General features: G+C 53.3%; 9 protein-coding genes across 9 annotated transcripts; 7 read left to right on the forward strand and 2 right to left on the reverse strand.

Annotated features, from left to right (window-relative positions):
• Positions 1 to 932: 932 nt before the first annotated feature.
• Positions 933 to 1,491, forward strand: CGGC5_v017339 (uncharacterized protein; the record flags this gene model as incomplete). The annotated part of the gene is made up of 2 exons (XM_032026792.1): positions 933 to 1,073; positions 1,126 to 1,491. 2 exons carry the CDS (start codon positions 933 to 935, stop codon positions 1,489 to 1,491), a joined length of 507 nt encoding a protein of 168 aa, XP_031876746.1.
• Positions 1,492 to 14,423: 12,932 nt separating this feature from the next.
• Positions 14,424 to 15,719, reverse strand: CGGC5_v017340 (WSC domain-containing protein; the record flags this gene model as incomplete). Its single annotated transcript, XM_032026796.1, has 1 exon — positions 14,424 to 15,719. One exon carries the CDS (start codon positions 15,717 to 15,719, stop codon positions 14,424 to 14,426), a length of 1,296 nt encoding a protein of 431 aa, XP_031876761.1.
• Positions 15,720 to 16,587: 868 nt separating this feature from the next.
• CGGC5_v017341 (uncharacterized protein) lies at positions 16,588 to 17,070 on the forward strand (the record flags this gene model as incomplete). The annotated part of the gene is made up of 1 exon (XM_032026797.1): positions 16,588 to 17,070. The coding sequence occupies one exon, from the start codon at positions 16,588 to 16,590 to the stop codon at positions 17,068 to 17,070; it is 483 nt and encodes a 160-aa protein (XP_031876760.1).
• Positions 17,071 to 17,452: 382 nt separating this feature from the next.
• Positions 17,453 to 18,427, forward strand: CGGC5_v017342 (uncharacterized protein; the record flags this gene model as incomplete). The annotated part of the gene is made up of 1 exon (XM_032026798.1): positions 17,453 to 18,427. The coding sequence occupies one exon, from the start codon at positions 17,453 to 17,455 to the stop codon at positions 18,425 to 18,427; it is 975 nt and encodes a 324-aa protein (XP_031876759.1).
• A 1,202-nt stretch (positions 18,428 to 19,629) lies between these two features.
• EXG1-1 (Glucan 1,3-beta-glucosidase) lies at positions 19,630 to 24,480 on the forward strand (the record flags this gene model as incomplete). Its single annotated transcript, XM_032026799.1, has 9 exons — positions 19,630 to 19,732; positions 19,798 to 20,699; positions 20,792 to 20,905; positions 20,959 to 21,118; positions 21,186 to 21,254; positions 21,337 to 21,980; positions 22,048 to 22,614; positions 22,700 to 23,121; positions 23,202 to 24,480. The coding sequence occupies 9 exons, from the start codon at positions 19,630 to 19,632 to the stop codon at positions 24,478 to 24,480; spliced, it is 4,260 nt and encodes a 1,419-aa protein (XP_031876758.1).
• A 9,017-nt stretch (positions 24,481 to 33,497) lies between these two features.
• On the forward strand, positions 33,498 to 35,171 carry CGGC5_v017344 (uncharacterized protein; the record flags this gene model as incomplete). The annotated part of the gene is made up of 3 exons (XM_032026801.2): positions 33,498 to 33,527; positions 33,577 to 33,923; positions 34,103 to 35,171. 3 exons carry the CDS (start codon positions 33,498 to 33,500, stop codon positions 35,169 to 35,171), a joined length of 1,446 nt encoding a protein of 481 aa, XP_031876752.2.
• Positions 35,172 to 35,505: 334 nt separating this feature from the next.
• CGGC5_v017345 (uncharacterized protein) lies at positions 35,506 to 36,225 on the forward strand (the record flags this gene model as incomplete). The annotated part of the gene is made up of 2 exons (XM_032026804.2): positions 35,506 to 35,641; positions 35,699 to 36,225. The coding sequence occupies 2 exons, from the start codon at positions 35,506 to 35,508 to the stop codon at positions 36,223 to 36,225; spliced, it is 663 nt and encodes a 220-aa protein (XP_031876753.2).
• Positions 36,226 to 38,497: 2,272 nt separating this feature from the next.
• On the reverse strand, positions 38,498 to 38,830 carry mntH (Divalent metal cation transporter MntH; the record flags this gene model as incomplete). Its single annotated transcript, XM_032026805.1, has 1 exon — positions 38,498 to 38,830. The coding sequence occupies one exon, from the start codon at positions 38,828 to 38,830 to the stop codon at positions 38,498 to 38,500; it is 333 nt and encodes a 110-aa protein (XP_031876765.1).
• Positions 38,831 to 52,449: 13,619 nt separating this feature from the next.
• On the forward strand, positions 52,450 to 54,560 carry CGGC5_v017347 (uncharacterized protein; the record flags this gene model as incomplete). The annotated part of the gene is made up of 4 exons (XM_066153897.1): positions 52,450 to 52,478; positions 52,536 to 52,595; positions 52,672 to 52,963; positions 53,400 to 54,560. The coding sequence occupies 4 exons, from the start codon at positions 52,450 to 52,452 to the stop codon at positions 54,558 to 54,560; spliced, it is 1,542 nt and encodes a 513-aa protein (XP_066006743.1).
• Between the last annotated feature and the right edge of the window lie 563 nt (positions 54,561 to 55,123).

Raw genomic sequence — 55,123 nt, forward strand, 5'->3', positions numbered from 1 at the left:
CGAACCACTGCCAAATCGGCATTGAGCCACCAACCATTCTTGGAGACAAATTGACGCAAGGTGGCTTGCCGTGGTGAAGGTTCAACGAATCATAGCTGATGACGAATCCTAATCAGGCAGTGAGCATGACTTGCCTTTCCACACTTGACTTGTCGTGCAAATTTGTGCTTGCAGACCTGTGCGTCCACACTTGTTCAGGGATGGACTCAGCAGCATCAGGTATGGATATGGGCATGGTCACGGTCGAGGATGAAGGGCATGCTTTGGGATCAAGTTGGCATTCAGACGGTTGCGGTGAAGCCACCTTGGCAGGGACTTCACAGTGGCGGACTGGACAAGTTCATGTCGAGATGTGGATCGTCCCGAGCCGTCCGTTCAACGAAGCAACGGCACCTATTCCATGTTGTCAGGACCACATCGTTTTGATGACGGACACTCAAGACCTACAGGACGCGGGGGCTGCTTTTCAGAATTGGTGGAATTGTTTAACTGGAAGAAAAGGGCGGTGGGAAGCCTACAGACGTGATGTGATGGCCAACCGTGAGTTCCAGTTCCACTCGAACTGTGCCGGAGGCAGGACCGTTCAACGCAACTGCCAAAAGAAGGAGCTTCAGCGGATTTTCGAAGTGTGACGCGACGCGACATGAACAATGGTGGGGTCCGAAGCACCTGCCCACCCGCTGTCGCGCAGTCTCGCCTGCTGATGCCTTGATGTCGTGTTTTGAAAAGGAAGGAGTGGTCGTCCGTGATGCGGCTTCCTTCCTTGACCCACCCCCGCAGACCCAGACCAAACACGCACTGCACCACACCACACGCACGAAGGCCATACAAGCCAGCCGCAACAACCGCATCCAGACATTTACTGTTCAGAAACAGCACAAATTTAACGAGCCTCTCAATTCGCGCATCAGACTGCCGCGTGCATTTAGAGCATGTCCACCCGCATGGAACCCGCAAGCAGCATGACGGACCGACACGATGACGCGACCGCCCGTGGTGTCGCCTCCTGTCCCTGGTCCCCCATGAGAGGCGCTAGTCCGATCTCTGGCAGTTCAGCTGAACGCCAAAGTCCAGTATGTATTCCCAAAGTGTTGTCGGCCCAGCTGACGGTCAATGTCTTGGCAGGACGAGATCCAGATCCACAACCTCTACGACGCCGGCCAACCTTCCGACGACGACGAATCCCGAACCCTTGATTTCGAGTCCGAGAGTGGGACCGATCACAAGGAGACCCAGATGCTCGACTTCAAGCCAGAAGACCCAAAAAGCTGCCAACAAGTTCAGCCCCACCACATGAGCGACGATGAGAAAGTGGAGGAGATTATCAGCCTCGCCCGGAGGCTCGTGGCGCTCGGAGTGCCCGCGTCGATCGATGGAGCGCTGTTGGATGAGGTCGACTTTCTCGTAGACTCTGCCAGCAGAGTCGTTGATATTGTCGACGAGCAAGAAGACCAGATTCATTCGAGTCGTAGCCAGTCGGTTGAGCTCTGATGCTGCAGCTACTGCTTTAGTATGGGTAGGAAAGCCATGGGCGGGCAAGGGGACGGCGAGTGTCCAATATCCGCAGAGGGCGAGCGCTATCGTTGCATGCTAAGGAAACAGCAGGATGGAGGAGAAACCTTGGGGGTTGTCTGGAAGGCGTTTTGATTCATTCGGTATCATCATGAAGTTACTAGCTGTATTTGCAGTATTCTGTCTCTCAATTCGAGTGCGCTTTTCAGACAGGACATTTCCAATGTTCTTCTGCTGTGACTGTTTCAGAGGGCCTCTCGGGATTGCAAAGATGGGTCAAGAACACTTGGAAGCCGAGTCCTTTGGCGCGTCCAACCGAGCGGAAAGGAGGTTGACTTGAATGGCTTAACGACTCCCCTTCATACCCACAGGGGTGCCCATGCTGGACAGACCACAGTGGGGGTTGCAGTCACCGTGGCTGGTGCCCCACCGCCGGAGTTTGCTCCGCTACAGTGGTAAGGTGAGTGTCCTAACAAGAGACTACTTCATCGCATACCCACGCCGCCATCTCGCCGCGCCAAGAAAACCGTGAGATGAGGCTGGTCGGGTGGTGTGCACTGTGCTTCAAAACGTATGACAGTGGTCCACGAGACGGGGCGGTTCATGCTGTAAAGGTCAGACTGGGTTTGCACCACGTTAGAAATACCTGGATAGGTAGAGTCGCTGCTATAGGCGGAGTCGCTGCCGTGGAGTCGCTGCCGTGGAGTCGCTACCGTGGAGTCGCTGCCGTTAGAGTCGCTACCGCGGAGTCGCTACCGTCGGTGGAGTCGCTGCCGTCAGTAGAGTCGCTGCCGCAGTAGAGTCGCTGCCGTTAGTGGAGTCGCTGCCGTCGGTGGAGTCGTTACCACGGGTGGAGTCGCTGCCACACTCATTTGGTCCCTACCAGCCCCAAGTATCTGGAGCGGTGTCCATCTCCAGCTTTGATGTTCTCCATACCTAAAGACTGCGAGAGGAAGACGAAAGACGGGGTTGGGGAAGGCACCAGCTGTCACTTGCAGTCTCTCCGTCGTCGTTATGCAATTGCCGCGGCTCCAGCCCACCCGGTCCCCCGATGGCGGCCGGCTCCTGCGGTGACCATTTTCGCCCTTTTGCCCGGTGCCGACCACTCAAGGGACCATTTCCATCACGGAGATTACGTGATTCCTACACTTGGAGTTGGCACTCATTCCGGCATTTCGGGTTCCAACTTGATGATGACGCAGCGTGATTTTTGGTGACAGACGAGCAGACGACGCAGCCAACAAGCAGCGTGTTCCATTTTTTGTGTTGCCTCCTTTGGTACGGAAACCCCGTCATCCCCGCCTGGTCGGGTGTCTCTTTGCTGAAAAATCGCAGCTGGTTGACCACAGTAGCTGGTCTCCACAGGCAGTCTGTGTGCACTGGCCGCCACAGCGCCTGGACCGCTGTAGCTACCTTACAGTGGCTCGGTACCGATTTAAGCCGCTAAAATCGGTATGTATCCACTAACAGCGCTGGAACCGCCGCACAACTGGCCGTCCCAGTCCAGAACGCCAACCAACACAGCAACACAGAGATTGCACCCCCGCCATGAACACCACCACGGGTGCGGACAACATCTTTGATTCTCGTCGATAAACATATCTATGGTGCCTGAATCATCCGAAACGCCACTCTCTAGAAAGGCCAAGGTCTTTCCCACACGTTTGCGGGCCACCTACAGTGATGCAAGGCGCCCGCTCTCGCGGTGATTGCATCAACCAGGTTGGCGCCTCGAATGCCTGTGGCCGCCCAATATCGCTGATCTGCTTGGACTTTGTCGACTTTGCTCTGGAAGGGCCCTCCCTGCTTGCGGCTTGATCTTCGAGTTTTCGCAGCAAGTTGCTCGACAGACCCATGTCTCGTCTGATCATGAAAGCCGTGTTTTATTCTTGTACCTGCAGCATTATTTGAGGTCAGTGATCGTTGAGGCGTTGGCCCCGTGCCAAAATGCCATGCCCGCTGAAAGCTTGCACGAGAAGAAGAACGTCTCCTGATGAGAGGATTCCCACTTCCTTTCGAGTGATTGTCTCAAGGTCGCATTCCAACAAGATAGCCGCGACATGGCGCCAGAGGGGCGCATTTCGACTGGGACGATTCTGACCAAGGGCTGTGGCCAGAGCAACGACTAAAGCTACCACACCCGAGTGCATCGCGTCTGATTCTCGAATGGAGGCCATGTGGGGGCAATCTCCTGCTCGCACACGGATCGGGCTTCGGGCAGGTACTTGTTCACCAACTAGGTCATCATGTGCTCGGCCTCGGCCTCTCGCGCGGGCGATGGCGATCCGTCGGAGATCCTGATATTACGAAGTTGGCCGCAGATACCGGAAACCCCCAAAGACGCAAGTGCACACTGTCCACAGGTAATCTCAAATGTTAGGATGACTTGACGGTTGTTAAGGAGGGTCGGAAGTACTTCCATCTTGGATGCGTAATCCTCCGCGCGCATCTGCTCCAGCTCGGACGATTGAATCTGACCCAGTCGTCTGCTGCAGTAGCTGCACTCTATCGTCAACGATTTCCATCTCGGTACGGGCTCGCTCGGTAAATGCACCCGACAGGGAGATCTCGGAGGACGCTGGTGTTGACCGTCGTGCTGCGGGCTTGGTACCTTTGCGCTGCTGCTGGTTGCTGTCGCCCGACTCTTTGGAAAGCGGAGCGCCAGAGGGCCGAGCCTGGTCGGAGAGCTGGCTCTCACTACCTAGTGATATTTGCGATGACAGTCGTGGTTTTTGTGCTAGCGCTGGCGTCGCCAGTGACTCTTCGATCGAAAGGGAAAGCGTCGTCGTCGGGAGGGGGGTTCCTCAGCTAATGGAATGCAGGAGAGGGCAGGAGCTGCACAATTTGTGGTGAGGAACTTGCATCATATGTAGGCGCCGGAACATCTCACGCGACTGCCTTTCATCGTCACTACCTTCAGTGGGTACCTTAAGGTACACTACAGGTAGGTACCTGCGTCCCCAGATGGAATCTCGGTGATTCACTGTAGACCCACCGCCAGTCTCGGTCAGGATCGGTGAAGGGCGGGCAGACATCGTGCACCATCTTCCCGTCAATATTTCGGTGTTCTCCGATCGCGTCCAGTCCAGCCAACCTGCCTCTGCAGTCCGTGCCAATCAAAAATATGAAAGCTCCGCCTTTCTTCTCCGGTAAGCCAATCGACATGAGCGCGCGACATCACAGGCCTCCACGGGACAAATCAACAGACCTGTGGGCGCATCGCTCGCCAGCGGAACTGGTTGGCGGATTGGCCGCCTGGGCATTTTAGAGGGGGCGGTTAGATAGAGCATCGTCAATTTGCCCCGCAGCGACACAGAAGATGGTTGCCCTGTCGCACAAATACTCTTTCTGTGGTGTTGCTTATCCCATTCAAACGGACCTGGAAGGGAAGCGTGCGGTTTCATCGTGGGCGATGAGTCTGGTTGGACTTTGGTGGTTTTGGTCGGAGGTACGTACTTACCTGAGCCCCCTGATGAAGGGAGGGACTTGGACCCGCTACTCATGTCATCCTGGTTGCACACGAAAACGATCCCCCCTCCCCCCGTGGATGCCATCAATCACCATTCCAACAGCAAGGAATACTACCTGGGCTTGCTCCTCATACAGTGCTTCCAAAATCGTCAAATCTGTTCATTATCCGCACGCATGCTTCGGGCGACGTGTAATTCGCAAGAGGGGACGGACGGCGACGATGGCTTATGTAATGTGGATCAAAACATATGGTGGGAACACTGAATCACCAACCGGTAATTTGATGGTGCGCCATGCCAACCCAAATCCAACCTCGGTGCCGTATCATTAAGATCCGGCCCGAGCAGTAGCATGCTCTGGTACTATCTGCTAACGGTATGCGCCGGGGTGAATGCTTTCTGACCATACTGCTGATTCTACCTGGTTGAGTGCACACCGCTGTATTTACAGAAGGTACCTCCCGATCTTAGCCCTGAAATCGGTAGGTATCCACAAGCTGGCGGCTACCCACCGCGATGGTGTGCAAGGTACCACGGTCCCGTCCAGTCACAGCAGTGCAGCAGTGTCACAACGTCCCGTCGTCGCCTTTCCTGGACAAAATGGTCCATCCGCAGGCGGCTCAGCTGGAGGAAAGGCTTTCACTCGACAAGCCATGGCAGCCATGGCAGCCATGGCTGGAACCTCACATTATGGGTACTTGTCTGTCCCACGACAAACCAGTCATCCCACCTTCGTCGTATTGGCGTTTTCCGGCGTCCAGCTGTTCCGTCTGCACAAACACGTCGGAGACAAAGAAAAAGAACGACGCCCACTACCACCCAATCTGTCCTCATCATGCCGAATGGGAAATTGAGGAGAGAGCCGAAACCGAAGCCCTCCCTGCGATCCGTTCATTAACCAGATGCGTTTTCCTGGACCGCGAGGTACTTCGGTGGTGAAGCAACACGACTAGACGAGGAGTTAGATGCCGTGCAGGCACTCGTTTGATGGCATAAAGGCGAAGAGCAGATCGGCCCCGTGTGGAACATCTTCATGGAGGAGTCTCTTTCGGTATTTGCTACGCACTCTGCATGCTTGCACAGGCCGTCGCTGAGGGTGTGCATCATAAATTTGCTGCGTCCCTCGTTGTGGCGCGAATACTCGCTCAACAAACCTACCGCCAGTCTGGCTGTGACCAAAGTTTGCAACACAGACCAAATGGTGTTGATGACGAATACCATCGCCACAATTCGAAGCCGAGCGCCGTCATTCAAGAGGCCTTCCTGATATACAGCACCAAGCCAGCATCCGAAAGGCACCAAAATATGTGCCGGGGGAGATGATGCAGATGATCGACAACAACACCGTGGCCTACTTGGAGCGGGAGGGGGAGACAAACTATCCCAAAACGGTGGAGTCACCTACGACAACCGGCACCGAGCAACAGGACACCCGGACCCGGCCCTGAAGCTGGACCAAACGATTTGTCGCCTGCCCGCGACAAGAAGAAATTTTCAGCGGCTCAAAGGAATCTGAGTGACGCAAGACTGGCGGTTCTCGATGCATTCGTATCCCTGACACGGCACGATGCTACGGACACCGTCAAGACTTGCGGCAGAGTAGAAGCAGAAGTCAAGATAAGTCGTGCTCGGATACTCAGGTGCAGATATTGGGAGAGTAGCAAGAAACTTGAAGTGCTGGCGCAGGCATTTCGAAGTCCAGATCGCGTATCCCGAGCGGCAAAAAATCAAAGAAAATCTGCTAGCCGTGACCTTGGAAGCCTTGAGGGAGGCTTGCGAGCTGCAGACTTGGGACCGCCAGTGCCGGTGGAAGCGTCCTTGATGGTAGTGATTGTCGTGATCGCCATCATAGTCTCCACGCCTTGTGCAGCTGGGGCATCAATCTGGAGAGCTTGCAGTCTGATCCACATGACCAGCAACCGGCCCTCGATCTTGAGGGACAGCCCGGCCCGGTTGGGGAGAAAAGGAGGCTTGATGCTCGACGTGAGTATCAATCGCATCAGGAGGCGGAGCTTGAGGGGCCACAACGCGCCGAGTCAAGACAACAAAAGGCCTCATCGTAACAGGGGTGTTGGAAAGGCCTGTTCGGGGGGTGGAAGTGCAAAACGGCCCGCGCCGGAAGTATTGCCCACAGCTTAGGTGGGAGAGAGCACATTCCGCCAGGTCGAAGCCGGGGCTCACCGAACCATTTTAAGGGGGCTTTGTTGTGGTGGATACGTCTGGCTGGAATGTCTCGAGGCATGTATGCAAGCGTATTCTAGTGAGAGGACCATGGGCTCAAGTTGGACAGCGGGGGGTCCGACTTCATATCGCCGCAGGGCCCAGCTGACCGCTCCAACTGAACACAGCTGAAAGGGAGTAAGGCGTTAGATGAGCGGATGAGAGTACTACCCCTGGCCCTGGAGTCTGGCATACTCGACACAGCCTCCCAGACTGGGATCGCCATCGCCCACCTCGGACTTGTCGTCATCATGAGATAGGGTGGAGTTGATGTTCACGTTACTCTCTTCGCGCTCATGCGCAAGATCGCCACCGGCAACCTCGCCCGCCTCGTCGAGTTCTTCGTTGTGAGTCACCAGTGACAGTGCTGTCTCCATGCTTTTCCATAATGTCGGCCGTTGACGCGCAATAATCATCAGTGAATGAATCTTCGGGTTGTAAAGTGATGAAGATTGTATCAGAATGGATTCGAGCCAACTTCAATCTCTCCGCACCAAAGATCGTCCTATCCACAACCTTGTAGCCGCTGCTACCATCCTGAGTTTCCATGCAACCAGAAGCCTCGAATTGACCTTTCTGATGGGCCTGATGGTGTTAGGCAACGGTCATGAGCTGCTCAATGGGCGCCAATGAGCGGCAAAGGGGCGGGAGGTGGCTGAGGGGGGCAAAATGACGTTCGACCTCCACCAACATTTGCTGCGGCAACGGCTGCAGCTTCGCAATGAGTTGTGCCGTCTCCTCCCTCTGATTGACCCGCAGAATGTCCACCTAAGCGTTGAGGCTACCGGCAACTTGAGATGATGGAGCGGCCCATCATCGCCGAACAGAGCTGGCGCCTTCGACCACGTTACCTGGCGAGACGGAATCCGAGTGACGAAGTCGCTGGCTGGCGTACTCCTGGCGAAAGACTTGACGGAAGCTTGCCCTTTCGAGTCGACGGAAGCGAAAGCATTGTCGCAGCTTGAAGTATCGGGACGACGCGCTGATTTGAGGGGCTATTCTGTCGAACAACCCGCGGAGCCCTAGACTGGATGGCATCTACGGAAACTTCAAGCTACCGGTGACCTTTCGGGCCAGCATTCTCGAGGGCTCGCAGTGGACCGTCGCATGTTCCTGGATATAAAGCCTCTAGTTCGGAGGTGGAGGGGGGCGCGAGTTTCGGAACGCGCTGGAATTGTGCTCGCCGGGGATCTCTGCGGTGCCCCTGCACTTCATGCGGCGCGATGTCAGCTTCCTGGACTTGCATCAAACAGCCCGGTACGATCGTAGAAAGTCACTCTTCTGATCAAGCTCTCCGTTCCGTTAGGTGAATCTGCCAGGCCGCATCCACATCGTACGGCCCTCAACGCCGCGGTTCGTGTCCTTCTCGACGAGGGCGAGTTTCAACACGAGCGGGTCAAGAATCCGAGCTCATCCGAGTTCTTCTTCAATCGCTGCCATCCCACTCGACATGATGCGCGAAAAAGCTGCGCCAAGTGTGACCGTTAGACAGTTTGCCAGATAGACCCTTAAACGGGAGGAATGGAGATAGTTACCAAGTCGACGATGGCTTTGGGGTCCACGTCAACCCATCTCTCCGACTCAACCCGCATGCCACCGAGGACTTCTTGCGTCATCTGAGCATATTCTCTCCCGAAGTTTGACGAACAGAGAGGAGTTGGTATATCGGAAAGAATAAGTGTTCAAGACCGAATTAGAAGACGAAGAGCTGAAAAGAACAGGTGGTTAATCACACAGCGGACACTAAGCTGCGACATGAGTGTTTCTTCGCTTCTGCGTGATCATGTAGGCCAGTGAGCCGTGCCAGTAGAATTCTGATCGTCCGTTTCACCCGCATCATCGTCGTCGGCGGTGGCCTGGTCCGGGATGTCGTTGTGGCGCATCTCATGCAGGACAACGTTCATTTGGTGATCCTAAGGGGGGACAGCAATGCAGGACCCTCGAGGAGTATCTAACGGTTTGCACAACGAGGCTTCCTGAAAGATTTCCGTATACTTTGCTTATTCTCGAGGGGCTTGGCCATGTCTGTGACATACTTGCTCTCGGTTCCGGTAACTTCGCGTTTTTGACGCACTGGGTCTCCTTATGCTCGGAGGGGTGAGGCAGGAACCATTTGCGAGGTGTTTCTGGGGCCATCTTAAGCAGCTGTGATTCTATTGATGGCAACCTGCGCAAGGCCCGAGACATTGGAGGTAAGCACGTTTGTATAACACTGGGATGGTTGACAACATCTGGGATTGACACCTTGGCGATGGTTCCAGGCTCAATACAGTCGGAAGATTCGAGTGGAATTGAAACATCGAGGACTCCGGTTTCCACCAAAGCAGCAAAGGGCGAGTACAACGCCGAAAGTTTTGAGCAGTACTAACGTCGGGTGTCGTGAGCTGCACGAGAGGGTCCGTATTCGGCTGAAGAGCAATGTCGGCGATGCTCTCAGGCTGCGCGTGTATTCGGGTCCCACGGCTGTCGAGCACGCGGTAAGGCCATAGGGGCGCGCCAACAGAAGTGCTGGTCAGATATTGAACCGAGAATGGGAGAATCTGCCGCAAAGTTTGATGGGCACTGGACGTCAGTTACTGTCTGGAGCTCAAGAAAGACGGTTCGGAGACCTTTGCAGACCTTTACAGACGCAGCTGGAGTCACCAACATAGTTTCGCATGTGCCAGAACAACATTTTGTTAATATCTGTGTCTTTCAGTCGTGAGACCCCAGGCCGCAAATATCCTAAGCTCTGTACGCTGACTACAACTCCAGCTCTGCACGCCAGAACCCACCCTTAATTGCAAGCATGAGGACACTTGTCTTCTGTCTGTTATCAGAGAGAATTCCTCTGATGATCAACCACGTCGCGAGATAGTCATACCACAAGACCAGCGCTTAATCCGCGTCAGCATGACGAGCCTGCCTGTCTAGATCATCTTCCCGGCAAGCACATGGCTTTTCGAGCCCTCACGTCTCCGAAGGCTCTTTTAGGACCACGTTGAAGCTGCCAGCCAATGGATGGTCATGAAGGAGAAGGAGCATAATGGTATTGTGGAAGAGAATCGGGGGTAGGAGGACATAAATAGGTGAATGAGCCTTGCTGATTTTCTGCTGAAGGGGAAGCTGCAAATAGGGGCACTCTATCTTCTCCGTTAGGTGCCGTCCTTGTTCACATTCAATTTTGCCTCTACTTTCACTTTCCTTTTGAACTTTTCTTTTCTTTTCACCTTTCCTTTACTTTTACCTCCACCCTCACCCTCAAGCTCACACTCAAACTGTCTGTTGCACTTATCTTTTTTTTTTTTGATTTCGTTTGTGCCCTCCACATCTTCTGACTTGGAGGTAAAATGAACTCCGCTCACCAAACAGGTAAGCTGCCTCCTGCAGCTGTTAAGTAAACTCCTCCGGCTGCAGAGCTGGAGTCTTGGTCTAAGTATCACAATGGCCGATCATGGATGAACCTTTGGAGGGAGCCAGCCACCTCGTCTCAGCTTCCGGCGCCTGCTGATTTGGAGCCACGGGCGAGAGCTTCCGATTCTGTGCTGCGAGCGCTCCGCAACAAGTCACCTGCATATAACAACGCAGACAAACGCGACGACGATATGGACAGCATGAACGTGAACCACCGCTCCTTTGCCTCAAACATCATGAATGCGGCTGGAAATCTCGATGAAGACAGCACGGCAGAGGGTCCTAGCGACAATGACGGTGCAGAACATGATGGAGATGACGGTTAGTAGCAATTTTCTCAAGTGACAGACGGCCGCTTCTAACAAGGAAGCATAGAAGTACTCAATCCAGACCTATGCAGACCCGCAGACTCCGGATTGATTCGGCAGAAGTAGATCATACATTGCCCCCGGTGTGCTTCTATCGACGGGAGCAAGTTGCTTGCCGTCCTTGACTCCAAAAGTTCCATCGCCATTCTCAAGAACGTATCTTTCTTCGAACACCCAATCGATAACAAAATCGCGCAGCCCCGAGAACGAGGAGATCAGGACCATTGTGGTTGCCCAGTCACCCAATGAACCCTCTGAATCATTCTTCCCTTCTAACTTTTCTTCCGCAGTTTGCCGCCTGGAGGCGCACCTTGTTGACTGCCGTATGACTCTCACGGGGGAATATTCGAGGGCCAGGATGGCTTGGTCTGAAGCGAGAGACCCAGGAGACCCGCCGCATCGCGTACGCCATGTGCAGAACATTTTGCGACTACTGTCGGAACTCGAATAGCTCTATGCCCACTTGCGCGCTCTTCATACGGCATAGATCGACCAAAGTACGCCTTCACCTTGGAGATCCTGAAGGTCCTGCATTGCGACAATTGCGGCATGGGAGTTCGCAGCGTGCAATCTTATTCAATGAGTTTTCAAACCTCAAAAACACCGTCCCACGGCCACTGCATCTCTTTGACATGCATGAGGCTGAAGTGCCTTGGTCGTGGAGAAGCAGCTGATCGGCCGGCCTGGCGAAGCAGACGAATCACCCTAAGAAACGCGAACAGATCAGCAGACTCGCAGCGCTGCGCTCCATCGACCCTGCCAGGTTTTCCAAAGGATTTCTCGCATCCAATAAAGCCATGATCGCATTTACTCTGGCGTGGGATCTTTTGTGGACGAGCCGCAAGAGTCCTGGGAGTTACTGGCGTGGACATTTCCGATCCGCAAGACAGGGAGCAACTTCGCCCACATGCAACTCGACACACAAGTCACCCTGTACAACGGAACGGCAACGAATGTCAGATATGGTCAACTACTCTTACCCACAGACTACATCCGCTACTCCTGTCTCAGGGTAAGGATTTCTAAGAATGCTTCAGCAGATACGAGCAGCGCGATGCAGCAGTCTTAGTTCATGAAGCACTTCAACACTCCAACCTCCGCCCTTCGGGACAGCGTTCCTCGCATCCACCCCGAAGGCGGCTCGGTGCGTCCCGCTTTTCCGTGGCTCCAAGCTTGTCATCCAAGAACAAGATGTTTGTATCCCGGAGGATTCTATCATCGACAGTGTGAGCCACACTGCTTTACTTTGTGATGGAGGTCCACGGGGATCCTTTCGCAAGAGACGAAATTGGAAGTATGGCTTCCAAAATAGCCGTCAACGGATCATCGGCAGTAGAACGTCCCAAGGCCATGAAGAATGTGAGGAACTTCAGAAAGTAGGAGTCGCGCTTGAATTTGCAGGATGAAGAGACCACTTGGGGTTTCGATTGGGTTGCCTGGCATCTTTCGCAACCCGTTTTGATTCCCTTTTGTCATACCCATTTGGTGCATGGTTAGCTCGGACTTGAGCCATTCGTGCCGACGCCTTTGCCAAGATGTGTTATAGGGCCGGTCTGTATGCACGTCCGATCTTCATTTGCGCAGTCTCCATGGCCTTGGATTGCATCGCGACGCTTTCCGGTCGACCATGGATGTGTACCTTGTGACACTCTCTGATCGGGAAAGCCGAATAGATATCTTCTTGTTAGACCTCGGCCCGCATGGCTGTGAGTTGAGTGACGTACCGGAGACTCTACTCACCATGTGAGGCCTTGACGCGAGGTTTCGAGTTTGTCGTCGATGGCCAAGATGGATTCCTTTGTATCCCATCGCGGCGCTGTACCGGCGACATGGTTCATCAGTCTGAAACCTACGGTGAAAGCCCCAAAACAATAGGCCTCATCGGTTCTGTTTCATTGAATCATGGCCTCAAACACGACAGCTTAACCCACCATCAAAGTTCTCAACTTCAATATCGTTGCTCATGGCCTCTACCATCAGCTATCAATGCAAGAGATGGATTCATGTGACACATTGACGAGTACGGCCTTGCTTTTTAGCTTGTGGACGTCTCACCGACTCTCTCTCCATCTTGACAGCTACACGCCGGCAAACCACCCAAAATGGTCCATCGTTGTGCCAATCCTGTCACACTCATGAGGAACCGCAGATTACTTGGACGATCACATGCTGGAAGAGGAAGCGAAGCAGGTGCTCGGCTGTGATGCCTTTCGAGAGCATGCCGACTATGATTCACAGCCAGTCGTCGACTTCGTCGTGGTTGCATGTGCCAAACCGGCAAAGAGCGACAGCATGATCATAGGCGGACAAATCAGCGCGTATGAAAGATGATGCAATTACAGACTTTCGATGAAGCTGCGCTATCGTATGTGACACATCCCCTCCAAGACCCGCCGTTTGCTCTCCAGGCGGCGCGAGAGAAATTCGCAGGATACTTCGGCCAGCAGTACTAGTCAAACCCTTCATAATATCTCACTTTGGACTGGCTGTCACATACGACCATACCCATTGGAAAACTCGGGATCCCGTCCGCTCTCCCATAGATAAGCCAATGAGGGCAGGGTTATCTAGAAGAGCAGGATCCCGGCTAACTTATCAGACAAAACGGTGCCGGGTTACGCCGCCGCTGCTTCGACGCTGTACAGTCTGCCGTTTGTAACTACTTCAATTCGCCCACCCGCCCCGACAAAATCATCCTTCTCTCACACCCCCGCCTTCTTCCTCCCCAGACCTTTTAGCATCGCCTTATTGCTATTTTCGCGTTGCCCCCAGTCTCATCATCATGCTTGACGTCCTTCAAGGCGGGGCCATGCGTGAAGGGCGGCCTAACTGTTGGCCTCCTCCAGGTCTCTGCGTCCCCCCCTTCTCTCTCTAAGTCTGCTCATCCTTTACGTCCTATGAGGGCTTTAGAAATGCAACCAGCTGCCCTTTACTGTTGATCTCCTAATCTCACTGTTCTCCTCTGACTTTATTTATCTGCAGTCGCACAGGCAGGCTTTTCACTCCTATATCGTCTTCGCTATAGTAGATCTATCATTTGATTTTAATAATTTATTCGTCTGCAATTTTAAGATTGCTTCATTCTCTACGGTCATCACGAAACTGATTAGCTATATTGCAGGATTCTGACCATTGCCTGAGACTGTCGAGGCAGCTCGCGTACCCGGGAGGGAGCCAGGTCAGCTACGACGGCAAGGTGTTTCGCGCCTATGGCGAAACCATACTCGACGTCAAGCTTTACGTTCTCGAACACGAAGGAATCACAGCGTGGAAACAGGTTCTGAGATATAAGGGCAAGACCTTGGAAAATGGTAATAAACCCCCCCCCCCCCCCAACCCCAACCCCCTCCTCGACGGAGAAATACCGTCTCAAAGAAATTCTCTTCTCATCGAAAACAATCATTAACGCAAAAATATTTATAATTCACAATTCTCATCTAGACCGTCAAACCATTTCCCGTCAAGCTGCCGCCGTGGCAGTAGCAGCAGCACAATAGGCACTACCATACGCAATAACAGTACTAGCAACATTCGTTCCACAAGCACCGTTAGAACAGTCTCTCAGACCATATCCAAAGTTGACGTTGCGGCAGAGGCAAGACGGATCAGGGGATGTGCATCCCAATGATTCATATTGCGCAAGCATGTTGTTGAAACATGTCTGACCGCAAGTTGGCAGGCTTGTGATCGCGGTTGTGGAAGATGCGGAAGTGGTCTTTGTAGCTGAAGTTGGAGTTGCCGTTCCACCCGTAGCAGTTGCTAGTGCGCTGGCGCAGTACTTGCTTTGGTATGCAATTACTGCGCTCGCATCGGCCACTCCACAGACTGCATTTGAGCAGTCCCGGATGCCATAGCCGAAGTTGACATTGCGGCACAGACATGCCGGATCGGGGGTGGAGCATCCAAGGGATGAGTATGTGTTGATCATATTCAAGAAACATGTTTGCCCGCAGGCTGGGAGAGAGGAGATGGGTGGAAGTGCAGTGCTCGATGGTGTCGACGTTGACGAAGTGAGCGAGACGGACGAGGATGTAATAGCAGTTGTGCGGGAGGTGGTCGATGGGATGCTGATGGGCGGCAGAGGATTCGTCTTGACCTGAGCCTCAAACACGAGCAGCAGCGCCTTGCCGCCGCACGTCTGTTTCGCGTCGCCGGGGCAGGGCACGTTGCACGAGGTTTGGTTTGCGGCCCAGTCGCCGCCCACAAAAGAGCCGCACCAGCACTCGGTCCCCGACTTGACGCCGGCGTAGCGGAAGCCCTCGCTCCAGCACGCGGCCTGGCACTTGTCCACAGTGAGGCTGCTGCCGCCAGCCTTCGTCGACTCGGTGGCCAACGTGTGGTCGTCGATGAAGCAGCCCATTGGGTTCCATCCCGTCAGCACGGCCGTGGGCGTCTGAGACTGCGCGGGCACAGTCGTCGTTGTGCTCGCCGTGGTGGTGGTGGTTTTGGGAGGCTCTTCGCTGGCGACCTGGATGCAGTACGAGGTCCAGTCTTGCCAGTTGCTGCAGTCGAGACCGACCGACGGGTTCCAGCGGCTGAATGTCTCGGGGGAGATGGCAAACATGTAATCCCGAACCACGACGCAGCTCTCGCCTTCGTAGTTGTCATACCAGTAGCTGCACGACTTGATGGTGTCGGCCAGCACATTGGCCTGAGGCGTCTCGCCTCGCTTTCCCAGGTGCACTGCCGACGCCCCGGCTTCCCGGGGCATCATGGCAAGCCAGAGGGCTGCCGACGCGAGCGAAGAGAGAATCATGATGCTGAGCTTGCAACTTGGAGGCCAAGTGGAGGAGGGATGGACAAACGAATGATGGTCCGCTATGGGATGAGCGTGAGGTTGACAGGCGCGGACACACGACAACAAGGCGGCGAAGAAGAGGGCCGAAGCACATCCTAATACCAGCCAGATGGTGTCGAGTCACGACGCCATTAGATTAGCCCATGAGTCCACAACCCGGAATAGAACCAGAACCGGCTTCTCCTCTGTCAGTTGTCAGGGGGGTCAGCCAAAAGGGCTTCGTCTCCCTCGGCCAAATCTCATCATCGGCATGGGTGTGATGGGTGGGATTTCATTGGAAGTCATACGACGTGCTTTAACCATGTAAGTGTCGGATCAATTCCTTGATAAGGCCACAAAAATAAGCTTAGTAGATATTACATAATATAACACCCGGTAAAAGCTACCCTAGGGTATGATTACCCCTCCTAAACCAACAGCAACTGATCCACATCTAAAGACGGATATATAAATATCGTAGTAGTTGGTCGAATTCTTTTGTGTCCCTTTATCTCCTTGCTTCAATCACATTCCATCTACCTTACCGAATATCCACTCAACCAGGCATCTATTCTTGTCTCCTGCCACTTCGGTCTCTCTAGGTTGACAGACAATTTCAATGGCATCATTCGGTCCGTTTTCCCGGCTGCCTCTCGAGCTGCGCCAACGCATCTGGGAACTGAGCATGGAGCCCCGGCACGTGCTTATTGGAAAATGCGAGTACCTCCATGCGCAATCAAGCCCACCAGCCGTTCTACAGGCCTGCGCGGAATCGAGGTCGCATCTCCGAGGCCATTATACCCAGGAGGCTCGTTGCGGCCGCAGTGGATCATCGGCGTCGCGCGCCATGGTGAACTACGACATCGATACCGTCTGCATGACCGCCTTCGACATTACTATCTGGTCGAGTGCCAAGGATGCACCCATCAAGTACCTGGCGCTCGAGTCCAGGGACTCGGAAGCCTTCTTCTGGAACACTAGTGGTGCCGTGAGGGACATCGCGACTCTCGAGCACCTGGAGATACATCCTACGCCAGGCTCATGGCCGGAAAGGAAAAAGGCGCTCTTGTTGCAGGATTGGATCTCTCAGCTGGAGGTCTGGTACACCCCGTGCCCCCCGGCGCCATTCCGCACAAAGATCATCAGCCCTTGGCCAGACGTCGACATCCCTGAAGTTGGAGCGGATAACTTTGAGGAGATATCGCGGGCTTGGGACAGGACGATGGGGTGGGCGTCAGACGGCTCATCGGAGGCTGACGAGCCGTTTCCAGATGCGCCCCCTCATGGTCAGGCAGAGGCTGACCAAGGGACCGGGGTGCAAGCCTTGTGAGCGGTCACCTGTTTGGCCCACACCCTACGGTCTATATTGACGCAGGTACGGATATGAGATACTGGATATGGCAAAATCAGGCCCTACGCTGACCGGTGGATCACCTTGTTACTTTGTTCCATCTCATTTCCCATCTCATTTTATTTTCCATCTCATGGTCCAACATCTCTTGTCATTCCTTGCATCCATAACATGTTCATACTGCCGTTGTAGATGGCCGAAAATCTCAACGTTCAAGAATCATAACCGAACGGGACAACGGGGACAGTAGAGGTGACGCTGTTGCTCCTTCAGCCTATTTACGCATTCGTTTCTTCATACACTCCTTCATTAGCACCTTCGTTTCCTGGTCGCCACGTTTTCTTCACAGCAGTCCCTCATCATGCGGTTTCCCGTCTTCATCCTCAGCCTGCTCTGGCTCGTTCCCGGAGCCTTGGGCGCCGGTAGACGAGCAGCATATGAGAAGATCCTCTTCTTCTATGCATACCGAATCGACCAGCTTTTACCGGAGGACCAGCGAACAGTAGGCGTAAAGTGTGCAAAGTGGCCCACTAGGGAGGAGCTGCCCTGTGAGGACCCGGGCAACAATAAGCCCAAATATCTTCACTGCAAACCAAAACAACCGGCCAGGACGGTCTGCACTCTCGGCGAGTTCATCGGGCACATCGATAGCAACAAGGGCAAGAACTATAAGAACCAGCTCTTCGTTGATGGCGTCAAGTGGGACGAAGAAAAGCTCGACTTTGACATGAAGAAAACGGCGGAAAACATTATCAAGTACGATGCTGCCGATGGTCGCAACCCGCCCTACCGCCTCTTCAAGGACGGCGCTCTCCCTGCGTATTATGGGGACGATATCATCAAGGACGGCGTGGTTCTCGGCAAGAAGAGGGGCTACGACGGGTCGCTGAATTCCATCTTCGATCGGATGGCCTACGTCAAAAGTACGCTCCCCCAAGCGACCTTCGACAGTCCCGACGTCAAGTTCCTCTTTGATCGGGTCGAGGAGAGCCGCACCTCGGTGTTGGCAGCACGCACGGCCGACCACGACTACTGGATCAAGAAGGACTTCGTGGCCCATATCCCAGGCATTGACGTCAAGACAGCGCCGATGGGCTACCAGGAGTGGGTCGACGGCCAGGACCGAGACATTGAGAAAATCCTGACCCCCGAGACCATCACCGCAAACCAGGCCGCCATCCCTAACGTCGAGGACCAGATGAAACAGGTCCGAGCGGACCGACTGACGGACACGTTTGCCGGCGCGGCCCAAGGCAAGCAGGCGAGGGACCACCAGGTTGTGATGGAATGTTATGAGCAAGGAGGAACGAAGATTGAGAACGCCGTTTGCATTTGATCGCCCCATCAACCATGTTCTCCCTGTTGCGTTATCAATATGCCCCTGAAACTTTCGATATACTTAGTAGATAGCACTCTTAGGCTTAATACGACTCTGTACTTATTTTCTCAGGCATAGATATGACAACTGCAACGAGTCGACGGTAACGATAGTTAGACGGGCCGTCGCTCCGAGCCGCACAGCCGAAAGGGAAGCAAAATCCCGTAATTATTCGTCGTTCGTTGGCCCCCCGAACAAAAACCTACAATACTTCCATGTCAAGCACCCGGTATTACAGAACTAGTTTGAGGCCACTCACTCTAGCCTATTTAGTAAGGAGGTTGACGTGAACGGTGTCCGTGCCGGAAATGAGCTCGTGCGCACCCGGGCCCCACGCGGGAAGGCGGGGCTCTGACCGAACCGCTTTGGAGTTGTGAGCTCGGGTGCCTGGAGCAGGGCTGAAGGTGGGGCCCACGAAGGGCTGTACGAGGAGCCCAAACTGGCATCCCATTCACGATGCTAGATGATGGCTGCCTTGTGAATAGCCTGATTGTTGTTGGGTGGTTGCGCTGCTTCTAGATGAGGAAGTGTCTCCGCGCGACCCCCAAAAGTCCCCTACTTCAGGTATGTACCATGTAAGCACGCCTGTGGGGGCCTAATCCAGCCGCACCACCTAATAAGGTAGGTGGTTAACCGTGTTTGGTGGGGCGGGCACGAGTATGGATAGAGGGGGCCGCTCCCAGGGATCTGAGCTTATCTCATTTTCATCTCTTGTGAAATTGAAAGATGGTACAATACAGTCACCACTAAACAATGAAAAAATAAGCCTTCTTTGTGGAGACTTCTCACGGGCCGAAGCAACTAGCACGGAGGAGTGCCCGCGCTTAGCATATCATAAGTTCCTTACGAGGATACCCACGCGGCCGCACGCGGTATGCATGAATGCAGGAACCTACCCCGGCTATCACTTACACCCATTGACTGCAATATGCATCTACAGAGTAGATACGAGTTACTGAGCGGTAAGCTTACAGCTGTCTATCTCGAGGCCTTTTATCCCGTGGACGCTGGACGCTTAATTCTCCCGTCTCGTCTCCCTCAGTTTGTTCCTCCAGCGCTTTGGCATCAACTCACTCTTTTCGTTTGACTTTGGCGACCGCCGCCGTCCTCTCCCTTACACACACACTCTCTCAGAAAAAAAAAAAGGTCATCTGATCACCATGTTCGTTAAGTCTTCCTGTTTATGGCTGCTGGTAGCAGCTCTGGGCGCAAGCTCTTCGCCACTGGCTGGCCCTACCTCCCAGCCTGTGGCGGTCGGCACAAGTACACCCTCCCTCCTCCCGCATCTGGTAGTACCTTTGATGGTGAACTGACTTGATTCGTTCCAGGTCCTGCCAACATCTCAACCTTCATAGATGACTTTGTCAACCAATGGAAGTCCAGCCATCCAGACCTCGATAGCGCCGAGCTTCAGAGGGTCCTGGTATCAGCCGAACAAGCCAAAGTCTCCCTCTTGAGCACGACTTCTGGGGAACTGGAGGAACGCTCACCTCTGAAACGGGACTTGCATCCCACATCGCCAGCGCCGCCCGTGCCACACTTCGTGCCGCGGCACAGGCGTCAGCTCCAGACGACGGGCAACTCGACAAGTGCCAACTCGACCGTCCTGGAAGCCAGGTCGCTTGTCCGCAAGGCCCAGCAGGAGGCCAGCGCCCGAAACAAGGAGCGCTTCGCCAATCCACGCACAAACGCGTACTGGGCCAAGCATGGGTCCGGCGCAGCCGGCTTGCGCGCCCGCGCAGATGATGTCGCTGCCTTTGCCATCAACGAGACCATCGCCGTTGCTGCCGCCATTGTTGCCGAGGCAGATTATGCCCATAATGTCCCCGTGGAGTACCCTCCTCTTCCCGACGACATCAGGCAGCTCAAAGAGCAGATGTTTGGTCCAACCGGGGCTGACGCCGGGGCTGGCGCTGCTGCGGGCAGCCTCGGCAAGAGGGCTCTGTCGACCTTCTGGATGGAGGACATCAGCCACACGGGCAAGGTCCCCTTCGGCGGTTCCGCCAACGACGGGTACAAGGTGTTCCGCAACGTCAAGGACTACGGCGCCAAGGGCGACGGTAAGACGGACGACACCGAGGCCATCAACAGAGCCATGAGCGACCAGAACCGCTGTGGCAACAACTGCGGCGCCTCCACGGTCAAGCCGGCCATCGTCTACTTTCCCTCGGGCACCTACCTCGTCAGCACGCCCATCACTGCGTACTACAACACTCAGATGATTGGAAACGTGAGTTCGAGAGCCTTGTTGCCCCCGATGAAATGAAACCCTAGGTTTGGATTGGACTGGCATGCTAACCACAACCGGAACTCGGAACGCAGGCGAATGTCCGGCCTATTATCAAGGCGGCCAAGTCTTTTACCGGCCTCGGCGTCATCTCTGTGGACGAGTACACGGGCGGCAATGGAGGCGCGGAGCAGTGGTACATCAACCAGGTGAGTCTCCATTCTAGTCATTTTGGCTGGCAGCTTCTGATGGCAAAGGACAGAACAACTTTCTTCGTCAGCTCCGCAATTTCATAGTGGACGTCCAAGACGCAGACATGGACGACGTTGCCGGTCTCCACTGGCAAGTGGCCCAGGCTACTAGCATCCAGAATGTCGACTTCTACCAGTCACCGTCTACCGACAAGCACCATATGGGTATCTGTAAGTTCTCCCGGCTTTTGAAAAAAAAAAAAGGGCTAGCTTCCCGCCTTGACTTACACTAGCATAGTCGCAGAAAACGGGAGTGGTGGTTTCATGGGCGATATGACCTTCTTTAATGGCGAGATTGGCATTCGATGTAAGTGGCTACTGGGACGACCAATTACTGGGACCAAACGCTCTAACCCTATATTCACACTACTGACACCCGGTCACAACAGGTGGAAACCAGCAGTTCACGTCGATCAACATGGTCTTCGTCGGCTGCCGCACCGGAATCGACATGCTCTGGGACTGGGGCTGGACCTGGAAGGGTCTTCTGATGAGCACTACCGAAAGCGGAATCCGCATGTCCGGGGACTTCAGGGGCGGCTCCATCATCGTCATGGACTCGTTCTTGCTGGGCATGAGTAAGGGTATCTCAGTTTCCACGCCCGTCGGGAACACCCCCTCCGAGAAGTTTACTATTACGTTGGATAACGTCGAGGTCTTCGGCGTCGGTAAGGCCGTGGATCACGAAACGGATGGCGCCCAGCTCGAGGGCGGCAGCCGCGTCATTCGATCCTGGGTCGTCGGCAAGGTTTACGACGAGAAGAACCCCAGTGGCACATACCAGAGCGGGCCGCTGTCGGCTCTGCACCCAACGGAAGGCTCGCTCATGAAGGGCGGCGCATACTATAGGCGCCAAAAGCCCCAGTATGAGAACCTTGTCGCCAGCGACTTCATCAATGCCGGCACCCTCGCAAAAGGTGACGGCGTTACGGACGACACTTTTGCTTTATCAATTAATCTCGCGTTAGCAGCTGCCACACGTCGTCCGCTGTACATCCCCTTCGGGTCGTACCTTGTGAAATCCACTCTGCAAGTAAGGCTTTCCTGACTCCCCAACTCCATTCGTTTATATGGTGCTAACTAGCCCCGTTACTCGTCAGATTCCGGTCGGGTCCGTGATTGTAGGCGAGTGTTGGGCCCAAATCGTCGCCAACGGAGAGTCTTACAGCGACGCTGATTCCCCATACACTATGGTGCAGGTCGGGGACTGGGGCGAAAAGGGGAGCGTCGAGATCCAGGATCTCGTCTTCACCACAAAGGGCCCTACACCAGGCGCAGTTCTGATGGAGTGGAACATGGCCGAAGACCTGCAGGGCTCTGCTGCCATGTGGGACTCGCACTTCCGCATCGGCGGAGCGATGGGCACCGGCCTGACTGCTGCCGACTGCCCCAAGCTCACTGGTACTATCAATCCGAAATGCGTTGCCGGGTCCATGTTGCTCCATATGACTGGGGGTTCGTCGGGCTATCTGGAGAATGTGTGGGCGTGGGTGGCGGATCACGACTTTGACAGCGGCCCGGCACAGACCCAGATCGATATCTACGTCGCTCGTGGCATCTTGATCGAAAGCAGGGGCGGCCCTGTCTGGCTCTACGGAACCGCGTCGGAGCATTGCGTTTTTTATCAGTATCTCCTCTTGGAAGCACAGGACGTGTTTATGGGCAACGTAAGTGCCGGCATTTGGACCAAGTCTTCCAAGCCCTTCCTTCTATCATTAGAGACTCGTAGGCCTAACAATGATGTCGAACCAGATTCAAACAGAAAGCCCGTACTACCTGCCAAAGCCCAAGGCGCCTGCCCCGTTCACGGACCAGGTTGGGCTCTTCAACGGGGATCCCGACTTCAGCGAGTGCCCAGAGTCGGAGCCGCACTGCGCAGCTGCCTGGGCATTGATGATTTCAGGGTCAACCAACGTTCATATCTTTGGCGCGGGGTTGTATAACTGGTTCGACGACTACACGCAGGACTGCATCGACACGCAAACCTGCCAGAAGCATCTCGTCCACGTGGAAGAGAGCGGACAGATCTGGTTCTATAACCTCTATACCATTGGGTCAGCCAACATGATTGACGCAGAGGGGTCCGATCCCATTCCGGCCAAGGACAACATCAACACCAACGAACATCCGTTCACCTCCGTCATTAACGCATGGCTGCTGTCTTCTTCCGGATCGTGAGTCTCACAGCGGCGCCACATTGTCCATTTGTGTCCCACCATGAAGCCGGACATCCCAAGTGCTAACTTGTAAACAGCGGAAATGTCGACAACGACCTGGCAGACCAGGTTATCCTGGGCACAATGCTCCCACCTTGCCCATCCAAATACGACACGCTGGAGAATGTCGAAAAGTCCAAGTCGAGCATCCCGCAACACTGTCTCGACAAGTACCTCCTTCAGACGCAGCTCAACACCCTCGGCACTGCCCTTTCTGACTATAACAGCATCTTGAGGGACGGGTACGACGACAAGTTCAAGGCCTATCAAAGGTCAGTCTTGCAACAAGTCCCAGACCAGATCAACAAGTTCATGGAGGGGGCCCAGGCCTCGGGCAACTGGACCTGTACCGAGACTCGGACCGTCATCTGCTGCAGAGGTTGCCAGAATCATGCGGCGTGCACGAACCCCATGTGCGACTTTTCCACCGACTGCAAGCCCGGCACCACCAAGAAGACAACTACCGTCGACTGCCCTGCGTCCATATCAAACAACTTACGCGAGCAGCTGCCGGTCCCCGTCGAGACGACCTACACGCTCAAGAACGAGCAGGGCTTCTGGGAGGGCCTGATGGCCGCGTACGGCATCCCGCAGGACTGGGTCAACATTGGGGAGCGGCTTGCGTACTTTGGAAAGGGCTGCGAAGGCGTCGCAGGCGACAGGACGTCGCCGGACACCTCGACCGAGTGCTTCAAGAAGTCATCCGTCTACTGGCACAACTTCCCGACGATGAAGCCGGGCGCGGCCATGGACGACCCCAAGGACAGCGTCAGCAAGTCTTACGACACGTTCAAGAACATCTACGACCGCGCCACCGTGTCCCTCGGGTTCGCCCAGTGGAACCTGTACGAGGCCAGCTCCACCGACATGCTGGCCACCGCGGCCCTGCCGGCCATGCTCCTGACCGACGCCGTCGACAACATGCGCCAGATCGCCAAGGCGGGCGAGGAGATCATTGAGCGCGAGCGCAAGCAGAACATCCTCTTCTGGCTCAACATGGTCCTCATGATGATCCCCGCGGCCGGACAGGTGGCCAGCAGCCTGGGCCGCGTCGCCATCGCCGTCGCCCTCCGCGTCGTGGGCGAGGCCGCCACCGCCGCCCTGACGCTGTACGAGCTCGTCGACGATTCAAAGAACGCCCTGATGACCATGATGGGCTTCTTCCTCGGCGGCGGCCTCTCGCGCCAGCCCTTCCGCGAAGCCGCCGCCGCCCGCCGCGGCATGCCCAAGTCGCAGTTGGAAAAGCTGCCGCCCAGGATCAGGACGGACCTGGGGCGCATCCAAACCGTTAGGAACGTGTGCCGCGCGCGTTCGTAGTGGAGATGACGACGACTGCCTCCTGGGTGGTATGGTATCTCTTGACATAAAACTCCATCTGTTCTCATTTTGTCTCCTTTTTCTTTTCGTGTACAACAGCCGATGCCGGCTTTAACAAGGTCTCGCGGTTTAGATGATGATTCCGCCTCCAGCACTGCCGGTGTCCGCCATCCGACCTATTGTTAGAACAATCTAATCTTGAATGGCATTTATTTCCAGGAGAGACCTGCGACCAATCGCGGGATAGCCATCGACATGATGTTTGTCATATGGATGTCTCCGGACCAATGTATCTGGACACGATATCCCTGCAATACGACAATAGCGCAGATCATCGGAAAAGACACCCTTCCTCTTGTATTGAGTCCACAAAGAAGCTATTCTTGATCCCTAGTCCCCCAGGCACGCCAACGGCGCTCTGATAATCGGAGCAGGGCGTGTGTACACGACGTACCTCATCGTGTTGGCAACGTGAATCCAGACCAGACGCTTCCTTTGTTCACCCCCCCCTCCTAGACATACCACAGCATTGTCAGCCCTGGACACCCAACTTGGTATACAGCAGATGCCAGGTGGGTGGATAAATGCACCGAGGGGTGCTTGGCGTTGTACACCAATACGCTGAGATGTAATCATTGCGAGACATGACTGCAGAGCCATTTTCTTGGAGGGAAACCTGGCCCCTGCATGCGGATACCACCAAAAGGCCCGTCGCATATGCCCAAGGGTTCATGGATGTGAAAGGACCAGCCACGTTGAAGCCAACGCCAACCTAGTACCGTCACTGTCGACGACTTGGCCAACCATTGGCAACTGTCGTTCATCTCCCACTACCACATCCAGAGAGTTGCTTGCTTGGCGGAATGGTGGAAATTGAGGAATAGCTTGTTTTGCCTTCCGTAGACTGCTCCCCTGATGCCACGCCTCTTCCCGGGCAACGACTATGAAGCTTCATGTTGGAACAGACCAAAACCTAAAGCCTTGCTGTCTGTTAAAGTACGTCCACACAGCTGCCGCTCATGATACTGACTGTTTCTCATTCATTCTCTTGCCCCATTCAAATCTTCATCGGCCCTTTTTGCAATATGAATGGGCATTTCGACATACTGTGCGCTTTGTGCGCTGCCCTACTTTCGTTTTCTTCGCTGTTACCGCCCCTGTTCAAACAGCCTCGTATGTTCATCAACGCAGCTACTTCCTCCACTCTTAGCCTAGGATCACTCTTGGGTTTTCTCCTCGGAATACATATTCGAGGCTGTCACCGCTTTTGTAGAAGCGGCGAAACATTCCAGGCTCTCAGATGCCTTACCTGTTTCTTCTTCAATCATCTTTACCCTAGCGTACGCTGTACAGCTGGAGAGTCTTTACTACACAGGACCAAAGATACTCTCAGATGTCTTCTTAGGCTTTTAGTTCATCGATATTTAGTTAGGAATCATCAGAGAGAGAACGTTGCTAGCCACCAAGTATCACTCTATCCGACCTTTCTTCACCAGTCTTATAGTCACTGCCTTGACCAGTCTTCTAGCCACTGCCACCAAAATCCTCGATCTCACAGCACTTATTTTGCATAATTCCAGGGTGAGAGCAAGGTCAGGAGATCTTAAGACCATACCAGAAGGCGAGAAACGCGACGATTCTGCCCCTTTCGCAGAAACCAACACCGAAGCCAACCGCAAGTACGGCAAATTCGACCAAGATGCACATGCGGAGATGAAGGAGTTGGGAGGATGGTGGCCATGGCTTCAAAAGTTCTCTGTCTTCTGGAAATATTTCTGGCCGGGTAGTGAACCCTGGTTGCAAAGCACCGTTATCTTTGCGATATTGCTTGCCTTCGCCATCAAGATATCAACTATCTTGTCCTCCTATTACCTCGGACTTCTTGTCACCGAGCTAGCAGAAGCTGTGAAGAGGTCGAAACTTCGAAGCGCTGAGGTTCTTCCACTATGCCTAGGGTTAAACATCACTTACGCTTCGACCACCCCGGCGCCATTCCGGATCTCCGAAGCTATCTGTATATGAAGGTCAAGATTTTTCGCAGCGGGAAACTCCATCGCGCATTTCATAGAACGGCCATGAGTCTCGGTTTCTCTTTTCACAACACAATCAATCCACCAGACATCAGACATCGTGCGAATCACGAACGATTCGAAGGGGCTGTTAGACGCACTGGACAACGTCTGCTTTGTGGTTGTACCAAACATGATCATGCTGGCGACTTCGGCTACCTTTTTGTTACGAGCGGGTCAGGACAACCAACTGTGGCACAAAGCAAAAGCTTCGATAATGACAAATCCGTTGTCATTGTCCCCTGTTCTGCACTATATAGTTACGAGCCTACAGTGACCAACTGTAGCGGTCGTAACACTTTTTGATCAGAAAACATCGGCAGTTTGTGGCCCTCGATCTTGTTGTGCTTGTGGTTGGCTACGTCATCGCCCAAAGACGTACGGCCAAGAATCTCCCAAAAGAACTAGACGACTATTATGCTTCCCTTAGAAACATGGAAGCATATTGTCGTGGAAGCATTCGATGCTGGGAGACGATTGCGAGTCATAGCAAGACGACCGCCACGATTAAACAACACGGCTCAAAAGTTGATGCATGGGTCAAGCAGTGGGACAGGTATCTCATCTATTTCTACATCGGTGAATTTTCAGCCAGTATGGTCCAGATTTCAACCTTTACCTTTGGGCTACTACTCATCCTTAACGACATCTTTAACGAAAGGGCTACCCCCGGCGACTTTGTCGCTTTTGTAGGGTACTGGCAAAACATCACTACGTCTCTAGTAAATTGTAAGGAAACTAAGACTGGCATCTTGGAAAAGCTCCTTGGAGCTACTCGTGGAAGACGTCTCCTTGAGATGCCGGTCCAGGTCGAACATGGCCCAGATTTTGACTTTCGAGGCGGCGCAATAGATTTTACAAATGTCGAATTTAGCTATGAGGGGAAGAAGGATTCTACGTTGAACGGTCTCTATCTCCAGATCGCAGCAGGAACGAAAGTTTCAATTGTCGGAAAATCAGGATCTGGCAAGTCGACAATGCTGAAACTACTGCTGGGACTTCTGAAACCCAGCAGCGGGCATAGACGAGTCGATAACCAGAAGGTCGAAGACATCAGCATCTCATCGTAAGCTAAACCTTCCAAACTTTCTATAGCCCCTACAAACTGATATTTCTCTCCAGACTTCGGTCTCACATCGGAATCGTTGCCCAGAATGCGCGTCTTTTCAATCAAAGCGTTATGGATAATATACGATGTTTTGCCAACCAAGATGTCACCGACGTAGAGGTTGAAAACGCTTGCCGGCGCGCGTGTATTCATCAAACTATCAAGTCGCTTCCGGATGGTTATAGAACAAAAATAGGAGATGATGGACAGTGAGTTCCCGTTCGAAAGGGGTTTCTATCCTCATTACTAATTCTCTACCTTAGGAACTTATCAGGCGGCCAAAGACAAAGATTGTTGATCGCACGCCTGTTCCTTCAGAACCCAGATATTGTAGTGTTGGACGAGGCAACGAGTGCCCTAGATGTTGACACCAAGGCCTCTGTTCAGAAGGCCATCCGCGAGGCATTCCTTAACATGACTGTGATACAGATTGAGTGAGTCGCTCGACAGAAAGCATTTTGACATCGTTCTAAACTCACTATATAGGCATGATTTTTTCAAGTACCGAGTCGGCCGATAGCATTGTCGTGCTAGCAGAAGGATGTTCAGTCCTAAGGCACTCACAAGTCCCTTCTACAAATGAATGGCCACTATGCAGAATTATGGAAGCAGCACATTAGAGAATTGGAGTCTTGAGCCGGAAAGAAATTCATTGCGAAGTTCCGGCGGCATTTCCACGGATGGTTGGGAGGACGTAGCCATGATTGAAAGAGGGAAACGGACTTGTTGGAATCAGCCAGCTGGGGACAGCTTAGAAGCAGAGAGGGGAAGAGGGAGGCGAATAGGGCGAGGTAGAGAATGAGAGAGTAAGAAAGGGGGGAGAGGGAGGGAGGCAGAGGGGGGTAAACATAACTTACAAGCTATGATAGGTGCCAGGAGCACGTAGTTATGGTACATGCCGAAATAACGCTCAGTGACTCATGCCATATGCCAGTCACAAGCTTCACCTCGTACATGCATGTAATAGGGTGTAGGGATGTAACATCGGCCTTCAAAGCTATGGGCCGTTTCCAAGTCTAGCTGACCAAAGAGTTGCATGGCCAGCTTTTGGTGAGACGTACACGCCGGGCATAGGCTTTGTTCAATCCCCTGTACTGGTCGCTGAGACCCAAAATTTCATGCCAGGGAAGGATGAAATCACCAGAGCCTATCACCCGTTGTCGATCGGACACGCGGCAGCCTTCAAGAGACTCACTCCTGCTCACCTCTGCGTCAACTGGCAGCCTGCTAAGGCAGAAACTGTCCTCATGCCTTTGAGAGCCTTTCTCAAGGCAGCAGCTGGTCTTCTTTATCTCACTAAGGATCTTTGCAGGAGTAGAAAGATAAGGATTTGGCGAAGGACCACTCTATCGTAATACACCATGTTTCTGTCTTATGCTTCAATTACACAGGCGGCATCGATAACCTTGCACTTTCTCTCATTATGACCGCTTGGGTTATCATCGTTGCTGTCTAACACCGAGTAGGAAGTGGGAACCTTGGCTTAGGAAATGGCAAGTGCCAAGAGGTCGTAAACCAGGCGTTATGTGGAGGTCCTCCCACGGCCTGACAAGATAAACGCGTGTGCTGCGCGACAGACGAGCACTCTCAGCATATGCATGACAACAGCTATTGTTTAGATGAATGCAATGTTTGGGACATAGTACACCCCTGTTTGAATGATATCAAATTTGCTGTAAATGGACTTGCGTCTGGGGTTAGTAGCCTCTCGACTGTGGGCAGCTAGGTGGATACACTCCCACGGGGCCTAGAAACGCTACATACACGGTATTGAAGGCTCTGATGAAACCGGAAAACAGAGAGGGTAAGGGAACGAATGAAATGCGTATGCTTTGAGTAAACAGGACGTAGAGATTTCGTACCACAACCGTCGCCCGTTGCGCGTCGCATAGGGTGTGGTATGAGGATCGCGTATCCGGAGCGCGTCTCTGCGTCCGGGGGAAGGGGGAGGGGGTTCCTCTCCGCACGTCGACTTGAAACATTGTCAACTGACCTGCACAAGGTAGGAGGGGTCCTTGGTAATCCGGAAGCTGAGGAGGAGCACACAGACACCGAGGAAGTCCCCCAGAACTTCAACACCTGTCCGACTGATTGCTTCAACACAACTGGTAGACAACCACTGAGGAACTCGGCACTTACATGGGTACGGATGTGTCACAGGTGAGCATGATTGCAGCTCCCGCTCGTTCACTCCGGCCAAGTCCCTAAAAACATATAACATAACTTCACCCTGCGATCTAGCTACAGAAGCGCTCGGGCAAAAACGTAGTTGATGCCTGGCTCCCTGATAACGGCTGCCCCCTGAAATGAAAGTGTTATAGAAACACCATGGTGTCTATATAAGCCCCGAAACGTCAAAGACTGAACTAATGGCAATTCAACCGTATAAGACGGAATCTTGATCGGTCACATTATGTTCCGCTCCGTCCGTTTCGGGGAGCAGTGCCCACCGTTTTAGGTTGGCGAAGCCATCACGAAAAAGGCCGCCTCCGCTCCATCTAGATGATTCCAGTGAGGGCTGGAGTAGTAGTCGGGTCGGTGACGACCGGCGAATGCCCGGTGTTGTATGTTTTTTTGAGCTTTTTATTTTGTTTGTCTTTCTGCTGTCCCGCTGGTCGGTCGGCAACGATGGACGTTTTGGCTGCGACCCCGCTGAGGCTGAGGGGATACCAGCGGACGTGTTGGGCGCCACCTGAACATCCCTGCAAGCAAGGGAGAATCCGACATATCTAGCACTATGCAGAGAACCTAGAAGCTCCCACATCTGTGGTAGCGCTTGGAAGCCCCTAACAATACTTGTCCACGGCCACCGGCCTCGTTGATTTTCTCTAAGTAAGGGATGATGCGAGAAGGCGTTGATGCTTGTGGGGAAAAGACAAAACACAACAAGAGAAACCAAGCGGGGCTGAATTGAGACTCACGGCTTTCCTTCAATTGCCTTGCGACGATGAAGGGCTCGGGCACAACGTGACGTGATGTGAGGGCGGCTGAGACGCGCCGCGACGCGATGGCGATACGCAGACACATGTGACCTATGTTGCGTCAGGTCGAAAAACTGGGTCGACCACCCAGCCGTGTTATCGCAGTGCGTCTTGACTGTCGATGTATGCATCGTGCCAGCTTAGGAAGGTCCAGTCAAAGGAAGATTTGACCTACTTAAGACGTGTTCTGCCTTGGGCGGAATTACTGAGAATGTGGCGATCAGGCCGTAATTGGGCTTTGCTCGAGGCGACCAACTTGCCAGCGAACCATGCATCAGGCAACTGAAGGATTGCGTCATAACTATTGCATAACACGCTCATAAGGTATACCCAAGGGACTGTTTTAGCCCTCGATATCTCTCAAGTTCTCAACTTTACTGTCCTTATTGAAATCTATTCAGGCTACGGCATTCTGGACCGCATCATTAATCTTCAAATCAATTTCGATTTTGTTCCACTAGCGGCACGGGAATGTCCGACACGATCCACCCCGCCCTCAACTGGTTGCGTCTGGCAAACGATGAACCATCAGACGTCGTATTTGGATGTCTCGCCGCCATTATCAGCAGCACATTCCTGGCACTACATCTCAACGTCTCGCCGCCACATCCTGAGAGCCAATCCACCTTCTTCCTCCGGCGATGGTGGGATGCCGCCCCAAATCGACAGCTTCGGCGCCAACTAGTATGGACAGGCATGGTTGTGTTTGCCCCAGAACTTCTCGTAAGCATGGAGTTTGGGACGTGGCGAGCGTCATCCATAGGCGCCGAAGTCTTTCGCTCAGGTCATGGAAACATACAGACCTGGGGTAAGAGGCACGCTTGCTTCGCGAACATGGGCGGAATAGAGTTCAAGTTTCAGAAAGACGGCGACAACATTCCGGAATCTCATGACCGTCAGTTTCGTATTCATTTGGCAAATAGCAGAGCGAGGGAGAATTCGACGCTGCGGAAGATCGCGGTTGTTTTCCATCATAAGACGGAAGTGCTACGGACATGGCCGGAAAAGGCATATTGGGCCGTCATAGCGACCTTCCAGTATTTGGCTCAACCTTTCTTAAGAATAATCCGATATCCCGCAGGTGAACCGGCACGGGCTGAAAGAGAGCCCGACGGCCCTCTGCAAGCCCCAGAAACATCAATTGAGCTCTCGGAAATGGATACTCGCGCTGTCGCTGCGTCGTCCCGGCATCAGGAGACAGCAGCAGCAGCCGCTACCAACATATATCCTAGAATGGGCGAGTCTCCAGCCGGACCGTCGAACGCTCACAGGGATTCAACAGACCTGGGGCTAGTGAACCTCACTGATGTTGCCAGCTCCGAAGGCAGGCCTGATAATACTGTGTATGCTCGACAGGATGAGGCCATTATTTCAGAGCCAGACCCATTCAGTCAGGACCTTGCCCTGCAGGACAGAAACAGCACATCTGCCTGTCGCTCTAACACCACCGATACGGTAACTCTCTACTTGAACGCCATACAAATCGTCGCTGCTCAGAATCTTTGTCTTTTGGACGAAGGTCCATCAATCAGCGAGGAGGATATAAAAGACAAAGACAAGACAAGTGCCTATGCTAGGGGTCTGGTAATCTTCCAGCTTGTCTGGTTCGCGATGAGGAATATTACGCAGCTTTGCCTCGGTCAGTCTCCCGCCCAAATCGAGCTCGCAACGTTGACGTACGTCTTGTGCGCCTTGATGGCCTACGCCATGTTTTGGAACCAGCCTCAGGGGGTCGAAAGGCCGATACAACACATTGTTAGAGCGTCTCCGATTGAGGGGACTCGCCCAGTGACCGATGAGGATATTCACTGGCTCAGCTTCTATAGCGGGTCCCCTTTCCTTGAACGCAACTTCGTTCCGCCATTCGGCATGGGCAGCACGGGATTCGACGCCACTAAACTTCCGCCTTCTGACTTATCGCTCACCTGCTTCACTACATTCGGAGGCGTCCTGCTGATGGATGACGACGTCGCGGGCATCATTGTGGGCATGATATTCGGAGCCCTCTCCTGTCTTGGCTGGAACCACTCCTTCTCTTCAAAGATGGAGCTATGGGCATGGCGTGCATCCGCCATTGTTATCACGGGTTCCCTAGTACCCTTCGCTCTCGCCAATGCCCTATGCTCAATATCTGCCCTCCATTACCAGGCAGATCGAGTGCGGCCATCAACGCATTCTACACACATTTTATCACTCTACATGTTACTAGTTTTGTACATTCTTTGCCGGGGATTCATGCTTGTAATTATGGTAAGGGTGCTCTGGCTATAAACCTTTAAGGTGTTATCGTTATTCGTTGCCAGTAAACCATGAGCATGTAAGCCAGGCGCAGCAAGGGGAAGTTAATGCGGAAAGTAACGGTGGGCGATGACGGTGGGAGGCGACGGTAAGAGAAGGTAGGTATGGTGTGGCTTTACAACGGAAGTCACATGTTGGCTTGGACGCAGCTCAATAATTGGTGGGGCAGCCTTCGGATGCATCGATTTAGGTGCGTCCGAAGAAAATGGAAGTCGCAGGCAGGCAGGCAGGCAGGCAGTGGCTTCCGTTGACGCTGCGGTGCCACGAGGGAAGGCACCCACCCTGACGACTGATGACTGGGACTCTCCACCCATCAGGGTGCCTCACAGAAGCCAATAGGGAGCAACCGCCACCATGCCCTCCCCCCCCCAAAATGTCACTGAGCATCCAGCGCCATCCCACCTGGGCAGAACATCCGCTCGGGTGGGATGGCACCGCGCCACTCAACGTGCCTGGAGCAACCAAGAGAGGACGAATACCCGACCATCATCGATACATTGGCGACAACACAGAGACTTTTCATTGGCTACCAACGAGAGCAAACGTCCCCTATCGTCTGACATGAAGCTGCGCGAGTCTGGCAGAACCCAAGTCCATCCCATCCCCCAAGCTGCCCGCCCGAATGCTGACCAAAAAGCAGTCTACACCTATCAGAAGCCAGACAAAGAACCACAACCGCCTCTCGTGTGGCTGGAGGAGCCGCATTGAGTGCACACCTTGTCACAGTCCACTGAGGCATGTTCCCGACCACCGCACCACATGCATTTGCGACCAGGCGTCAGAGGCGACGTGGAGGACGATGGCGACGCATGAACGCGGATCGGCAACCGAGGAGCCAGGGACGCGTATCGCTTCACAGCTGCAGGTGCTCGAGATGCTGCGAGGGTCGAGGGGGAACGCGCCGTCGTCATCGCTGGCCGCAGTCCGGGCGTGGGAGGAGGAGGCGACATGTTGGGCTGGAAAGGTGACGGTCTATGGAAAATTTGTGTGAGCGTCTGCGTCTCGGGCCCGTGGAAGATTTGTGTCACCATCTACGTCTGGGGTCCGTGGATTTGTTACGGCGGTATCGTCCTTTCCGCTCTCGCAATTGTCGCCTGGTTCTTCCAAAAGCTTGGCCCCATCATCTTTTTCATCGTCGAAAACGTGTCTTGATTACTGGCAGCCAGTTCTGCCGCCGCCACCCATACCTTCTCGGCGCTCCCGACCCTACCGACGCTCCCGTCCCTACCTAATTTCCTCACCTCCACTCCCTCCTCCACCCCCAAGACGAATAACCCACCGGGCATCCGCCTCACGGACAACTCGACGAGAATGGTCCAGGTGCCCATGGTCCTCGGGGTAGTGGTCTCCGGCACCGGGGTGAGCTTCGAGGTGTCCACGAGCTACGCCACGTTCCTCATCGACACGTTGTCTGACGAGCTGTTTGGGCAGGAAAAGCCCATGCTCACCTTCGAAGTTCAGAAGGTCTCAGGCTCGTGGAACTCTGCCCAAAACCAGTGGATTAACACGAAGCGCACGTGGGAGGTGGAGATGGCGGGCTTCTTCTTCAACGTCTCGTGGGAGTCGGACCAACTGGCTGCCCTCGCCGACATGTGGGACAAGGCGGATGAGCAGGCGGCCCGCGACAGCCTCGAAGAGGATTCCGCGACAACGCCGGCCGCGATGTTGCTAAAGGTTCGACGGTGGCTCCGCCGCGCCGAACCCGGAAAGACCAGACTGCGGTCTGTCAAGGTGCATCAGAGTGTCGGCAGGCTCCGCAGGGCCGTGGAGCGGCAGGTTGACATCATCACCTTGATCCTCAGGGACCTGCAAGAGATACACGGCCACATGAGCGAGGGCCGGTCCGTATCCTGCGGCGCAGGGAATTTCCTGCAATCGAGGCAGCAGACAGGGGAGACAACGGGCGTCAGCGCGGTGAGCGATGGTGTGTCTCTGAGCCATGCGTCGGATTCCATGTATGCCTTTTGCAAGATCATAGAGACATGCCTCATCGAGATTGATGCCCTCATGTCCAAAGCCAGCGAGGACGTAGACCTCCTGCAACAGGTTGGCTGGAGGCTGTCGAAAGGGCTGGGTAGCTTGGTCATTTCCATGGCCGCCAAGGAAGATGGGCTTGTGAAGGATGGCGACGAGCACGCGAAATCTGAAAGGCTTGTGCGGAACGACGTGGTGAAGATAGTCCGGGATGTCAAGGGCCAGATGGCGGGTCACTTTGCGGCCCAGTACAACTTGTAGATTGCGAGGCGAGCAGGACGGGCACTCACTCTTTTGGTTTCTTTGTTGGTTAGGTCTCAGATAGACTCAGATGTCAGATATCCAAATGACAGCAGGAGCGTTTTTTGTAATAGGTTGGAATGGATGTCGTTTCAGGACCAATGCGGCGAAAGGCGAAAAAGTTCCCGTCTCTGCTTCTAATTTGTGCAAAAGACAGCCCAAAACTTGTTGTGTTCTTTTTGTTAAGCTTTGTGTTAAACAGCACTCATGGCCTTTTCTACAAATACCTGTGGCTAGCAGCTCCCTGAACCTTCTCCTCCACCGTTCCTCAACTGCACCAACTAACGAACGCGAGATGCCAATCAACTACACATACCTCACTGCCATCCTGGTATGTCTTGTAGGTCTCTTCTACTGGAGCTCCTCGCCGAACCAAGCAGCCATGAGCAGTCTTCTCCCCAAGATTGTCTCCCCATACGATGAAACACTCGGTAGGTAATGCGTGCTGTGTGGCGGGTCGAGATGATACATGCTTACAATGTCTGCAGAGGCTGGATGCACCCTGCAGAAGGACATGTACACGATTTACAACAGACACATGACCATGTATGAGTTCCTGGATGTGTCTCCGGACGCCAGCAAATCGGCCATAGTGCAGGCGCTTCAAAAGATACAGAGAGAAAGCAAGGCTGCTACCAACACATGCGCAGCGGCTCCCAGTCTCTGCCCCGAGCACTACCGGGCCCAGCTCGACAAGCTGGCCCTCGCGGACCGCGTCGTGTTGTTTCTGCTGCAGAGCCAGGCGCAGCGGGATAGATATGACGCCGAAATCTATTTCGCCCTCGCTCACGTCGCCGTTCTCGATGAGGAGGACCGTGTCTCTGCTTCTGCTGCGAGGGACAACGATGTTGGCGACAAGGGATGGGGCTGGAAATGGCCAACAAGGGGCTGGGCTGTGGAGTCCAACAGCGACAGGAAGCTTCGGATGATTAGAGACAAGATTACGAAGAAGAACGAAGCCCAGGCTGAGGCTGGTCAGAGCTTTACACAGCTGTGCGGGAACTGGGTTGTTTGAGTTGACGATAGTTGGCTAATGTGGTTGGAGGTGGAGGGGAGCCAGCGCGGTGTTGTCTGGCGACCGACAAAGTTCTTTGATCGGATAGGCGCTTTCAGTAGACATAGCACCTCACAATAGTTTGAAACATTTTGAAGTGCCCTTGAACGTGGTGGATGAGAGAGGCGGACAGGATCAGAAATGGTGTCAAGAAGTCGACGTGCAATAATGAAGAATCGCATGCTGGTGCCTTCATCTTTTAGTTATCATTGAAAAACATGGGATCGTCTCTGTCAAATTGGTCATGGTACTTGAATAGATCGAATTATTTACAAAGTTCGGATTGTTTATAAAGATTGATTCGTCAAATAGGTAGGAATAAGGGGTTACAAACCAATTAGCCGAAGCCTCAGCCCTTCTCCTATGTTGTTTCGATTTTCCAGGTCTGGGCTGATAATAACAACAGAAAGGGCGCTTCACGAGAAATTCAAGCGAAGTGAAGACGAAGCCTGTGTCGGGTTTTGAAACCAATCCCGACACGACTGTGATGGGCCTGAGTAAGCATTTGATTGATCAGAAGGTTCTAATCACGTTGCCGGGACAGCAAAAAGATGGACTATCATCCCGAAAGAAGGCCAGCAGTTACATGGTGCCCACGAGTACGCATCTTCCACGATATCTGATTTGCAGCTTGAATTGGTTCTAATACATTGTCCACAAATAAATTCACTTTGCTGCATCTCCGTCGGAATTGATGCGGTCGCCAAATGGTTTAGCTCCCATAGCCGCGAGAAAAGCATATCAAATATCTCCCGGGGCTTAGTTGCCATCATAATTGGAGTGCGTAGACTCTTGAAGCTCTTGGAAATCTTCAAGAAATATAATACCACGACTACATTCCTCATTCCCGGTGAAGGTCGATGTTCCCCGCGTTTGCACTGATTTCCTCGCCATCTTTCCTTCTATCAATGTCGACGATGATGCGTTGCGCGCTATTGGCGACGAACGATTCTTTTGACGAACGACTTGGTCTTGGAATCGAAGAGCAACGACATGTGCACCGTGAACTTGCCCGTCTGGAAACATTTTCAAAGGCCGAGGGGACTTCGCGTTATGCTTTGTCGCCGACTGTCAGCCAACAAAATATAAACCACTCCACTGCCTCCCGCTTGGCGGGAGATTTTACTTTTGGGGTCTTACTGAACCTTTGTCTCAAGATGTTGCGTATTCTTTCCAAGATTCCTCCACAACCGACGGACTGGTTTAGAGGTCACTCGCAGCAGTGCGAGGAATCCTTCACTTCCCCTGTCGAGCTCCGGCCTACCGGCGCCCGACCCGGTGCAACCCCATCACCATTGGTACTGGCGATGATGTACACGAGCTTAACTTGACTCGGTTGCCGTGGCGGTGTTTTTCAAAGACGCGCCATTGGGATCAAGCATTTCGTTCAGCAACAGCTTGCCCCGCAGAGGTGTCAGAAGAACGTCATGGCGGTGTGCCGGCCAGACTTCTCATGCAGCTGTGCGAAGGCGGGTTGCGAGGGAGTGTGCAGACAACGCTCCACGTAAACGTCCTTCCAGATGGCTGGGCCCTTGGCGAGGACTCACGCTCAGGCTCAGAGAGCTACTCTTTTGATTTCCTGAAGTATCGCGTCATGGAGCTGCTGCACGGTGGCCGAGTCTCTGATTGAGCGCGGACAAAGAGACCCGACCCGAGGACGCTGCGCAACTCAATACCCTTTTCAACCTGAAGATCGAGGGCTCCTAGACGTGCTAGTTCTGCGATCATGGCCACCAGAAGGCCTCTAACAGCATCAAGCCTTGGCCCGGTCTGGTGATCAAGATTGACCAACATTAATGGAGAACGGCAAGTGGTCCATTCAACATGAAACCACGTTGAAATCCTTCGGTTTGCAAGTGAACAGCACGCCTATAAATTTAAACGGCCATTTGTGAGAATAGAAGCTTCCCGAGCGGCACCCCTCGAGAAAGCAACTGAACGCTGAATGGAAAAATGAAGAATGGATGAAGAAATGTGCCCAGTCTAGTAAAATCTTTTATTGACCGCATGTAGAACCTTGACAATTAGACGGTCAATGGCTGATAGAGCGATGTAGTCAAGTGGGTTGTCAAGCTTGCGGTTGTAGCACTGCATCAACGTTGCCTTTTGGAACCGCTTTGCAACTATGTCCTACGCATTCAGATTGCAAACGACAGAGCCTGAATGGATAATGACGGCTGCACAGCCCGTCAAACATTGCAGCAAAGTGGAACCTTAAACACTAGACCTATTGCTAATTGATCGCCAGATCGAGTCCACCCTCCGCACCACCACGAAGGGCCCCGCTACGGTGACGAACCAGCGCGGCCAGCTCGGGATAACCGGCCGTCAAAGACCTGAATGCACATAGGCAGAGGGCATGCGGCGTCACGGCAGCACCAAATGATGCCCACACAGTGGTCCTCAGGGCCATGCCGTCCGGGATTAGTGACATCACGAGGCTGATGGCGATGCCGCACCAGTCGAGCGGCGTCATGGCCATCTCGGCCAAGTAGCAAGGGCTGATCAGTAGCACAATGACCCCGACGGCAAATTCCATCGCCCGCAAGCCGCTGCCGTTGGCCATCAGCACCGCGACGGTCACGGCGGCCCCGCCACCTTCTGTTCCCGGCCACGAAGAAGCGGGGCCGACGGCAATTAGGTAACAGCCGGTAGCGGATCGGCATCGCCTTCCGGCACGTCAAACTCCAGCGATACGTTGTGGCCGAGCAGGTTCGCTTCCATACGCATCAGGCCGCCGGTTGAGTGGATGTGCGACACGGTGGCGGCGAGGCTTCCGATGCCGTTCAGCAAAGTTGCAACCCTTTGCAGGGCAATACGGCATCAAGCATTCGTCAAGCAGACCGACATCACTGATGCGTAAAGTCGTAAGGATGAGCATCAGAAGTTGACGGCGGACGGCTTCGCTCGACTTGTTCGTGCTAGTCATGCCGCTAGCGTTTGTTCTGCGCCATAATCAAACTCTTAGGTTTGATACTTGATACCTATAAGCAGATCAACACCTCTCACTTCAATTAGTCGTTTCTGCACATTCACACAATAGGAAGGTGAAGGACACACAGAGCAGTAGCTATAAAAGAAGAGCTACTTTCGTAAGCACGGGGAAGACATCATGCTGGAAGTACAGAGCGATGCTGAATTTTTATCGAATGTCGACTCCAATCTTTCGACTGATTTTGATCATCGACTCCATCGTTCACCAACTACAAAACAACGACGATTTAGTCGAGCGAGTAAATTTACGCACATTATGCCATATTTCACATCTCGTCACGCCGCGCGCAACCGGATGCATACGATCCAGTCATCGCCCTCGGGTCAGGCAGGCCCCTTCAAGATACCGACTCTGTCGTATCGGATGGTTGCATATCTCAGCCTGTTCACATTCAGCAAAGGTTTAAATTAACTCAGTGGATAGAGCTGAGTAAGATTGATTTATTCATCATTGAAAAGCCACATTTGACCCGAGGCCGACAAAATAGCGACGCTTCAATGTCGAGGGACCGAGCACAGCAGGGTACTGCGGCCTCGACACTATGACTCTGACATTTGTCAACACACACAACAGCAACAACCACCGTGTTTATGCATTCTGCTCTTGATTTTGCTCAGGATGATAGTACAATGAGGCGATTTGGCGTTCATTTGCTCGACGAGGAGGAGTAAAGTCACAGAAACTGATGTTGTCATATTGGATCGTCGTCCGGCTGGACGACCCTTCGTGGCCTTTGCTCAACTTCCGGAATGTGGTGCGCGAGAGGGTCCTTTATCTACTCCTTTCACCCGCCCGCCCGCGGATTCCGAGTGCGGAACGGTAGATTGACGCGTAGCCATATGCGCAGGAGTTTTTGCGCATGCTGCAGGGAGTAGGCAACCCGCCATTCGCGCCGGAGTCGGCCAGCGCGGTGCGCACCCCCCACCCCATTGAACGCGTTACTACAAAATAACCGCCAGGAAGCAAAGAAAAGCGAAGTCTGGTGATTTCGGCTTGCCCGTGAGCTGACAGTAAGGCATCAAAGACCCGTCAGTTCAGAGTCAGGCATCGAAGACGTGGACCACTCCCATCGTAGACAGGGGGTTGGACGACTGGCAAGCATACGTAAAATATAGGTTTCCGACCCTTCTCCCTGTGTTCTGCAGTGGCAAAAACCTCGAGAACAAGCATCTTTTTTAACTTTCATGACAATTCTCTGCCTGATTCCCGAGACGTATCAATCAGTCAGTGAACCTGAGTCCAGTTGGCCCTCGCACTCTCAGCCTCCGGCGTTCTCAAATACCAACACCCTACATCGGTCTCGGGTTACTTGGGCACAAGCTCCGGCCCGGTTGCTACGGCATTAGTAATTTCACCTTCATTCCAAGGTTGATCCCGTCCATCACACCAGAAACCCACAGATGGCCCAGGCATATCTCTTTAAATTACCCTTTCAGATCTCTCTCCGATTCGGGTCTTGCTCTTTTGGGGAGTCCTCTCCGACCTCCCATCATGACCTCCCGATACTGAAACTCACTGCCGAGTCCCGCATCCCTGTCTCCCAAGATAGTCTGGAGCCCGAATATACGGCAACAGCGAGGGTCCTCTTTGGCCACACTTATGCCCGTCCTGAAGCTGAAATCAGTACAGCAGGCCCCAGTGCTTATATAACATTTCACAAACATTTCACACTGGTGATGTCGGATGACGGCTGTTGTAAAAGAAAGTCTTGACTGCCGACGCCGCGGTGTGCATTATTCTGTGATCAGAAGTAGCCGGCAGAGATCTTCAGAAACCTGAGTTTCGCGCTTCGAGGGCGAGCCTGCATGCTTGATAGCATGCCAAACTCTTTGATGAGCACTCCTCGTCCAGTATGAAAGCCAGATGTACCATGGCGAGCATTGCGAAGCCTCTTTGTTGGTTCAGCTAGTGACAAAACTTAGCCCAATAGATCATCCAGCTCTGCACGCGAAGCAACTTTCGTCCGAAACCATACGTGTATGAGGTTCTTCACAAACTGTGAACACCCCTTTGAACAGTTGGCAATAGATGACACTATGCGAACTATCACCAGCTGCATCCTGCTTTTGTCGACTCTTGTCCTCGTTAAGGGTGCGGTGGCGAATAAGATGAAAGCAGGAAGGCGTTGTCCAGTACAAAGGAATAAAGGATAATATCCAGGTCGAAGATCAAGACAATGAACTTTCCGGTTTCAAGAGAGCTCGGCCTTTCCGAACCTCTGAAGAGATTTGATCTTCCTGCATTATCAGAACAGATAGAAGTAACGAGATCGAACATGTCTGATGATTCTCCAATTCAAGAAGCCAGAAGTCGGGACAACCAGTAAGTAACTCAATGGACGGACGACACGCTGGGCCCGCATTGCCCTTCTTATGTTTTGTGACGCCCTCCAATATTTCCCCGCGTTCTAGGCAACGGCCTTTTGGTTCTGTAGTGCAATAATATTGCCCCTGTTCATATTCATAAATGCGGGTGCGTCTGATGTCTATTTCCTGAGCTCTCGCATTAGATCAAGTCGTCTGCTTGCTTCTGCTTCCAAATCTCTCTCTACAGAGATAGGCCCCCTCCACAGCATGCACATCCGCGGTGATGTTCTGAAAGTGGTGGCAAAAGGAATGTGATGCCTTGGTAGAGTGATTTCTGCAGTTTCCCCGGCCCTTGCTGTGCCGCGCTCGAATGCCCCTTGCTCCCTCCGAGAGTACTGTGTCAGTGGAACCTCAAGAGCACTCCCTTGGACTTTTCATTTCCCTCCACCCCAATGCCGTAGCCCATGCCCTCTGGGTTTGTTTCTCAGCTTGTCTGAGGTATGCAGCCGTATGGAGAGCTGCAGCCGTTCTGCAGGCTTTCGTGCGGCTTGGGACGAGAGGCCGACTTTGAAGGCTCAGCGACGAGTACTCAGTGAGAATCATCGTTGGCGGGGTTCTATTGGAGGAGTTGCAGAAGGGATGCATCGTGGAGGCTTCGGAATTGCCAAGACAGAGCCGTCCCAAGCGACGCGTTGAGATGCACCGGCGAGACGTAAGACGATTTCCACAAGGATCTAGGCCATGTGCGGAGTGTCAGCAAACAATGGACAGGAAACTTGAAGAAAGTCTTGGTGCATTGTCTGACGACAATCAGCGTTCAAGAATGCGTCGGGCGCCGCAAACGCTTCTGAAATTGGTTGACATGGTATGCAATCCATTGATGAACGATTCATCTGTAGTGTTAGTTGAGGCTGTGAGTCACAATGCTGGACAGCCTGGACCGTCGGAATCTCAGTGGTAAGTTTTGTAGGCAAGTAGGCCAGTCAGAATAGTATCCACTAGACGTCTACGGTGAAACAGCTTTTGCCAGACCATGAACCCGCTGCATCATTGATCACGTTGAGGACCAGAACAGCAGGCAAGGGCGACTTTGTGATGCACACCCTGGGAAATGGAAAAGTCTCGAGGTAGCATTGGCGCTGACATGAGAGGTAGGATGTCTTGCTGCCTGGCCATGTCAAGAGGGCGGAGAGAAGTAGGACTGGAATAAGAGAAGCAGGGTTCACCAGAGGTCGAGATTGAGGCTGCAAGGGTAGTATACCGTCGAGGGTCAAGGTCCTGCTACTGCGGAGCATTCTTTCCAATCACGTTCTCGGCCACCAACAGGCTGCTGCATCGGAAATGAGTTGGCCACAGCCCGCAGCCTCAGTTTTACACAAGTAGCTCCGGTGCTCTAACGTTAGAGTCCAGCGAGACTTAAGGTCAGGCTTGTGATGTCTCCTACATCACAGTTGCCTGATCTTATAGATAGCTTCTTCCGCCTTCGAGGATGCTCACTACCGTCACCACGGCTCCATTTTCTGCTTCCATCACGCCCAAAGAATTCCACATCCCCATATCAATCTTCCCATACTGCCATTCACATTCCATTTTCATTACTGATTCAGGTTCAGACGGTAGCGTAAACTAAGGCCTCAAATTTATTAACAACCAACTCTGCCGTTTCAAAATCATTACATGTGTACTAAGACCCCACTCTAAACCACGGTCCACCCCCTACGACGGTCTACATCAAAAAATATATTTTAAGCGCCACGTAAATAATAACCTATTATTACATTATAGTATAACTCTATTAATTTATAACTTCTATATATAGTCCTTTATACATATATTTATTAGAAGCTTAGCTTTTAATTAGTATTTGTGTAAGGGGCTGGCCCCTAGGCTTGTTCAACGTAGAGGTGCCGTCGATTGACTATTCTAAGCTGAAGAAGGAGGAAAGGACTTTACAGGGATAGGCGCCTAGCAGCAGTGTGTTACGACCCGTTATGCATGGATAACAGTTGACCGACCCACTTGGGCGTCGGGCGGCTAGGACAGGACATTTGTACTGCAGGATCACGGGAACAACAGGGACTCACTCGGAACGGAAGAACTATGGCACAAGTCACGTGATGATTGGAAGGACCGACGAGAGATAAGCGGTCCTGACCTAGGACCGACATGGAGAAAGCGGTCCACACCCGGGGACCGCTCGGAAGACATCGGTCCTCAGAGTAAGGAAACTACCCTAGACCTGTATATAGAATGACCTGAGCCTGGCTCATGGTCAGACTTCCATAGCTCTTTAGCAATCAACTTAGTATTCATCCTCACGGATACTCTCAGCTTACCTTCACTGCGAATTACTTGTTGAGCCTAAGACTGATCACCTTAGCCTCTGACGACCGATCTACTATCAGCCTACGACCTACTACCCAGACCACAACCTCAGTGTACTGTTATAACGTGTCAATCCCCAGCTTCTGTTAGCAGACCCTACTGTCGGATAGCTGACCGTAACACAGCCTTGTGACTGTATGGACTGTGTGATCGGCGACCCGAAGGCTTGTGAATCTACATGAATTAGCGCGTCATCTCCATCGTTACCTCATGAAGTCCCAACCATTGCAGAGCCAACACGAAGCCATTTACGGTCTATGTTGCAGACTTCAGACCCATGATAACCCTGAACGCATTTTATAACACCCAGAAGACCACGCCGTCAGCACCACCAAAGTTGGAAGTCTCAGTTCAGGCGCGCACTCTTCCTGAAAGATGCTTTTGACCATCACCTCGAGCACCACGTTTGCAACTGAGCCTAGTTTTAATCGCAACAGCTCAGACACCTCTCCACCAGCTGTCCCGGCTACCACGCTCAAGCGAATTCTCTCCCACACCAACCCCAACATCCATTTGCGCAACATCACGTCCATCATCCAAGTCACCATTTAGTTCGTTCATAACAAGACGATGCCCGCACTTTCCATCACGAGTCAGCTTGCTAGGCCCCTTTAGTTTTCGCCGACGGCAGCGGGTCATCTCGAGGAGGAGGGGTGGTCAAGGTCGATTGAGACGACGACGAGGGGTTGTCCCGAGTTTCAAGCCATTCTCTCCACGAGGTGAGATGAAGAAGGCGGCTTCTACCCATAAAAGTCGGCAAGCTCTAATAATTAGGCTCCCGCAACACTCAACTTGGCAGAGGAATGGAAACTGGACAATCTTGTATCTGCATTGACGTCAAAAACGCCTTAGACCGCTGAAGAGGCCACGTGAAGAAGACAGGGATATCGTGTGCCCAGCACAGCTTCAAGATACCAGCCACTATGCGTCGTGGAATGTTCCTATGTGGACAAATGCCGGGAAAGGTTTGGATATGCATGTGCCATCTCCATGTGCCGCAGGTGTACCATTTCAATCCCCCTGAGCTGCTTGAATAAAACAAGACTGCCAACGATGGCAAACTGTCGCCTCAGCATCCCATCCAAATTGGACATTCAGACTGCCCCTTCACACAGTCACGAAGGATTAGTTGCTAGCCATGCGAGCGGCCGCAAGTGAAGGTCACGAGCCCCTGGAGCTGCTCAACGCGGTTCTAAGTGCAGAACATGATGACGCTTGTTTGGGGAAACTGTCTTGCAGACAATTTGATCATTGTCTACCTACGTAATTAACCCAGCAAAATTCTAGACGTCATCTCCGCCCGTATCAGATGCCACGCCACGTAGAGGACACCCGGGCTCCGCGAGTAATTCTTCCTCCTTTGACTCGCCCTGTCATCAGCAACAAAACCACATTTACGTCCTCGTTGCTGTAATCAGTTTCAATGGCAGTCGGCAATACCCATAGAAATAAGGACATGATCAGTGGCAGCTCGCACGCAATATTGTAGCGTGCCACACATCGCAGCGCAATTGCCTCGCCGGCACACAAGCCCCAGAAAACATGCTTTTCATCGCCACCCTCTTCAACCTCCTCCCGCCTGTGGAAGCGCATGTCCAGCACGTCGCGTGAGTGCCTTTTATCGATCGCCTGCAATGGTGACAGAGGTGCAGGGCTGACCGCGGGCGGCGGCACCGGTAGAAGCACTGATAAAACTCATGCTGTGTGACCTGTGGGATTAATGTCCTCTGATTGCCACGGATAACATGCCTCATACGCACTAGAAGTCTCGAGAAATCTATCTCACTGTTTCGGGACTAATTCATGGGCTTTAAGCTTTTCATATTGCGATTGAAATTGTCATTAAGATACGAGTAGCAAAAGAGGAGATTCGGTGTGATTGAAACCGTTGATTGAAACCTTGAGGAGACTTACCATATGAGACTCACAGTGGGAGAATATATAAACGCTGAATCATAGTCTCAGCATAACGCGCATGTTGAAGGATTACATCGCAGCTTTTCGAAGAATTTGGGATAGTTGAGTAACTTCAAGCCGAGTTGAGCGAGCCTGTTTTCCATTTCAACATATTGAGTAGTATTTGATGATCAGGGGATGATAATTGAGTGGTTGTATGCAACTGAGGCAGTCAAAGATAGTTGAGAACCAGATCTGACCTGAGGATGGCTTGGGTGGGCTGTATTCAATATTTGACTACGAACCCTGAGGGTTTTTGGGAGCAGTCTCAGCAAATGGGGTTTCGCTGGAAGATTCTTCACCGACACAAACACCCGGGTAGGTTTGGGATAGTTTGCTCGACTGAGGGAAACATATCCATAGCTCTCCGCTGACTTTACTCGATCTCGGCGCCTTGAACCTCAGGACGCGTAAGCTTATACCTATAGCAAACTCAGTTTCGGGCGCCTCTATTTGGGGTTTCCTATCTTCCAGATGCAGTGCCGCCGCTTTCGCGGAATTATTTAATGTGATAGTTCGTGTCTATAGTAGCAAAAATCGCCAGCCATCTAGCGTCTCAAAGGCGAAGCACGGCTCAATTCTTTCGTCAAATCTCTGAACACTCTATCAGATCCCACGCAAGAAAGTTGAGAGCCCACTAAGAGGCATCCCACCGCAGGATAGCATCCGTAAATCATGCGAGACGGAATGTCGAGATTCTAGTAAACCAGATGATCGCGCAATTTATCAGCGCCCACTTGGACGATCGTGTCATTGCAGTACTTCTGGAACAATGCCTTGCGATCCTTCGAGTTTTCAACGAAGTATCTCTCGATAAATCTCTGGGTGATGCGCTGCCTATGGCGGCTCCGTACCAAGCGGCGGTCACTGCTGGTCGCTGTTCCAGGTCCCGGAGGAGCCGGGAAGACGCCCATGACTGAAAACCGGCGCTCATCATGGATGTACACCATGTAAGCGACAGGGACTCTATGCAGTTGAATGTATGAGTCGCCATGTGTGGCGGGGGGCAGAGAGCGCAAACTGACCTTAGGGATGATCTTTTCCAGGGTCACAGAGGTTGAATGTTATGGCGACAGAGAGCAGGCGCAAGGGTCGTTAAGTTATTTCGGGTATCATGGGAGAGTGTCACAGAAAGGACGAACATCACAGAAAGGACGAACATCACAGAAAGGACGAACATCACAGAAAGGACGAACATCACAGAAAGGATGAATATCACAGAATGGTCGGCGCGGCTGCGTAGCCCAAGTACTGGCAGACTCTGAGCAGCAGAAGCACTACTTGCTATTGACATCAAAGGGACTGGAGTGAGTGTGTGTACTCGTGGATAAATTATACGGCTAGCGATCGTTCTGCGGATGGCCGTCTTGAGGCTTCGATACGCGTTCTTCAATGGCCAGGTGCATCGGCGAACTTTCACGGTGTCAGCTCCTTCTATCGTGTCACATGAAGCAATACAGCTGTAATAATTTGAAGGGTTGCGAGTCGATTTGGCAGGCCGAGGGCTCATTTGTTGCCCAGAGTTGCGGCGGCATCTGGCAACTAATGTTGCTCAAAAATGACGAGAAAATGTTAAGTCAAGCATGGAGTCTTGCATTCGTGGAACACAAATAACGGCATTCACTGACTGCTCGCCCCCCGCTGCGAGTGTAAATTGAGCAAAAGTCATGTGCCGTCGCCTGCAGATCCAGGCGAATTCTCACGCTTCCTCTCGTGCGATCTCGCTGGCTTTTCAAATTCTGAGCTGTCAAGGAAGAGTCTCGAGTCGCCAACGCCTTTTCCCATATGCTAGACTCGTCGTCTTGCGGAGTGTGTGTGGGGATAGCGACGGCCTCCAGATGTAGTAGTTGACAACACTCAACGTTGTCGGACAGGCTAGTTTGGGGGAAATGATCAACATCAAAGTCAGAGTGTCATGGCAACTGATGGATAGCTTAGTATATCCTGGCGAAATACGTTGGCACAAATACCCGATGCTCCTTGATTCCGGCCGCCTATGTCATAGGCTGGACTTGCCAGAGAGTTCGAGTTGAGCTAGGTGGAAAAGAAGACTCCATAAGTCTGTAGATCTACATCCGTTGCAGTCAAGAGTGTGCATCTTCAAACCCCGCCGTCGCGGCATGAACATCTGGTCCAAGGTTTCACTCAACCATGTTGGGTGGGAATCATCCCGGCGATGTCGCGAGATTTGCGTCAACCAGGCAGAGGATATGGGAATAGGCTGCCGCGGTTACGGAACATGGTAGTCTCGGAAACGTCCGCAGTGTCTATTGCCGCGATTATGTCTAATGTCCATCGTTGACGCGCTCCAAGCGCATTAAAGCGTGGTCGAGTTGCATGGGCAGGATCGCTTTCCCAATCATCACAACCGCTAGCCTGGTTTTCACCATTCAAAATACCTACAAGGATACTTGCACATGCCCGTTTGTGTTCCTTTCTGCAATATCGCGACTCATTCCCGCCACTCAGCGGCAAACCTTCCAACAGAACGGCATCCTTCTTTGGTCGCTTAAAACAAGTCAAACAACGATGCTGCAAAATCTCGCCAGGTTGACCTTGGCCGAATCTGTGTCTAATGTGAGTGATCAGTACTATCAGGCGGGTGTGTCACTGAGATAGAGCGTAGAAAGAAGAAGCCCAACAGGATAAAGAAAAGAAGAAAAGATCGGCATGAGAGGACCTTATTACTGCGAGGATGGCTCCCATCCCATCCCGTCAAGAAATAACCTCCCGTTCCGTCCCAAGCAGCCTGGTTTGAACCGGGTCCCGTGGCGAGGCCAAAGATGGACGTTATTTTCGGGCAAAGGCAAGAAGGGGGATAACCTGCGACGGGACTTATGTCGATTTAGACCCCCTGGGCAATGTCATATGTCCCGCACGAAGGGTCCCCACGACCGCAATTGCACCAGAGACTGCCGCTCAGCATGTCCGTTGCTTCAGACCGCGAAAATCAATACAGGAAAGGAAATGACGAGACGTAATTTTGAAGGATGGAGGTATCCCATCTCCCACACCATCGCTCCAGCATTGACTAATTAGTTCGGTCGTCGTCCTCTTCCTGGTTGTATTTACCATGCCGCCGTTTGCGGATTGACGAACCTTGTCGAACTCCTTCGCCTCTGACTGAGAAACTCTCAAAGCGGACATAATCGGGCTTCGAACCCGGGGCCTCTCGCAGGTGTTATTAGTCGCCCATTCAAAGCAATGCGGTAGGCTATCTTACATCTTGTTGGCTCGGCGGCAGCGGGTCTTTGGCTTCGATGCTGGAAGTGATTGCAGGCATTAGAGCTTGCAGCCGAGTCAAAAATCCGCCAGCCAAGCCGACCGAGCGGATTTTGATCGAATTCGCGTTTCGAATCCCTGAAGCACAAGTCTAACTTATCAGATGCCTGCTCGCCAGCCGCGTGGATGTGTGATGAACGCATTTTGCGACGGAGTCTTGGCAAGAGAGGGACGGAAAAGCTGTCGCTAGTAGTCTGCATGTAGAGTGGGAGTGTGAAGACTAGTGGTTTTACAAGAACTGGCCAGGATGCAGCTCCCTCTATTTGCTCCTACATCATCCCATCGGTGATTGCGGTGTGGCGTCCGGTATTCTGCTCTTTCTGGAAACCCAGAGGCAAGACGCTTCCCTCGGGGAGTTAATAACCCCCGTTCCCGTGCGTGCTCTCAATAGCAGACTTAAAAGCACTCTTCTACACCAACCCGACTCCTTCTCGTCCTTCTTCTTCCTTTCAACCTCACATCTCATCTTGGTCCGCGAGGATTCACTTCCGTCCAAAGTCTCCGTATTCCAGGCGGGATTGTCTCGTCTTCGCGTCCACTCTGTCAGCACGGACACTTTCGGACGGAGTACGTGCCGACTCCTGAGCCAGCCACTGCTTCCACACAAGATGATATGAAGCCGTCTCCGCCGTATACCCCTGAGTCGCCGTTGTACGATGTGGCGATGCCTTACTCCGATAGATTCCAGCTTAAAACCCGACTCCTAGTGTCTGATAATGGTGAGGGCCTATTTCCGGCAGCAACATTATGATATCCTGTAGGGCCTAAACTTTGAAAGATCGATCTAGGCCTCTCTGTCGACGCCGGCAAATCCACGCCCTCGACAGAACAGGGAGTTTCGATTCCCTGTTGTCGTCCCCTTGCCCCTTTTTCACGCATTGATCATTTCTGTGATATTTCCAGGGTGGTCTTGTCATGGATCTCCGCAGAAGATGGTAACATTTAGTGATCCGCTGCTCATTCGTGCATACTTCAGCCTGCTCTGCCTATTAACGAGGTGTCGCAAGAGGCTTGGCCGGACGAACTGAGAAGGCAGAGGCTCGCAGATCATTAAGAGATTGAGAAGAACCTTGTGAACGAGGACTGTGATGAAATCCTTGCTGAGATCAAGTAATTAGCAGCATACATCGTAGACCGTCATCTACCGGATGGACATCATGAGATATCGCGAGTCGTATGTTCACTGACCAGCTAGGCAATGATCATGATTGAAATCTCCAATCCCACACCCTTTCTCACACGCGACACGCACGCGATCGCCACAGTGCTACCCATATCACTTGAATCACCACCAAAGAGAAGGAAACTGGAGAAACCTCTGTCATCTCCTACCGTGCCTGACGATTTCCCCCCTTCTACCAAAACGATGCTCGCGACTGGATTCTGGGCCACAGCCGGCGGTTTCCGATCTTAAGACACGTTGTAACATGTGCAAAGGGTGCGTATTTCTGGGCGAGGAGCTTCCTCGTATATAGGCTACACAGATACCGAACTTCGTGCTAGCATACCACGATCGTAGCAAATCAATGATATCGAAGTCATGGATATGTCTGAGAAGATCAGTGACTAGGAAGGGGAGATGAACGGAAAGCTTTCGCAGTGTGCAGGGTTCATCAACCGCCTCATGTTTCCGCTTCTGCCAGAGGTGGAACAGGCTATCTGGTCAGCAGAGATGAAGACTTCAGAAGAAGCGTATTCGAGCCCACATGGCCGAGACTATGCCCTTCTTGACCCTTGGCCCATGCCGCCCGTGCGATCTGCTCGTTGGACCTGGTATCAATATGCCGCTTTCGAACGCAGATCCTAGTTCTCCGAGAGGACAGAAGTGATGCGTGTTCTTTCCCATTTCCTGCCTCACCGCAGAGTTGGTAGTTGTGGATCATTCTGCGTCCATATCAATATCACGTCGCACTTGTGTTAGAATTGACGCTGAGTTGAACATGGGTCTCTCAGCCTTCGTCCAGACCTGGCCGGGTTGAAGAGAGTACCGCACAATGCGCTGCTACATGGCCCGCGAGTAGTCGGAGCCGAACCGGAACGGCGGCAGCTTATCCGTCTTGAACTTGGCAAGGGGCCGTCCACAGGATTTGACCAGCCAAGATGAGGCCAGGGTGACACGGAACGTTGGATTCATTCGTCAGACACATGGCGATGGCGTTTAGCCAGTAGCGACCGAGTTCAGCAGAAGAAAAGTTAGAAGGGAAGAAATATTGGAAAGGACAGCCTGTCGTCGGTGAAAGAACGAGGCATGGACTGCAATGAGGCAGACAGTCAAGGTTGAAAAGCAAGGCACCATCCGGCGTCAATCTCGAGCAAACGGTCAGGCCAGAGTACGTACTGAAAGCTGGCCAAAGACATGCCCCTCTTGTCCGTTTGCAGCCGCTTCTTCAAATCTCAACACCTATCCACCAACACTCCAACACACCAGCAACCTCAGAATCCATAAGCTTTTTTCCCCACACCTTTATGCCCCGGAACTCACGCAAGCGGTCCGTAGACTCGTCAGAAGCCACCAAACCACCAAGCGTCTCCCAGCCGCAGACGTCTATCGCTTTCCATCCGCGGGTTGCATCACCGCAGGTAGACTACATCAAACACAAGCATCGCGCTGAGTGCAACCAATCCGGCGAGCCCTCTTACTCGTATTTTCCACCTGCAGACGTATAGCTAACTTCTCGGTGCTTGCAGGCCACGTTTCGAACACCAGCTCCCCGAGACTGCGCAGGCACGATCAAGGCGCCGCGCCCTCATGAACGCTCCAGAATTCGCGCCCTCGCACACCCTCACAGACTCATGACCTGAACCTACGGCCCCTCTTGGCCCAATAAGCCCCAGACAACGACGGCCGGACGGCTGGTTCGTTCTCGGCGCCGCAGCGGCCGCGGCCACAATCGGCCACACCAGCCCAGCACCCCAGCTGTCGAGCCTCAAACCAAACGCGCGAACGCGGATACGATCCCGGCCGGTAGGACACAAAGCCGTCGCATTTGGGATGCCCTGGAGAACAACAAGTAGACAGAGATATTGCGCAAGAAATAAGGAGTGCGCCCTCCACTTGATTGTCCGTTTCACGGTCCGGCCAACAGGCCGCGTTCCCAAACTCCCCAAACTCTTCCAAAAGCAGCCAAGGCGTCCTGCTTCAGATCTTCAAGACGAACGATCTCTTCCCAGAAGACACTTCCGAGCGAGTGCCTTTTCGCAAACGCAAACGCACCCATCTACAGACCGCCCCAGGCTCGAGCACCGACGCACGACGACAACATGTATCGCAAGGTGTTTTTTCTCGCGCGGTCGCCGCAGCGCTGCTCTGGCACGATTAACTAAAGTTCCTTCAATGGCTCCCACAGGCGACTGCGATGCCCCGCGACCCCATCGAATGGTCCGACCGAAGTCCAACGGCGTCCAAGGTCCGCATCCTCCCTTATCCCTCCCCCTCTCCCCCCACACAATCGCCCAGCTGACAATCAACCACCCAACGATCAGCCAGAAAGCATGCGCCATCCACCTCGCCTTCCTCGACGTCGGGCCCGAAACGGGAGCACCTTCCTCGCTCGACGAGTACCCAGGCATCCGCGCGGCGGACGGCATGAACGTGGACATCTCGCTCGCCGCCTTGACAACGGTGCCGGTCCTGCGCGAATGTGCTCATGATGGAACGGGAGCACAGCGTCTACGTCTTCGTGGCGGCCCTGCCCGCATCGCGGCGAGAGCGACGGCCGGGCTGAGAGCCGTCTGCGGGTACAACGCAGGAGGGGCAGATCAAAATGATGGAAGTGTCTGTATGGAGCTGCTGGGGGTGTTTCGAACGGTGTCGGGCGATGGAGCAGCTAGCCATCGTTGTGCCTGGTTTGGAACATACCGGACAACGATAGAGAGCTCGCGATGCCTCGACCTGGGGCTACAGCCTTCTTTGTGCCCGGTTTGGAACACGTTGGTCAACAACGGAAAGCTCGCGATGCCTCGGCCTCGCCTGCGGCCAGGGCCTTCTTTGTTCAGGTAGACAAGATAAAAGACGAGGTGGTTGTCTCTTTTGAAAAGAACCTTTCTTTTCGTGGACAGCAGCAGAGTGGCTGTTGTTTCTCTAAAACACTGGTCTCCTCGCGTCTGCTGGCCCATTTCTCTTCCTCATCTTCTCTTTCCACTCTCTGCCACCATACCAACCACGACGAACGCCAACCATATCGCAACTGCATTCCGAGTTTGAGCCGCAGGCTCAAGATGCCCAAAGCCCGCGGGAGCGCCCTCTGCCCCAGGCTCAAGAGGCCGGTAACCCACCGGAGCGCCCGCTACCGCCGATTCCATCCGAGAAGACCGTCCCACCCAAAAAAGTCGCCTCATCCAAGAATGCCGTCCCACCCAAGGAGGCCGTCCCATCCAAAAACATCGTCTGGCACGAGTCTCAGGTGCAGAACTCGCGACATTTCCAGCGCTTCTACCACGACCCGGCGAAATACGCCGCCAGGAACCTACTCACGCCAGCCGACATGGCAACCGCTGCCCGTATCGCACCGTTCTATTCGGATCTCCAGGAGAATGAGTTGCCGTGGCCGAAGGCCTGGGAGACGGATGCGGCCCCGCTAAAGCGCAAACTGGTGCATCATTCCTGGAAGGAGGCGTTGAAGCGGAACGGCATAGACCCCCCTCCAGCTAGGGACGGCCCCATCGACAACGGCCCCAGCAACGGCAAGAATGGTGTCGACAAGGAGGGTGGGGTCAGCGAAGAGGGCCTCTCCAATAGCGATGCAGGCCAAGCCGACGTCGTCAACCCCAACAACGGCAGCGCCTCCGGCAAAGAGGGCCCTGCTGTCAGCTACGCTGACCAGAACCGCGTCAACTCCAACAACGCTCGGAATGAGGACCCCTTTGATTATTACCTCAAGCACAACGCCTCTCACACCGGCAGTGCCTTCGGCAAAGAGAGCGTTGCTAGCAGCTCCGCTGGCCAGAACCGCATGGTCAATTCCATCGACACCCAGAATCACAACCGCCCTGACCTTTCCCTCCGACCCCAAGGACTCCTGCATGGGGCTGACCTCAACCGCTCCCAGCAACAGGTCGGCTCGAGCAAGCCAGTGTCGTACAACAGTGCACCTACCCTGGGTCCCGAGGCAGAAAATGCAGCAGGAGGGTACAGTAGCGTCGGTGCGACGATTCTGGCCGTGTCCAACCAAGTACCACTTGAACCTAGGCCGAGACGAGTGGATCGAGAGCCAGCTGTCCTCGGCCTCACCGAACTCTGCAAAGAAGGCGACCGCGACGCGCAGGTTCGGCGTTTCGACCGGTGGTGGAAGCAGCTAACCCCCGAGCGGCGGAAAACGATTTTGGAGGAAAGCAAGCAGGGCGGCAGGGATGGCGTGGTAAGTATGCGGTGAACTGCTGTTGGTGGACTCAATGTACGATATCCGAAAGTGGTCTCTACTTGGCGAATGAATAGCCTGCGTCATGATGCATTGCGATGTTCGATTCCTGGCTTCTGGGCTGCCAGAGAGAGCTGCTCATGTGGAAGATACGCGTCACAGAGTAATTAAGGCACGTACTTAACAATCCTCAAATGTCCCTGGCAGTACCCTCGAACCTATCCTTGCCAACGTAGGTGAAGTTAGAGGGGTCGACGACCGTGGAGCTGAAGGAGTAGACCATCGTGGCGGGCGCGACCGGACCGGAGGAGGGGAAGGGGAGGCAGGCTTCCTTGCGGCGGCGGCGCTTGGCGGTGGTTGTGATTTTGATCTGTCACTGCGGGGATCTCAGTGGTGGTTGTGATTTTGGCGGGGTGTTCGTCTCTTCTTTCTTTTTGGCTGCGGGGAAATTTCGTGGGGGTGGGCGCTGCATCCAATGACATCGGAGAATTTTGCACAAACCCCACTGAGTCACAGCATGCTTACATAACAGAGCGTTCTGGTTTTTTTTTTCCGCCAGAACAGTACGTCATTCGGCG

The sequence above is a fragment of the Colletotrichum fructicola genome (genome assembly GCF_000319635.2).
Source record: "Colletotrichum fructicola Nara gc5 chromosome Unknown KSG_Nara_v1_contig12, whole genome shotgun sequence".
Classification (NCBI taxonomy): domain Eukaryota; kingdom Fungi; phylum Ascomycota; class Sordariomycetes; order Glomerellales; family Glomerellaceae; genus Colletotrichum; species Colletotrichum fructicola.